The following is a 67,407-nucleotide window of genomic DNA, read 5'->3' on the forward strand; positions in this document are numbered from 1 at the left end:
CCGGTCCCGGCGCCGGTGTCCCCCAGCCACCCCGGGAGGGACCCGCGGGTGCGTGCGTGGGTGGGTGGTGCAGGGGGACACGTGTGGGTGAGTGTGTCACCGCTCGCACGGCTAAAAAATTGTGTGGTGTCGAGCTTAGAGTTCAGCGCACGTGTATATGGTATGTATATAATGCAGATACATAGAAATTGTATGGTCGTGTAAGGACGTAATTGCGTTTAAATGCATCTGTGTATATGTATTTACCGTGCATGCATCTACCCACCTAAACACATAGAAAGCATGTACCTATAAAAACTGATCATAGAATCGTAGAATGGTTTAGGTCAGAAGGGACTTTGAAGATCATCGAGTTCTAACCCCCCTGCCATGGGCAGGGACACCTTCCAGTAGACCAGGTCGCAAAGCCCCATCCAGCCTGGCCTTGAACACCTCCAGGGATGGGCCATCCACAACTTCCCTGGGCAACCTGTTCCAGTGCCTCACTACCCTCACAGTAAAGATATATAAGATAATGATATGTAAATATGGTTGAAAAATAGATACGAATACATGTATGTGAATATATTTACATATGTGTTTGTGTTTCTGTAATTTTTGTGTTGGGAATGATGTGACAATCTTTGTTTCTTCAGCAGAGCAGATACACATATCCCATCCCTGCTCCCCTCCAGACCGGCTAGGTCTATCCTCCTGCGACACTGTGTAGCACAGGAAGGAAAAACTGATTCCTAAAATCTCTGTCCCCACAGCCCTCTTTACCTTCAGAGACTGGAAAAGAAAAGAAATGCTTTGACTTGGGGAGTAGTGAAGGCAAGACCCAAAGTGTGATGACATCTGTTGTGCAGAGGACGTAAAGCAATGGAAGGCATGTGCATATAGCAGCATTATATGCCATAAAACCTTCCCCAGGCAAACACCCCCCCCCCTTCATCAGGAGTGGCCTAAAACACTGTCTGCTGTGGTTTTGCAGAGTGGCCTATGCTGGAAAAGGACCGCTGCGCTTCTGTAAGGAGCTCTAGAGAAAACTGGTTGGGTTCCTTGAACGCTACCTGCAGGACACATTATGTTTTCATCAAAAACTGAGTAACTGACTCACTTCCAAAAAACTGTTGGGGTTAGTTCACTTTTGAGCTTTTTTCCGCTTTCTTCTTCCTGTTACTTATTTTTACCAATGAGTCCACATTCAGCAGGTGACCTTTCACCAGTGACCATTATGTCAAACTAGATAGTGTGAAATGTAGTCTCTTTGCCAGGCTTTAAATATGGACCCAAATGACAGATCAGTCTGATTTACCACAGATTAAAAAGCTTGCTGGTTTTAAAATCAAGATCCTAAAAGTGGAACTATATTTGTTTTTCAAACATGACATTATTGAAGGCTCAGAATCGTCTCAGTAACATTGTTGAGAACCCTTCTTACTACAAGGTTGTTCATAATTTAATCTAGTGTATTCTGGGAGGTCAGAAGTCCTGCGGAACGTGAGGTGAGTGGGCTGAAGCCAGTGGGAATGTTCTGTCCATCTCATGTTCCTCACCTACCTTCCTTCTCTCTACAGCCCACCTGAGCGAACGAGGAACCTCCCGTTTATAGGATATTGGGAAGCATGCCCAAGCGTTCCCCTCATAACCTTCTGGAGTGCCAGACACACTGCCACCCCTGAGCTGTTGACGGACCATCCGTGGCACTGGGAAATTTCTGGAGTGCAAACAAACAGCATGCAGACATTTCCTGGTGCGTGATGCTTCCAGATAACAAGTAATCTGTGCTTTGATGGGCATATGGCTCAAGCAGGACTTGCGAGGGAAGAAGCTAAGGCACAGGAGGAAATTTCTGTTCCTCTTGTCAGCAGTTGGAGCCAGGCACAGAGAAATGTGGTGGGACAGGTCGGGGGACTGCTCCTGCTCTGGTGCAAAAGCTTGAAGTCACAGAAACTTCACCTGCAGTCTTGGCAGGCGGTCATGCAGGACATGGCATTCAGTGGTTGCTCCTGGTTGAATACCTAGTGCGAGACAGGATGGTGGGGCACATGTGCTGAACTGAAGCAGAATGCTAATTAGCAACTCGAGCCTTTGTGTTGGCCACATTAATGTTTTAAACTGAAAGGTCTCTGCATGGTGTTCCTGTGGCAGTTGGCATCAGGAGCCGCAGTCATAAATTTAACATGATCAGTGTTATTTACCTGTCTCATGTAACCACTGAGGTATCTATACAGCAGCAAAGCCGTAAAAAAGAGCAAGGTCTCTGCAAAGGGAGACCAAAGCCAAGCAGCCTGTCCGTGGCCTTGCACCGTTGTTTTGTAAAACAGTACGAGATTAATGATGGAAGTGATGAGACAGCCGTTTGGGCGATGTGGAAGGTATAATAGGTGTGCCTGGACCTAAACGGTGTTCTGCTGTGACAGGGGACTGTGCTGGTTGTGCTGCAACTCATGAACTGGTACAGTCTGCATCCGTACTGTCTGCGGGGTAAAGCAGCTGTAGTGATGTAGTGAACTCCTCTTTTTCATCCCCAGGCTTCCTCAGCAAGGAAGGTTAGTCCAGGATGGACTGTAGGTGGCTGCAAGTCTGGGGCCTTGAAGCAAGACGGGGAATACGACAGCTTGCAGGGGGGATGACTCCTGTATCACCTAGGCTGTCCTTATCCACATATTCTTTGACTGTCAAAAAACTCTGAACGAATTTGGTCCATCATCTCTCTTTAACAGATTCCTCGTCAATTCTTCCTCCGTAGTATATTCCAGACTAGAAACGTATCTATTGACTCTATTCATTATTATAGGTTCTCACGAGTTTGGCAGGTGCAGAAGTCAAACTGAACTAGTCTGCAATCTCCCAGAGACGTCCCTCCTGTCCTTGCCTTGGAGCAGGACTGGTTGATCCACTCACGGTAGTAAAGACATCCCAGAGTGATGCAACGATTTCAGGATCAGGGAGGTAAAAGGGCATCTGGGTATGAAAAACAGACTGACCTCTGGCAGATATTTCTCATACATATTTAGCTGGAGAGCTGCTTTCAGGCTCAGCTGTAGTACGGTGAGGAGTGAAAGAGGACAGCGTTCACAGCTCAGGTTCAGCCGAACAGTCAGATTCAGCAGAACACTCAGCTTCGCGCGGAGCAGACTGCAGCTGATGAAGGGCATCTCAGACCCTTCTTGCGGTAGAGAGGCATCTGTCACTCGCTGGAGATTCAGAGCTCTGAACTCCTATTGCAATACCAATTTGGTGTTGTTTGGGGCCACCAGGAAGGTATTGGGGTTTTTTGTTTGTTTGTTGATTGGTTTTTTTCTAGCAGGATAATGTTGGCTGGTGATTTTCTCATTTTTGCTGAGTTTGCAAAAAAGGAGTTACCTGGGGTCCAGCGAAAAGCTCAGATGCATATTGTTTGCTTCCATTTAAATGCAGCAGAATTTTAAGGCCTCTGTGTGTTAGAAAACGTTGCTTAAATTGAGCAAATGCAAAGAAGCATTTCTAGGGTGATTAGGGGAACAAATGCACGTGTTCTTATGAGAATTAGAAGATCTTGTCTTGTTTAGTATAGCCCAGCAAAGACTGAACGGGGGTGCAGTAACACTTTATAAATATATTTGAGAAGTAAATGTCAGAGAGGGATATTGACTTCATCACATGATCAAATGGCTGTACAGTGAGTAATCCTGAATACATTTGGCCTGGAAATCTAAAGGCTTCCAGCTATCTGATGAATGAAGGGCTCAAATACTCTTCTGAGCACTGGAAGCAGTAGCTTTCAGTCTGAGAAGCTTATGGATGGAATTGTACAACACAGTAGAATAGGAAAATGCCTGAAGATAGAAAATTAAGCTTATATTATGAGTCCCTGGGCATCTGATGTGTCAGTATCCCCAAATGTGTGAGAAAATAGATTAGATCACTGTCAATTTGCATTATACTTATAATAATTCCATGCCTCAGGGCTTCCACTGGAGTTAGGAAAGATTTTATTTTATTCCTCTTGATGCATGATTTGTCCTCTACCAGTCTTTTTTTGTCTTCCTCTGCAGGTTTGCAGATAGATAGCAGATAGATTGTTATAGGCAGCATTAAAATCTTCGGGTTTATGTGTCCAGCCTCTAGGACCTGGAACTCTAAAAGGGTTAATTACCCAGGTCAGCTTGGCAGGCTCCATTGATTGCCTTTGTAGCATGAGACACAGCCTCCTTCCTAGAATCACATGGAGTTTTATTTAGCGAATTCTTTGCAAACCTGCAGAGAGAGACTTTTTCAACAAGCAAGCTATTCATTCCTCTCTCCCTCCTTTGCCTGACTGAGTTGTCCCAATGCTTACCAGTATCTCTGGACATCTTTGATTATTCATTATTTGCCTGCCTCCTTTCGTCCTCTAAAGTGACAGCATCACTTATTTTTAAAAGGGTATCCAGAGGAAAGACATTTCCATCAACAAACATCGAGAAGGAAGAAAGACACAAAAATGTTCACTCCTGGAATGTAGAAGCCCGTGGAGGTGCATGTGCAGTCCCCACGTTACTGTTGACACATCCTCTGAAGTGACCTTCCTCTCAGTGTCGGAAGTCCATCTGGAATTTCTAACCTCTTTCATTGAGTTGGATAAACAAAATGCTTGAGTCAAGCCTCCACTCCATGGACAATGATAAGCCCAGGTGAATGCAAAGGATACCTGGGTAAATGGATAAACGAGGTAAATGAATAGCCATTATACCACAACAACAGCTTTTGAGAATGAGCAGGGTACGCAATATCCCTGGACAACATGGTTGTCTGCTTTTTAAGTCTACACACCATTGGAAATGTTCAGGAGAGGCTTTTTATGTTCATGGTGTTCACCTTCATGTATTGCTACTTAGTGACTAAAAGAGATTTGCATCCAGGAATTTTGAATCGTGGAACTTTGTGTCAGAGGTGACCATCTCATATACACACAGGTATTTTTAAATTCTTGCACTCATACACAAATGCAAGATAGGCTCAGTAATCCTGAGAAAAGTCTTACTGTAAGGCACAGAAATCACTGTTAGATTTTTTTTCCAAAATAACAGTACAATGCATCCTTTACTTTGTTTCACCCTCCTCCTTGACATCGTCTGGCCACATTTTCATCTTACAATATCACCTTTACAGCTGTTTTGTAGCTGCTCAGTTGAGGAAGCTGTAGCTCATGGAATGGCTGGAGGACTGACAACAATCTGATGGTCATTCCACTCTGGATGCAAAAATTCTTGTTTGTCATTGCAGACAGTGACTTTCTAGACTTTCTGGCTAGAATTTCTAAAGCTCTGAGGTCATAAACTTTTCTGGGCTCCTGCATATAACCAGAGAACCAGGGCTATCACTGAGGCTTTACAGCTCTCCTACTTTTAAATGGGGACAAGCAATACGCACCTGAGCCCTAGGTACCCTTTTTTTTTTTTCAGAGTCTCTAGCTAGGGATGGGTGGCTCTTTACTCCAAGAAGAGTCTGAGAGGTGTCCTGCATCAGCTGCAGTCTGCCCCACATGAAGTTGAGGGCTCCGTCCAGACCTGTTTCCTTAGTCAGCTCCCAGTGTCTGAGCCTGAAAGCAGCGCTCCAGCACTCCAGCACCAGAGCACAGCACCAAAGGGACACACGAATGTAGCTTATTACCAGCTCAGGGTGCCGCGTTAACCCCCAGCTAGACAAAGGCTCTAAGACTCTGGGTCACCTGAGTAACGGATGGATGCCAGTGTGAACCACACAAAGTTCACACAGGGAGATAGTCAAACCCTTTGAGTCCAACTTTAAAGGCAGAATGCTGGAATTTCAGTAATTTAGTCTCAAATTCTTTATGGTGCCATCAAATAATTTTTTTGGCTCCTGAAGTTAAAGTCCTGAGCTGAGGGGCCAACAATAAGGAATTTTCACATAAACCTGGAGCAGCCTACAAAGAAAGATGAGATAAAGAGAAGTGCGTTGGTAGATGGGATACAAAGGATGTGCTGCCAGAGTGATGTAGCTTAAAAAAAAAAAAAAAAAAAAAAAAAAAAGCTGATGTGACTGAAGATGGCACTCAGTGAGGTACTTTTGGTAAAGTATTTGGGAAGTATTACTGCCTTTGTATAAGATATTCCTAAGATCACATGTGAATCCCAGAACAACACACTATCATCTTTGATGCCTGCTAAACACTTTTGCTTTGACTTCGGTCAATGCTTTACTTTCACGTTCTCTTAAATCTCACCACATTCTCTCATTTTCTTCTTTACAGCCCACAGCCATAAGAAAGGTCAATTGTGACGCTTTTATGAGTAATGAACTCTTCCTCCTTTTCCCTAAGATCTTAACATCAGCATTTTCATCACAATAGTAAGAGACACGCTTTAGCTTTGTGTTTCTCAGTGCCAATTATAAATCCCAAGCTACCATGGAAAAAGTTCTAAGAGGGTCACAAAAGATTAGAAAAGCTAAATTCTTTAAAAAATAGTTAGATTAGTTGCACAGTTACTGGCAATGGCTCAGTTCCTTAAAAGTGAGGAGTGTGTATTAACGTACACTTGTACACTGTTGCCAAGAACTGCGATCAAGTCCTCACACCCTCATCTTGGAGAAGCTGCTGCTGCCACCAGCTGGTAGTTCACTGGTCCTTAGCTGGAGAGATGAATACATAGCTTACTCAAAGAACTCCCAGCAAGACTGGTAGGCCATGAAGGAGGTCACATCTACCAAAAGTTACAGAAACATTGCTCCAGCCCAAAGTACATTTCAGAATTTGACAAAAGGCAACACCCGTATTATGTTAACAGGACCAACTAATGACAGCGTTCACCATCAGCAGAGTTGTCCATGGGCATGGCTAGAACAGCAAGCACGCTAAATTCACAGCGTCAGACATGCAACACTGGTCCTTTTTACGTTTAGATGACATTCATGTGCTTCACCACTTAGGTTCCAGAAATACATTTTGGGGTGACAGGTCCTTTGTATTCTGGAAGTAGAAATGGCAGTTCCTTGTGTGCTTCACTGCTCCATCCGTAGAGCCAATGTATGGAGGAATCTATACGTACCATGCAAAGAACAAATGGTTTGGTGGCCTGATGAGTGGTTTGCCGTCACTCTGTGGCTGGAGTCATAGATGTTGTAAGAGAAGGTCTTTTGCTCCTCCTGTGGGATCAGTGCAGGTCACTGGTCCTTTCCTACCCTCTCTGTACACATGAAGATGCCCACAGAGATCCTGGATTATTGCAAGCTGTATAAGTAGGTGTAGATTGGCTGCTGGGTTTGTCGTTAGCAAGACAAAAGACGGAGGCTTCTCTCTATTAAGTTTAGCTGCAACACGCACTTTTTCCTGCCACATCCTCTACAAGAGGACAGTAGGAGCAAACTTGTGCTTGAGTCCTGGAAGCCCCAGGAGGTACCAGAGTCACTGAACTGCTCTGCACTTTAGATGTTCCCCAGGATTGGGACGGCTGTACTGTAGAGTAAATCTCACCTGGCTGTTTCATACCCCGTTGTTTCTTTGAAGGCTAATATGTTGTAATTAACTATATCAGAAGAAATCAGTAACTTTGTTTTCAAAAGAATACTGCTTTATCTGGATGTCTGAGACAGGATGGATGACCCCAGGCATCCTTTTTTCCAGACTAAGACATGGGAAATCGAAAATCTTCTTGGGTTTAAGACATGACTTCATAGCAGATTAAATTAGGTCTGTTGTAGACCTAAACCACAAATACAACAGTGGTGATGAATAGTGCTTGTTCTAAACACAATCACCGAGTCATAGCTGGCTATCACAGCAGAATCACATGCAACGCTACTGCCCTCACAGTTTGCCTGACTTATAATGCCTCAGTCTTTCTTTCCCAGTGAGGCCAAACTCTCTTTCTCACCCATTGACATCAGCCTTCATGACCTCTGAATGTACCTATGCTGTGCCAGATGTTGCTTATCTGCTCCAGCCATTTTCAGATACATCTGTAAACTGAACTCTGAACATCTGCAATCTCTGTGGCACATTCATTTGCCCAGCCATTCGTGAAGTGGTGACACCCAGCAACTCCCCAATGTGCTCTTTATATTCCATTGCACCTTACGCAAAACTGCTGCTTGGCCATTTCAGATGGGGTTTTTTTTGTTGTTGTTTCAAGGCGTGTTTCTTCTGCTTGTAGTACCAAGCCTGGTACTACCATTGCTAGTGTTGGCAGATCCAGAGAGGCCACATGAACACACCTGATGCCAAACCAATGCTCAGCAGCATAGCAGCAATAATCCAGCATAGGATTGGCCTCCTTTCCCTTTTTTCTGCTCTAGACTCTGTCTCCATATCTCTATGACACCAATCACATACAAGATGCACAATCCTCCACGAACCCTCATAAAAACAGTACATTTCCTACGTGAGACAGATAGTCTCTTGAAAACTGACACTAATTTCTGGCTTTTACCTGCTTTCCCTTGGCCCAAATGACTTTTTGCCTCAGCTTCTCATGCCAGCCTCTGAGAGGCATCCACCCACAACCCACACAGCAGGATGTGGGAGCTAATGCCTAGCGTGGGGCTTAGCTCACAAGGAGGTCCACGCTGGGAGGGACATGGCAGGCCCAGCACCCTTGTGACTGTGTGGATGAGCTACATGCTCAAATGTCATTCTCACGGTGGCCACAGAAGATCAGGGGAAGAAGGAGGCAGGGTTTTCACCCTGAAGATAACTTCTTTCCTTCTCCAAGGCTGGACCACTCTACCAGCTTCCCAGCTTGGTCTCCTCTCACCCACTGCCAAACATGGACAGACTTTTTCTAACGGGGAGGAAGACTGCCAAGTGCAGGGTGTTTACTTCACCTTCATGGCATGAGTCGTAGCCACAGAGCCAGATAGTGGTTTAAACTGAGTCTTCATCTACTTGTACTCATCCTTACAAATCTTGCCACAGGAATCATACATATTCCAACACCTCTGTCTCTAGGCCATGTTTTTTTTTCCCTAGGTGTTTTGCCTGAACTTACTGAAACCACATCCCAGAAGAACTGCTGAGGCAGGGGGGCCACCAGGCATTCCCCAGAGGGGTGGAGATGGCAGTGCTCTGAGTTTTTTTCTAAAGACCTGTGCTGGGGAGCAGAAGGGAAGCAGCAGACAGAGAGAAGAGCCAACCTATATGCTCTGTGAGGTGGTCATCATAAGAGAGGGCTTTTCCTGCCCTTCCTTTTCCGCCTTCATAGTGCAGAAAGCATCCTGAGAGCCTGTGCTACTGCGGGTGCCCTCTTTGAAAGTGAGTGACACAGATTTCCCCAGAAAATGATGTTTTTATAAGAAGAGTATAAGGTTGTACATGGTATGGCCTGAGGAAGGGCTTGTGGAGACATGCAGGGACATGAGACCTGTTGGGATAGTGTTGGACTAGTAGTCTGAGCAAGGCAAATCTGACACGATGTCTTCCATAAAATTTGGAGAAAGAGGACCCTGGAGCAATCCCTTATGCCAGACTTTGCCTGGAATTTGTCTCACATCAGGCTGGTCCAATCACTCTGAAATCGCTTTTGGGAACAATGTGGCAGACTGGGCGATCTGCTCCTGCGGCTGCTCCCAAGCAGGATTTTATTTGGTGATATTGCCAGCAGGGTTCCCCAGGGGACTGCTACTGGCATAATTTAATAGTTGTATTGATGATGTGGAGGTAAATATAAAATTGCAAATAAAAGAAAGAGCATACAGAAAGGCCAGTGGAGTGATAAATTCACAGAATTCACAGAATTGTTAGGGTTGGAAGGGACCTCTGGAGATCATCTAGTCCACCCCTCCTGCCAGAGCAGGGTCACCTACAGCACGTTACACAGGACAGCGTCCAGGCGGGTTTTGAATGTCTCCAGAGTGGGAGACTCCACCACCTCTCTGGGCAGCCTGTTCCAGTGCTCCACTACCCTCAAAGTAAAGAAGTTCCTTCTCATGTTAAGATGGAACTTCCTATGTTCAAGTTTATGCCCATTACCCCTCGTCCTATCACTGGGCGCCACTGAAAAAAGACTACTCCCAAAATAGTGTGGAGAGAATAAATTGAATAGTTGTGTTTGTAAAATAAATGCATTTTAATAAAAACAATTTGCAAAGTCATCTTACTAGGAGCAAATCAGGCAAGTTCATGTAACTGGAGACTATATTCCCTATAGCAGCAAACTTTAAAGGAAATTAGGGGTTGTAATATACTGGATCAGCACAAACTTCCCATGGAACCTTGTGGTGAAGAGGAGTTTTGCAGTCCTGCAGTGCATCAACAGGAAAGGATACATGAGCAGCACAAGGCATGAGGGAACAGGGACCAATACCTCTGCAGAAACCAATACCAGATTTTGATGTGCAGGTCATCTTCCCTTTTCTGATGATACTGAAAAAATAGAAACACTGGAAAAGCTAAAAGTCATTAAAGAAAATAATGTAAAAAGTGCAGTGTGTTTAATTTATCATGCAGAAGTCTGAGAGGTGATTCAATTATGTGATTAGAGCACAGAATAGATATCACAGAACAAAACTAACTGGACAATAAAGCATTTCTTCATCAGGTAGACAGAGCTGTGGAAAGAATCGATAGCTATAAATTAGTCTTCTGTAAGTAAAACAGTCTTCTGTAAGTAAAACCTATTTAAAGACTGGACTCTGGACATGAACAGTAAAGTATCTTTCCCAGTGATGCAGGCAGATTGTAAAGAGGGTGGGATATGGACACACAAGAGTGTGAAGAATGAGTTTAAAATTGAAGAGTTACTTCACCTACCTCCCAAAAAAAGAATAGTATAAAGAGAGTCTTTAGCTCAATGCCTGCCTGCCTCATAGTGCCTTTCAGGAAGGAATGCCTGCCTACACGATAAGGTATATCAGAGACCCCATTGGCTATAATTGTGTCCAAAGCGTTGTGGCAGTATGCTCTTCCCCCTCCCCCCCAGCTTTCTTGCCCGGCTCCTGCTACAGCCATCACTGTCAGTGGGGGTTGTGATGGATTGTACCTGGACTTTGGGGGACGAATGGCAACATAGCCAAAGACTGTCTAGATGCCTCGCTGCTATGCAAATATGACTATAGGTCAGTCATCTTACTCTGTAAATACTGGACAGCCCGGGGCCTGTTGAGCTCTCCCACAGGGCAGCGGGCTGTACACCAGGATCTCCTCTTGAGTAGGGAGGCCTCTCAAGGTTGTTACTCCTCGAGGCTGAGAGATTCCTTACCTCAACAGATCCTTGGTGAGTGGTAATAGCATGCTAAACTTTGAAATCTTAGCTAAGTGATGTAAAGGATTGACTGCACATATATAACCCTGTAGACACAAACCATCGACCAAGTCTGCGACTAGGACTGGATCCAGCTGCACCTAGGCTCCTCTCTGAGAAGGAGTTTCAAAAGAAAGGGGGTCCTTTCTGAATCATGTGACTTAACAGGAGGGTCTTCCTGACAGTTCTGTCAGACCATGTCCTCTATGCAGTAAATAACGAAGTGTGCCTTGCCATCAAATCTCCTTAAAACACTGTCGCGTTTACTATCACACTTTGTTAAAAGGTTGTTTTATAACAATAAATATGTCATTGCTGCTCTCTTACGAGTGAAGTGAATCACTCCCTCCGTGACAAGCGTCCACACGACAGGATGGACTAAAGGAGCTAACACGTTCAAGCCTTTTGCCCCACTGTGACGTGAAGTTCCCCACAGCCTACAGCTGCCTGAGCGCTCATATGCTGCGATGGCTCTGAATCTGAGCAGTTCAGAAGTAGTTTGGAAGACCTGGTAGTCCCAGTTTGAACTGGAGGCAGCCTGCAGGCTGTTCCGGTGAACGCGAGACCCTTCACGTTGATCAGGCTGAACCCTGTGGAGCTCACTAATTCCAGCCTCTCTTGCATGACACCCGCGCAAACCCCAGGACTACTCCCAGCCCCAAGGCAACTGTGCCAGTAGCTCCATACTGGCCCTAACCATGGCTCTGCGCAACTGAGTTGTTTAAACACTTTTCACCATGTAATTGTTCCGTAACCATGGCTCTGCGCAACTGAGTTTAAGTTTAAACACTTTTCACCATGTAATTGTGAATGCTAAATAATTTTTTCTGATTTTCTGAAGCACCACAACAACCATGAAAAATCAGTTTACCTTAGAAAAATTGGAAGTGCCAGGGAAGGGCACAAACACCGGGACACTGTGGAAGTGTTACAAAGGTACCCAGCCAGCGTTTTTGTCTCGACCACCGTCATTTTTTCAGGTACATCTCAGGAGTTGGAATAGAAATAAGGGCTGCTCTGTGCCAGTTGGACTCAGTGCTGGAGAATGGTCCCAGCTCCATTTCATTTGCTAGCACACATGTGGTCTGGGAGTCTCAGTAAATCTTACAGCGTGAGATACTCCTATGCCTTCTTTCCTGTATCTCTGGTAATGAAAAAAGTATTAGTTTGAAATACACTGCACTAGTTATTCTGAGTCACAGAAAAAAAAAATAAAAGCATCAATAGAGAAATCAACCTTACTTGTTGGTATTATAGTATTATGTAATATTTAATAATTATTATATAAAATTAAAATATATACATAAAATAATAATTAATAATAATATAAAAATTCAAAGAGTGCAATATATATATGTATTTCTCACACCTGTGGAAAAAAAATCACATGATAAATATTGAAATACCTGATAAATATTGAAAGCAACTCTGCATTTCAGAAGAATAGATCTTAATTTTGCTTTAAATGACATATGGCAGCAATATGGATGCAATATAAACTGAGTCTGATGAATAAGATTAATACTCCAGGGGAAAAAAGCAGCCAATTCTATTGATTTCTCAGCATATTTTTTAAAAACAAAATTAAGAATGAATTCTTTATGGCATATTAAGGGTACTATGAAATATAAGTTTTCAGTGTTGCAGATCTAGAAGAGTGTCATTACACCATGGAAACAATATTCCTGTCCTGAAACATTTATGTAAGTCCTTTGCTGTGTCTTGCTGACCTCCTTGGAGCCAGAGTTGTGAGAACAGGCTCTGTCATTCAATATCCTTTACCATCAACAGAAAGTCTCCTGGGGCTCAGTTATCTTTGGATCAGGTCCCAGAACATCTCAAGATCTACAAGACTTGGAAGAGCAAAAATTATTGTATGAACAAAATCCTGATCCTGCTGCTTCTTAGATAAATAAATTTAGATTATTTCAGTAAGACTGTGATCCAGCCATGATGTATAAATGCACCATCCTGCTAATTTGTGTAAGACTTGTATTACTTCAAGTCATTAATGAGCAAGTTGCTACATACCAAATCTGTATGGAAACTATAATTACACCTCTTATTCGGCTGAATAATGGGTTTTTGTAAAAACTGTTTATTTTATCACATTATTTTTATGCAGTAAAATGTGAAAATACAGCATGCTTCTGAGTCGAAGAACATCCTAAGCATAAATACTATCAGCCTGATATATCAAGAGCAGGTAAATAGTATTCTCTGTGCTGCTCACATCTATCTTCCCTGCTTCTCTTTTCCTTATCACCTGTTGTAATTAAAACAAACAAAGGTAACTGGATGGTAAAATTGAATTCTTAGGCAGGTGATGCTCCCAGTTAATGACCTGAAATTTCATCCTCTATTTCTGGGTCTGCAGAATGAGGAAGAAGTGATCAATGCATTAGACACAAACATGCAGAAGAAAATAGTAAAAAAGTCAAAGATAGAAAGTGAGAAAGACAAAAGGAGAAACCATACATCATTGGAACTCAATGTGTTTTGTTTTCTTTATTCGCTTCTTCCACTTTGTTTGCCAGCAGCAGAAAACAGGAGCTGGGAGGAGAATCACTGTTCCAGAGGTGGGCAAACAGATGAATTATTTGTCACTTTTTATGTTTCTGAGAAGAAAAAGTGACTATACCACCGGTAATTAATCTTAAACACTGCATTGTGCCATGTTATACTGAAAAAGTCATTTACCTGGAGTATATATACCACCGAGTAAAAAAGAGTGAGCTTTCAGACCTGAAGGCCATATAAACAGTCTCAAATCAACCTTGCTTTGTCTGGTAAGAAACCACTATGCAATCTGTCTACATCCTACACAGCACAGCCCATTCTTTGACAATTCAGGCAGGCAGGACCGCATAACAGTAACCACACAGATTCAGATAAAGGCTCCATCTGGGCCAGTATCCTGTGCTCAGCAGTAACCAGAAGCAAATGCTAAAAAGCGAGGACAAGAAAAACATCTATGAGACCACTCCTGACCACTCTCCTGGGCTTGGACTACCTTCAGTTCATGGGATTTCCTGAGCCAGGTGTGGTTTATCTACCTCTCTGTAACTCTTTCTACCAAGCATTTGTCCCAATTCCCCTTCAACCCCGCTAAGATTTTGCTATCCATAGCATCCATCGGCAAGCAATTCTACAAGGCTGCTAAACCTTGCATGACAAAAATCACCTCTTTTTTGCATGTTTTGAAGCTATCTCCTGTTGGCTTTAATTTGATGGCCCCTAGTTTTGGTGCTGAAAGACACTCTAGGCTCCAGACCACTCATGGCTTTGTAGATACACCAAGTTATCAGTCATAGCTCTTATCAGTGGGCTCTCTTTCAAGCTGAAGAGCCCCTGTCTATTCATGTTTTCCAAGTACAGAAGCCATTTCACATCTACAGTCATCTTGGCAGCCCTTCTCTGACTCTTTTCCAGGTCTCCAGGGAACCAGAACTGCACACAGTATTTAAGGTTGGGGTGAAGTGTGGATTTATGCAGTAGCACAATGACATTTTCTACTTTGTTTTCAAATCCCTTTCCTAACTATTCCTAACTCTCTGTATGACTTCTGACCACTGCTGAGCACTGAGCTGATGTTTTCATGAAACTTTCTGTTGCGATCCTCAAGTCTTGCTTCTATGTGGTAACAGTCAAAAGGCTATGAATCTTTATGAGAAACTAGGGTTTTTTTCCTTGCTATGTCCATTACTTTACATTATCTGTCTGAATTTTTTCTGACACTTTGTTGCCCAGCCACCAGGCCTTTTCAGGTCGTTCTACAGTTTCCTACAACCTGTATTCATTTTTGCCAAATAACTTTCTCATTAGCCAATTTTCTCATTGCACCATCTGATCTCTTTTCTGGGTCATCCATGAACATATTGAATGGCACAATTTTCAGCCCAGTTCCCTGTAGAACTCCTCTGGGAATGATTCTCTGCTGCAAGAATGAAATATTTGCCCCTATCCTGCATTTTCTCTCTGGCAATCAGTTCTTTATTCGGCCTAGGATTTCTCCCATTATTCCATTGCTTTAGTTCCTTAAAAGACTTTGGTTGAGGATTTCAGCAAAAGCTGATGGGAAACTCAAGTAGATTGTATCAATTAGGTCACTCTTATCTACACGCTTGCTGACCGCTTGAAAAATTCATTAGAGGTTTACAAAACAGGATTTTCTTTTACGTAATCTGTGCTACTCTTCCAAAATGGGTCATATTGATCCACACGGCCTCTCATTCTATCCTATATTACAAACCCTACTTAACTGCCTGGTGCAGATGTCCAGCTTACAAGCCAGTAGTTGCCTGCTCTCTGCATGGAAATAAGGGTAGGAATGCAATATGGTTACTTACATCATGAACCACGAAATTTTCTTTCTAAGTCTTTCTGTCTCTATGTACCTATTGATTGATTGAGTTATTTGTCAGACTTTCTTTCTCCTTCCTCTTTCCTTCCTTCCTCCCTTCTTTCCTCCCTTCCTTCCTCCCTTCTTTCCTCCCTTCCTTCCTCCCTTCCTCCCTTCTTTCCTCCCTTCCTCCCTTCCTCTTTCATTGGAACACAATTTTCTTTGGTTTACTTTTTTTTTTTTACCTGAACAGGAAAACACTGACCAAGTTGGTGATTATGAGAAAAATTTAACTGGTAATATATTTCTAGCAATTTTTAATCTTAAAAGCACTGTACACATTTATCTAACAAAATTCATTAATCTAACCTAACCAGCTTAGTAAATATAGATTTAAGATGAGCTGGATATCTCCACATTTGATGTTCAACTTCCAATTTTTATTTTTTTTCTGCCAGATACTTTACCCGAGATAGATGTGGCAATGGACATCTATCAGATTTCAGTCATTGCAAGCAAGCTAGAAGTCATGTTTGCTTGGTTCTGATAACCAAAGGCTTTCCCACAAAGAGGAAGGAGTGGAAGTTTTAACAGTACCTCAAACCCCATTTTTGTTACTGAATTTAAAGCAAGTTATTCTGCTCCGTACTTCTGCTGAGTGTGTTTGCCCATAAGCCAAGATGGATATACAGCAACTCTTTTATTTAAAACCAAAACTCTTGAGCCTGCAGAGCCACGTCTGACGCAATCGCATGTATTTAGACTGTTTCTTTCAAAATTCGGCCCCCCTGTTCCTCAGGTTCAGATCTAATCTGGTAAGTACACCATACTCTACATTCTTCCTTCCCAAATATTAGAAAAAGCTCTTCTGTTCCTCAGACCAAGATCTCTCATGTGATCAGTGCAAAGTACTTGTATGAAAAATCTCGACATCCAGGGACTTCTGGTCTCCAGAGAACATTCTGCCAACTGTGGAAACGGGATGGTCAGCAACTGCAAATCAATAGACAATGGATTTTTTTTATCATGGCATGACAATACTTGTCAAGACCTAGAACTGATTAATTGCTTTTTGCAGCCTAGGATTGTTTTTAAATTTTCACATTTGCACAGTATTGTATTTTCCTTAATATTTAGTGCTCTTTACAGTAACTTGCTATGTAATTTTGGATTAGCTTACTTCATCTTATGAACTCCTGAATAGCCCTTTGTATTTAGCAAAGACACAACTTTCTGCTACTGAACTAGAATGGTAACCCAGAACAGAAACTGACCATTAGAGGGGTTTTTACATTTTTATTGTTGTCATTGATATCATAAATGGAAAAAGTATAACTAATAAAAAGATACATCCAAGAAATTAACAACTGCTGATTTTGATGGTTCTCATTGTGGAACAGAAATGGTCACAAGTTATAGCTAAAAATGCATAAAATACATTAAATCTGTTGATTGAATATCATATCTATTTTAGTTTGTTCTTATTTCAAGCATTCATTCAAATCCTTCATTGTGAATCAAAGCATCAGATTCTTATCTGCTGATATTACTGGACTGATCTTCTCAGATTCAGCTGAAAACAGACATACTGGAAATAAGCTATTTATAAAACATACAGTTATTGTGATGTGCCATGGGAATTTAAGCATGCCAGATAATCTTCCCACAGGGAAAATGATAGCTGGATTATTTAATTTAGACTGATATTTTGTCATTCCCCAGATAATTCATTGTGGTTTCTATTATCAAGTGAACCTCTGTCTGTTACAGTGTCTATTTCTTACACAGTTTAGAAAACCACTCATAATTAGCAGATATAAGACAGGTGGGGAAGACAATGAGCCTTTATCAGGTAATCAGGCACTGGTTCTTCCACTTCTTTCTGTGTGGTATGCCAAACCCTGTCTTCCTATTGCTCAAGCAATACTTAATTTTCACACAAAGTAGAATAGCCACTGGGACTGAACAGACCCCACTGCCAAATATATCCTAGCCTCTGAGGTCTTTTTGTAGGCTCTGATCCTTGTGGATAAAAAGGAGAGATTGAAATCCAGATAACCTGAACTCCAGATGTGCATTGTTGTTACCAGATAAAAGGGAAGTCTGAGGGCTCCCTTTGTGAGTGCTCCCTTTGTGAGTGGGGTCAGGCATGAGCTGAGCATATCAGGCTGGGACAGTTGGGGTTGTTCAGCCTGGAGAAGAGAAGGCTCTGGGAAACCTTATAGCAGCCTTCCAGTACCGTAAGAGGGCCTACAGGGTAGCTGGGGAAGGACTTTTTACAAGGGCATGTAGTGATAGGATGAGGAGAAATGGCTTCAAACTGGAAGACAGTAGATTTAGATTAGATATCAGGAAGAAATTTTTCACTCTGAGGGTGGTGAGGCACTGGAACAGGTTGCCCAGAGAAGTTGTGGATGCCCCATCCCTGGAGGTGTTCAAGGCCAGGCTGGATGGGGCTTTGCTCAACCTGGTCTAGCAGAACTTGTCCCTGCCTATGGCAAGGGGGTTGGAACTATATGATCTTGAAGGTCCCTTCCAACCTAAACGATTCTATGAGTCTACGATCAGTCTGCTGATCAGACATGGGGAGTGAGACAGGCAGAAAAATGTCTGCTCTTTAGATCTATGCAGTTGCTCCTTTCCCAGTTGCATGTGTGACCTTTACCCACGAGTTAGGTCCTTTTGTGTTAAGGACTTCTCAGAGATGATCCCTAACCCAGAGCCTGTACAAGACAGGCAGCAGCTTGCAGCAGTGGATAGCGAGGCAAGTAATTAAATGAGGAATTTGACCAGATGTGGTGAAGTGATAAGATAGTCACCACCAGCCCCACCTAACAGTAAAGGGCAGCACGGGGAAAAAGTATGAAGCCACCTTTTTGAAAAGCTTTCAAGAAGGGAGTGGGCTCTGCACTACAAATGGATCAGGACTAGAGTTCAACCTCTGGTACAGGGTGGAGGTGGTGAGCAAATTGGAGCCACACACAAGTTTTGAATGGGTCTGAAAATGAGGAACGATTTGATTTCTATGCAACATAGGAAGGGGAACTGCTCAAAAGCAGTGAGATTCCAAATGATGGTCTAAAAATATAAGCAACGTGGTAATATTTGTCAAGGACAGGCAAAAGGATAAGTGACAAAAAACCAATGAGGGTCAATTATAGAGGTTTTATAGGAGTGGACTGACAGGAAAGACTATGTCTTTAAGAAGTCAAGCAGAGGGACACTTCACGATCTAGGTGCAGCAGTCCATGTCTGGCAGGCCACAGCAATTAGTAGTGAGTTTTCAAATGTCACCATTCCAAAAGTGGTGCCGGCAATTTTTTCAAAGATTTTATTAGTCACACTGTGTGCTTCCTGCTCCACTGGGATCTAGTGAAAAACTCCTAGAGATGTTGTATGGTAACAAAAGATAGGAAAGCAGTGCTGAAGGCTACTGAATGATCCGTATTGTCAAACTCCAATTATCTGGCATGTATAAAAGACGCTAATTATAATTTAGTATTGATTACCTTCAGGGCAAGAAAGACTTCTCATTATTTTCCATTGCATGCCCAAAACAAATACAGGCTTGCACAACCTAGGGTTTATAAGTCTTATTTTTGCCCGGAATTCATTGTCCCTCTTGCCGCGTGGCCGAGCATCCCTCCCATAAAGCAAAGGCGCCGAACTCAAACCAGCCGGCAGAAACGACAAATCGTGGGCTGGAGCTCCGGGAGGGCCGGCCGGAGTTCTCGTATGACCCCGTGATTTTCCCAGATGCCCGGTTTGTCCCGCCGCGACGGGAGCGGGATCGGTGCGGCGCGGGAGGGGAGGGATGCGGGGGGCGTGGCTTGGCGAGGGGGCGTGGCTTGATACGAAGGGGGCGTGGCTTGAGGCGTGACCAGTCCATCAGCTCCGCCTCCCTCCTTCCCCGCATGCGCATCTCGCCGGAAGTGGGGGGGTGAAGGGGAAGGCGGCGGCGGAGGCGGCAGCTATGGCGATGGCGGAGAAGTTCGACTCTCTGGAGGAGCACCTGGAGAAGTTCGTGGAGAACATCCGGCAGCTCGGCATTATCGTCAGCGACTTCCAGCCCAGCAGCCAGGCTGGTCTCAACCAGAAATTGTGAGGGGTTTCGCCGCTCCTTCACCCCGCTTGCTTGCCGGGCCAGGCCGCGGGGGCCTTTTGCCGCCGCCCCTCTTCCCGAGCCTGGTGCCTCAGGGTAGCGGAGGCCCCGGCCGGCCGATCTGTCGCCCTTACACGTAGAAGGAGTGGTGGGGAGATAAGAAGTTTCCCTCGCTGGGTTTCGCGTCGCCGGCCTGGCAACCACGGTTAGGGTTAGCGTAGAACGCCCCGTTTTGGCTAAAAACGACCCGTTTTCTTCTTGCAGGAATTTCATGGTGACGGGCTTGCAGGATATCGACAAGTGCCGGCAGCAGCTTCACGATATCAGCGTGCCCTTGGAAGTTTTTGAGTGAGTGACTTTGTAGATGGGGGGGAAGGTGCTGTAGTCGGTGTGATTTGATGTAGCGTGTCTTTGCAGCGTGGATATTTCCACGGAGGACTGCTTTGTTTTTTAAACAACATCCTCTGAATGCTTCAGGCAGAAGAAGGCAAGAAGTACCTTTAGCCTGTGAGAACGTGGAAGGGTGAGAAATGTGATAAATTCTACAGCTGCTTTTAGATCTCTTTTTTTTAAAGTATTTTTAATTGATACTGACTTCACATATGTAGGCAATACTACAGATTCTGCTGAATCTGGTGATTTGGTAAGTAAGCGTTCATTTTAGAAATACACTTTTACACTAGGTTGGAATCAGGATGTAAAGCTGCAGGTAAAACTAAATTAGGCCAGTACTTGGGTGTTTAGTTTCAGTAGTGGCAATCTTCTTGTTGGCAGAGAATTAGAACATTAAAAGCAAAATCATGAATGTAGAGGGAGAGTTATACAAGACAGTTTTTACAATATAGCTGACAAATTAATTTACTAGTGTTTCTTGTCAGTCCAGATGTCACTGGTTTGCTATATTCTAGTATATTACTGGCTGTACAGGACTTTTTTTCAGTTGGGCTTCCACTCTGTCTGTAAATCTATGACAACAGTCTTAAATGTTCTGTTTTCATTGTTCAATGATGGCATTTTCCTTTGTCAGACACTTACATTGTAAAGCAAAAATGCACTTATATGTTTGCCAATACAGGTGAGTTAATTTTCACTCTTGACTACAGTACGTACACTTTCTCCTCATCCTTGAATTGCTGGGTGCCTTAATCCTATGTGCTTATGGCTCACTGTGTACAAACTAAGCTACTTTATGGTTAGTGCCCTTCCAGTTGCTTGGAAAAGGACTATCGTTCTTCATTCATGTGTACTTATTGCCTGTGAGGAGCTGGATAGTTGTATTTTTGTTTGATTTTAATACCTCTTTCAAAGCTCCAGGCTTTCTGAAAACAAAGGTTTAAAACAGCATACCAAAACAGCTGTTTGCCGGCCGTGGTCTAGTCCTCCTTGAGCTGTCTTTTGAAAACGGCTGAGTTGAATTGTGTTTTTTAAAATGCGTCTCAGATAATAGTAGTAACAATAAGACAGCAGAGTGAATAATTCTGTACCTTGGAGAACATTCTAGTTGGAATATGATCATGTAGGTAGCATCTTTTCTATTTTCAGATACATAGATCAAGGCCGCAATCCTCAGCTTTACACTAAAGAGTGTCTGGAGCGAGCTTTGGCTAAAAATGAGCAAGTAAAAGGAAAAATTGACACAATGAAGGTAAACCACAAATAATGAAAGTACTGATGTAATAATGTATTTGATAAATTTTTACTTTTCTGTAACTATGTGGGGTTTTTTCACTTGTGCAGTTATTAAAATCCCTGATTTGCATTAGGGATTGCTCTGCATCCCTGTATCTTAACTGGTGCTCACACATCCTGTTCTGGAAAGGAAACTGGTAATTCACCCCACAACTGGAGATGCAGATGTTGCTGTGATTTTATTTTGGCTAAAGGTGTACGTAGTGTTACGTTTGTTTTAATTTTGAGTATTAATAAGTACCTCACTGCTTTAGATCTGTAACTGTGATGTGTGTAAGTTTAGAAATAAGTAAAACAAAAGAGGTATTTTTTCCACTCTTGGGTGGATCTTAGAGTATTAAAATGTCAAATGTGCTGTATTAGCATGAATTAATCTTTATAAAGGGACTTAAAATGTATGCCAGTGTTCAGGGTTTTCTGAACTTGTACTTTCATGTAGTATGAACCTAAGCATTCTGCTGGGCTGTTTAACTGCTGGAATTACTGCTGAAAAATAAAATCAGAAAAGGAAGTTTAGCAAGATTCGAGAAAGGGCTCTTTGTTTCAGAAGATTCTTTGTCTGATCTTAATGTGGAGCATGGCAATTTGTGCTGCAAAATGTAGCCATATCTCCATACATTCTAAGCTTCTCTTTCTTTAGATATGATCTGTGCTTCTAAAAGTTGTAGGAAGTATGTATTTCTAAGCCAGGTGTGAGTTGCTTTTTGGAAATGGAGGGGATTCCATATCAAGTCAAGAGGACATGTCCTTTATCAGCTTTGCTTAAGAACGTTAGACAGTTATCGATGCACCAGAGTTTACCAGATAAGTCAAACTACTTTGTATTTCTTAGGTGAAAATGCCAGTTAATTTAAGGGAAATTAAAAGCATTTTAGTTAGCCTGGTGCTTTCCTAGCAGATTTCACTTAAGCATATTCTATGTATTATAACTTTCTGTGGGTTTTGTGTGTGCTTTTGGAGGGTTTTTTTGGGCACTATTCTAGTAGGTCACTGAAATGTAGAACTGTGGTGTATACAAACATTTCTGTTCATCAGATAAGATTGATGTCATCTAAATAAATGGTGCAGATGACGCATACACATTTTTTTTCTCTTTCCAGAAATTTAAAAGTTTGTTAATTCAAGAACTGACAAAGGTGTTCCCAGAAGACATGGCAAAATACAAAGCTATTAGAGGAGAAGATCCTCCTCCTTAAGTTGGCCTTCAAAAGCTCTAAAAACGTCAATTCCATAAGCTGACACCACTCTTTAAAAACATTGACTGGAGAGCGGGGGAATCCAAGCCTTCATAACAACTGTACTAAAAATGGCAGTGATGGACTGTAAAGGAGCTTGATGACTGCTGAAGGTTCTGGTCAGAAGCTACTGAATCTTTCTGAGGACTTTTACTCAAAGATTGCAATTGAAACTTCCTATGGTAATCTGTTCTTCTTTCCTGGAAGGTTTTGGAGATAAAATTGCCTACAGGTCATCAATACATAGCATTTCCCACAAAGTGCATTTCCAGAGCAGAAAATCATGTTTTTTCTCTTCTGAACAGCGTGCTCCAGGATTGTGGGCTCATCTGTTTTTAAGAAAAATGTATTTATTATACTTGATTATTTTTCATTTGTAAACTGCTTTTTTTTTTTTAATTACAGTACAAACAGTTGACTGCCAAATTCTACTGAACAGGAGCCTGTCAAGGGCTGCAGTTTTCATGTGTCATAATGAATTGCAGCCAAGAAAACCTTCAGATGTTCTTGTTTTGTTCTGTGAGCTGCAATGCAGATGGCTGAGGATATAGAAATTGAACATATTTGGGGAATAGCTCCTCAGCAATGTTAATATTTTTGTATAGTATTTAATGTAAGCTTTTGTTTAATTCTATCCATTTTCTGTAAGCAGGTTGTTGAATAAAAATTTGAAAAAATATAAATTCTAATTATTTTTCTGTTGTGTGCTACTCTTTGGAGAATGAACTGAAAGCTGTGAAAAATAGCATATTCCTTAGGCTCATAGTGATAGAAATAAAATGTGTATCAAAACCTCACTGTTCAAAGTTTATATCTGAAGATAGTGTCAACTTTGTATTTTGGTTTTGTGAAGGAAACTTCCCTTTTAGTACCTGAAGCAGGAGGTTTTGGGGATCAGAGGTTGTCACCTGAAGCATTGCTGGTCAGCTGGGAACTCACCTGTGAAATTTGTAGCTGCTCATAGGTAAGGTGGTCCCAACATCAAGCAGTGTGTTGGGTTCGCTGCCCAGGGCCATAGTGTGTGTGCAGCAGACTAGTCTTACAGTGGGAGTAAGAGGACCTCTTTTAATCTTGGGGATGTGTGAAACTTGAACCACGTGTGGTTACATTTGTCCTTCCTGATGTAACTTGACTTTTTTTTTGCACCGGCAGAAGAATTTTGTTAATTTTCTTTTAGTTGCTAAACTTAGTGGCTTTGGGCAGGAGCTCCAAAATAGCTGTGTACACATGTACTTTATAGCAGACCTACCTAGTCCATTAAAGACCTTAATGAGGATTTGGGTATGTTCAAGTTGTTGGTGCCGTAGGTTCCACACCAGAAATAGTGTCTGAACTGTCTGCTGAAGCAAAGCCCATTCATAATGCCAAGCAACATTATGTCTGACCAAGCTTTGGCATAACAAAAGGAAAAAAAACCCGAAAACTAGGTGTTCCTTTGCTTGAGTCATTTAAGACTTTTTAACTGGCTGTCTAAATTAATGTGATTGCTGCCTGATGTTATCCTGCCCTGCTCTGGTCTTCACACTTGCTTTTCCTTGTATTTTCTCCACTGCTAATGCAGTTTTCCTTTTGCAATGTAACTGCACTAACTTGACAGAAAATGGTGATAAAGGGAAAGGAGGCTGTGTTAGAGTTCTGCTGTGCCTGGATTGCTGGGTCCCCGTAAGCTGTTGAAGCAAGGCTTGTGAGTGGAGTGCATACAGGACACCAGCGAAGAAGGTAAGAGTATTTTTGAGGTACATATAATGTGGTGGGCAGCGGAGCTTGAGAGCAAAAATGTTGGCAGCAGGCAGGGGAAACCATTAAATGGTAGTTGAGGTAGAGCACTTGTGGGACAAGAGGCCAGTAGATACTGCTCTGGATACTGGAGTATTCTGGCTCCGAGTGCTGACACCAGCTTGTGTGTCAGACTTGGTGGAGTAGCACACTTAAAAACTGGTGCTTCCAGGAAGTCTTATTTTTGTATTTATTTTTCATTCCAAACTCTGGTTCTGCAAATTTTCTTAAAAATTCGTATAAAAAAAAGTAGATTGTCCTTTCCATTTGGGTTTTTGTATCTGTAAACTTTACAGAGTGAGTGTCCTAATGCTTTAGATCATCGTTGCTTTAATTCTTGTAATGCTAGCTTAGAGGGGAAAAAAAAACCACCACAGTCCTAAAATCAAATTAAAACAAACCAGATAGGATTCCCCTGTAGAGCAAGCTAGTGTTCTGTCTGAATGTAGACAGACTCACAGGGGAAGCACTGGGATCGGTTAACCAGACAGGTGGCAGAATCTCCATCTTTGGAGGTTTTCAAGACTCACCTGGACGAGGCCCTGCGCAACCTGGTCTAACTTAGCAGTTGGTTCTGCTTGGAGCAGATGACCTCTGGAGGCTTTTTTCCAATCAATATGATTCTGCAACTCTGTGATTCAAATAAAAGTGTTTGTAGGTACAAAAAGGATAAAGGCTAGGGGCTGAAACTGCTGAAGGAGAAATTTGGAGAACCTACCCTGGCCTAACTTGAGGCCACATGTTCCATAGAAACTAATCATGGAATAGTAGAGCGTATAATGTATGGATTTACTCCTATTGCTGATAGGAAAAGAAGGCGTGAGGAGGAGAGGGATACTCTTACAGATTCGCTGGAAAGAGAATTTGTTCCTTGAATATACAAACACTGAACAGAATTCAAATTTTAACTTTGTGAATATTAAATATTTTTGTGTGCCCTGAAAATTTCCTTTCCTCAACAGAAAAAAAAACCCCAAGTTCTGTGTGTTGTCTCAATGCGTCGCAGCTGCCCTCTGCCTGCTGTGCAGCTGAATCATTTCCCCACAACCCTGCTGCTTTCTACGTCTTGAGAGCACCGGCAGGGCAGGGCAAGATGAGATTGTTTTGGCAGAGGATGGTGAAAGAGAACCTCTCTTCATAGAACCTCTGAATTTTCTACGGTTTGGTGGGCTTAGTGTGGGAAGCCCTTGACGTTAGATGAATTGTCCTGTAAGCATCCTTCAGTCTCAGCTACAGCCTTCACCTCACCCCACAGGAATAACAATGTGCTTTTGAGTGAGGCGGTTTCCTGTACCTTGTGGAAAAGGCTGTTCATTTTTGCTACTGTTAAAACCCAACCAGCCTCCTGTGAATGCTGTGCCAAGGACTCGGACTAAATCTAGGCGTTTGATTTGTTTGGGAAGCATCATTCAATTTTGCCCATGTTTTGCTGATATTGGCACCGCGTTATGGATTTGATTGTGCCAGCTGCATAACGCCCCAGCAAAGCCTCGTGCGGTCTCTCTTCTCACTGTTTTTAATGCTGTTACTGCAGCATTCTTAAAGTGGTTGAGTAAGCTGGTTTTTGCAGAATAAAGCGGAGTGGCAGAGGATTCTAACCAATAACAACTCCCACAATTCCAAAACCAAAATCACAGAAGCCTCTAGGGTCTATTTCATAAAAATGCAATAGGAATTTTTATTTTTAAATTTTACTCTATTGTTATCCCAATTAACAAAGATTCTTCTGTTCTGAATTCCACTGTTTAACTATTATTTTATGGTATTTAAAGGTTAATGTTTTCCGCAGGTTGTGCATTTCCCTCTGCATCTTGCTTTTCTTCTCCATCCCATAAGAACTAATTGTTGCCCAATCATATTTAGAATATTTTGCCAAAACAATATAAAGTATTATTTTCTTTCCTCATTTGGTGATGAATGAGTGGACCTTTTTAAAATATTGCTTTGTCCCTTTTGGCCTGTGCATAGAATCATAGAATGGTTTAGGTTGGAACGGACCTTGAAGATCACCTAGTTCCACCCCCTCTGCCATGGACAGGGACACCTCCCACCAGACCAGGTTGCTCAAAGCCCCATCCAACCTGGCCTTGAACACCCCCAGCGATGGGACATCCACAGCTTCCCTGGGCAACCTGTTACAGTGTCTCACCACCCTCACAGTTAAGATATGTAGGATAAAGCGTCCTGTACTGCTTTTAGCTGTAGAAATATGTCTGCTTCTGGCTTCTCCACGGGTTATGAGACCTACCTCCACAAGCTCCTCTTCTGCAAGGGAGGGTGAACAAGAGAGGTGGAGTGAAATGTAACCGGGCTCCTGCAAGCACGTGGGTACGTTCCCAGTGGCATGTTGTCGGGGTCTCTCCAGAATGACACCCAGGTCTGACAGATTGGCCCTGGGGCAGGTCAGCCCTACCCAGCTCCTCTTTGACAGCCTTGGTCAGCCCTAAGCTTTGGTGGACAATGAGGGCTTGTTTTTCCAGCGCAGCTTCTGCAGCCAGCTCAGCAACCGCTGGGGCTCCAGCAGCAGCCTCAGCCACAGCTGAGCAATTATGACAACCCCCATCCAAAAAAACCCAACAAAAAACCAGCTCTAAATTGATGAATAAGTCACCAGGGTGCTGGAGCAAGGTTCTGGTGGTGGTGGTCCATATAGGGAGTGAGTCAGAGGCTGTTGGTGAGTGGCAGGGTATTGTAACTGTTGAACAACTAATGCTTGTTGGGTGAGTCCCTGAGTAGAGACTGAGTAGGCAGCGACAATTAGATACCTCTGGTTGATAAATCACTTTGTGCTCATCTGATCTCCACTGAAGGGTTTGGGGAGCCGGAATTACTCTGGGTGTGGGAGATGTTAAGAAGGCTGAAGGTCTGCAGTCTGCCTCTGCATGCTGGCCACAGCTTCCCGCAGGATGCAGATGTCAGTCTGGAGCTGTGGAGGGTGAGCACTTCCACAGCCACAGGGCCCTAGAAATGTGTGAGATGCGTGTGATAGAAGTATTTATGTTGTTATCGTTGTTAGTTAATAAAATAAGTACTCAGCACTGGCCACAATGACGATGGTTACCCCCATAACACTGATGTCCACCCTTGTTGATGTGAAGAAGGTCCCAGGCTTTCCTGGCTCAAAGAGAGGTGATTTACAGACAAGGCATGGACTGCATACTTGTCCTAGATATCTACGTGGTCATGGTGAACGTGGTGACTGGGTTAGTTAGTGGAGATGAAGGATTAGGGAATAATATTCCTTATAGATGGCATCACCATGGCATCCCGGCAGCGTGTTTTATGGGGAGTCAGTGTGTGAGAAAACTTTTTTTTTCCTTGGGGGAATACTATGAAGCAATTAAATAATAATAATTAATAATAAACATAATAATTATGCAGAATATATAATGAATATAAAAATATTAAAACAATAATAATTAAATAATTTTTAAAGCCCCAATCAAACAGAAAAAAAATGCTAAATCAAGTTTCACATTCTGCTCATCTCCAGTTCTAAATTTGTGACACTTGCTTGTTCTATTATTTTATGCTTGCTTCACTTATTGTTTCTAAGCTAGCCATGCAAAATATTGCTGTTGTTGCAACTGCCCCAAACAGTTCATATTTAGCATAATATGGTAGAGAGGTAGTTGTTGTAATTTGAGTGTTTTAGGGAAGAAATGTAGCCGGAATAAGTGCATTTGAGTTTATAGTGTAGAAGGAGAATTGCCAGGAACAATGGTGTTTTCCATTTCCAGTTGCATATGGAACAGAAAAATGGAACCTAATTTTTCTCTAGTTTGTTAATTAGTTCTCTGAAAAGAAGCAAATGTATGAATTACACCGAGGTATGCTCTGGTTAGAGGACAACCTTCAAGACATTTGTTAAAGGAGAATGTTACATCTTTGCTCTTTCCCATTCTGTTACCTGGATTTGCCTGGTTGGAGGTGATGTGGAATTTATTTAAAAATAACATCAGCGAGGCAACAAAGCATCTAAAATAATTAAAAGGCAATACAAATTTATCCAAAAAACCGGTATGAAAGCCTATGAGCATTCAGAATTTCAAGTGTATCCTTGAATTTTAGTAAGATTTTGGAAATAATAGCAAATATGTAATTATAGGTAATTGCTTATTTTTTAAACTGTTACCCTTATTATATACACTATGAAATCAAGAGATGATACTAGACAATGCTGCTGGCAACACACTTTTTTAAGATAGTGTGCCTCTATACTCCATTAAGGATAAACAAAGACTGTACAGAATTCTTTTGTTTGGGCTTGAAAAGAAACAGATTGAGAAGGTGCAAAGGATTTTACTGCAACCTGTTAAGGTTCAGCATCCTCTCTGTCCCTTTTTCTAGTGGAATTAGAAGTGGTTGAGTGCCCAGCCTTCCCCCATCCTTGAAACCTCTTTTTGCCTAAGCCTGCAGCTGTAGAATGCCTAACTTAAAGCTGTGAAGTCTAAGAGGTAAAGACATACCAGTTGCAGGCGTTGGATGCTGCAGCTGATCAGCTGTTTGTATATCTAACCCACACCTCTTGCTGTTTTTTTTGTTTTTTTTTTTTTTTTCAGGCAGATGAAGGCACTTTGGTTGTTAGCCAGTTCTCGGAATAAGATGAAGCACCAGTGCGCCTGAAGCAGTCTGTTACCCTCATACCATTCAGAAAAGAGTCTTGATGGAAAAAAAAAAATAAAATATCATTCTAGGCAGTACAGTGTGGTTTTCATTGATTCCCCTTTTTAATTCAGTGGGTTGATAAAGTACTGCTAAATGGTGGTAATGGCTTGATGATTTCCCAAATATTTTATATTGTGAAGTTTTTATAAATTACTTTATTTGATGAATGCAGTTCGCATGTTACTGAAACTGCTCATTGTGTGATTCTGACAAAGTTATCCCAGGTACCCTGTAATCTCATCTTTGACTCTCCTACGAACATAGAAATAGCGAAGGTAAACCATCCAATCTGTTTCTTTTTGCCCTGAGTGATCTTTGAGATTTTAACTGGATCAGTTGGAAACAACTACAGTTCAGTGAACCTGCAGTTTTACTGAAACCTCTCTAAATCAATGCATTTAAAAGGTAAATTATATAAACAAAGACTTAAAAAAATGTGTGAGAAATGTTCCAAATACTGAGCTTAAGGTCAAGTTAATAAAAGAGAAATATCGCTGCCAAGAATATTTCTGGATTGTCATGTTTCAACACAAAGTCATTTCTTACTTTGCTATGATTAATAGCTGTAGCATTTCTGGGTAGTTGCCAGATGTCCTTCCAGCTCTGCAGAGCAATGAGTCAAGGTGACAGGAGTGTCTGCCCTGCTCTGAGAACCCTGTGTTTACTGCATCTGCTTCAATTACTTCCATGTGCTTAAGATAGGGAAGAAGATATTCCTTCTGTCTATTTTCTTAATTAAAACGATGGAGGAGCACACATTGCAAGATACTTCTGTAATAGCTCTTTTAATGCTCTCAATTCAAATCAGGAATCTGTATTTTCTGTATTGTGATATATTTCACAAAGAAAACTAGATTGTATTCAGTCTCAACAAGACCTAATGCAGATAGTAAAAAAGAAACATCTTTCTGCACAGTAAGAAAATTTTCAAAACAATTCCTTCTCTTGTCCTAAAAGAAAAGCCCCTTTATGTGCTAAGAAATAGCACATAATATTCCCATTCCTAAAGATCTGACTAGAATTTAATTTACTTAGTATTTGTGATGTGGTCATTATAGTAAACAAACTTCTCCAAATATTCCACAGAGGAATATTAAATTGCTTTTATATATAATCTGGGAAAAGATGATATGAAATTATTGTCATATTGCATTATTTAACATGCTACTTTGTGGGAATCTGGGCCATATTTATATTGCTTCTGTTGCAAAAATAGCATTTGCTCTTCGTGTTAATTGCAGACATTCATAAACTTTTATTTGGTACATTGCTAAGGATTCAAAATTCCTGTGATGATATAGATGTAATGATATATAACAAGCCACTTCTGTACTGTCATGGGAACTTTAAGTCCTCCTCAGTAAACAAAAAGCAGCTTATAATTGTCTGTCACTGAAATCACTGGTAGGTGCCATTTTTGTAGGGAAAAAAATAGGGAAAATATTTTACTCGTAGATAGCTTAGAAACACACTGCTGAAGTAAGATTATAATTTAAACATACAGGAAATTCCACCTTCAAGCTTATTATTTGTTTCAAAGTATTATTACCTTTTAAATAATAGACTATTATCTATTATTTTATTACATTTGACCAATATAGCTTTGAGAGATTCTCTTATATGGTCCAAGCCCAAGACACAAGTTTCAGCAGAGAAAAATGGCTTTGAATAGATCTCTTATCAAACACAACATGTTACTTGGTCTAAAACTATTTAACATAATTTCTGGTCATCACATCTTAGGTTATGATACTTACATGAATAATTGAATAGGGATCTGGTAGTCAGTGAAAGAAAAGATGGATTCAGTGATAGAATAAATCTTATTTAAGAGAAGTATGTTAAAAAGATCAACAACAACTTTCAGAGCTCTTCTTTCAAATTAAGAAACTTGAAAAACTTTCAAATCAAGAAATTTTTTCAGACTACAATAATCACAAATTATATCACAGCTTTTTTTGTTGCTTTTTACACATCCTGGGAAGAGCCTTCTCTTACACAACACATTATGGAAGACGCATAGCTTCATTGATGCACTTTTTCCTTGGACAGACATTCTGCTTTTATGTAAATGAACTTGCTGAGGTTGCTCAGCATACATATAAGCTCTGTCATCTCTAGAGGTTGATACTCGTGGTTGTAGAGCATTAAGATTGCAAGAAAAATCTAATTTGTGGATCAGCAACGATGCTCTATCTTGATCAAGTGGAGGGGAAAGAACTGTTATATGTTGGGACTCACTGAGATTATGGTGAGAGCAAAAGAAAGGAAGCAGTAAGTAAAAACACTTGTTTCTCTTGTTTATTGGGCTACAAATTTTACAAACTAATCAATTGCTTATAATGGGAATATTGCTGTTGCTGTTAATTTTAATATTATTTGAGGAATGCAAAGAACCCGAGGAAACACGATAGGTGTGTGCAATGAGAGGATGCCCAGGCAGAGAAAACTATGACTCAGAACAATGTGGCAATTACACAAGTGACTCTCTGTGTGCTCCCCTTGCCTCCACTGATTTAGCATGCAGAAACATCCTATCCTGATGTATTTTATGTTTGAGCTTTATAGGTCTCAATGGATTTCTTTTCCTTCACAAATTTTTTGGGCTTCACTTTGAACCCCTTTAAACTTCAACATCTACAAAATCTCATGGCGAGGAGTTCCACAGCTCATATGCAAGTTATGTGAAGAAGTAGATACTTCCATTTGTTTTGGATCAGCCATCTACTATTTTAATTCTTAGTTCTTGTACTAGAAGACATATCTCTCTTCTTCACGTCACCTGTGGTTATATAGAGTACTATAATATACCCCTCCCAGTCATCTTTTTTTTTTTTTCCAGGCTGAAGACTACTTTGTTTAGCTGTTCCTCATACAAAAGCTGTTTTGTACTTCAGATAATACTTGCCACTCTTCTCTGAACTGTTCCCAATTTTCATTTCTGTCTTTAAAACCTGAGATTCTTTAAGAAGCAATCTTGTTGAAAACCATCAGGGAACTCAAACAGAGTTCATCTGTGCATCATTGATGTCCAAAAACTTACATGCGCCTTTAGGGAACTCAAAACAGCCTTCTCTGTATCTATGTAAGGCCTTCCCTGTACCAAAAACTATGTTAGCTTTTCTATAATGCATATTTCCCTGATACATAATCTTGCTTTTGCTATTCCTGGATGATTGAAAAGTTTTTCTTTATCATTTCAGGATTAAAGAGGTAGTTGGTCAAGTTAGATTCCTGTCCTACAAAGATTTCTGCACGTACTTTATTTATCCAGAACCATGCCATTTAAGGAAAAGACAGCATACACAGCTTTTAAACAAATATTTGCATAAAGTATATGCCAGTTCAGAGTTCATATACAAAATCAATTAATATATTTCCAGAGGATGAAATTATTTTTTGTCAACATCAATAGAATGTTTTAAAATCCTCTTTTGTACATGGTGGCAAAAGACAACAAGAAGCGTTTTCTTCTTTTTTTGCTGCATCGGGTATGTGTGCTTTTTAAGAATAAATATTAAACTGAGTGATATAAAGACATCCACCTTTGCCCGGGGGTCCTCCAACATAAAATCACATTGCTTGGTCTAAGTCCTCTTACCACTGGTATAAAATTAAGCTTACTTTAAAAACAGTTCCATAGACTAAGTTTTAATATTCTATGATGTTAACTCACCCCTGTAAACCACCTGGGAACTAGATCAAATGCATGTTGAAAAGGACAGAAAAAGGAATGTCTACCTCACAGCTTTGGCATTTCCTTTTCTTATCTATGCTGCACTCTGGGGCTGCTCAAGTACACACAGACGCGTTTAAATTAATATGCAAAAGTTCAGACTGGCACGGCCTGCGGTTGTACAAGCAATCATTTGAATAACCTCAGGTGCATGTTAGGAATTATATGAAAATACATATAAAAATGTCACTTAAATATACAGGTATGCAATCATTCAACTGCACACAACCAGAAACTGTCTTCTTTCAGATTCTGATGAATTAACCACCATACTGTACTGCACATAGTATACTGTGCTGAAATTTTCTCATGTAAGAACCTGGGAGCCTTTTGTTGAACTACAATTCTATATTTTATAACAATTTATATTTTTATAAGTGACTATATGTACTTTGTGCAGCAGTATTGCACATTCATCAGAAAGCTCTGGTCATATTGTAACTCCATTAGCTGTACCAGCTGCTTTCTTTACTCAGTGCTTTAGTAATTTCATGCAGATTAAAGCCACAGCACAAGAGAGCTATTAAAAACTGAAGTGAATTATAACAATTTTCTAGTCTGTTTTCTGCAAGTGATGTGGTACACTAAAGATGACTTTCCAGGGTGCAGAACACTTTCCATACAATTTTGTCCAGTTATCAGTAGAAGAGAGGGTCAAAGACAGTCCTAATAATCAAATGCATAGTTAATTGGTTATGTATTCCCTTCAAAGAGGCATCCTCAAGTCTCATCAATAATTATAAATTGTTTCAAAATAGCACAGCTGATTTATCTTCTGGGCATAGCTACAGAAAAAAGTATTGCACAGGCAGCAGTATTCTGGGAGAGGTGATATCAATTCGAAGGACAGGCAAAAAGGCAGCTCTAACCCGTTTTTACAGTAGTCGTCTTTGCAACAGTTCTGGGGCGGCACCGGAAAGGGCGGGATGCAGTATTTGGATTTGCCTGAAGAACTGACAATGTTCTCCCATTCTTCCATTGGTCTGAACTGACTCTGTACAGTAGAGTAAAAATCTTGTTTAATTTTGCAGCTTTTGCAATAACTGTAGAGCCCAGGGACCTGAGTGCTGGCATTGATTTACTGCCTGTTTCTTGTGTAGGTGCACTGACCAGCAAAAAAAATGTGCCTTAAAGGAAGATGCTGCTCCATCGCTGTGGAGAGAATATGCAAATTGATTGGATTTTTTTTATACAGTTGTATATCTTATGCAACACCATCATTTAGTTTTATTGTAACTAAGACAAAAACACAGAGGGACCACAAACATTAAACCAAAAGAATTAGAAAGAAGATAAAGAGGCTTTCAAGGAAATGCTTATGTTTAAGACCAGAAGAGACTAGATCATCCTATCAGCCTTGCTACCTTCCTGTGAAATTCTTAATATTGGAAACCATAAAGTTTCACTCAGGCATTCTTAGACTAAGTTATAAAACTTGAGCTGGGTTAAAACATTTCACTAAAAATCAGGCAAAGTCCAAAAGTAGGTGTTAGACATGGTGGTTCTGATGTAACTTGAAAACTAAACCCTATGACTCCCAAATTTATGAACAAGCTGCATCAGTTATGTACCTGATCTGAGCTACCAAAGCAATGACTCACCGTAGCTGATGTTTTCTGTCTGCAAGCGACTGATCCACATTGCTAAAGGAAGACAGGAACAAAGCCAAAACCGTAAGACAATAAGTCTTGTTAATGGCACGCTGGGAACAGCTTGCGAGGGGCAGAAGTCCATCCTGATGGCCTTGTCAACATCCCAGGTAAATCCTACCAGCTGCAAAATATTCTACTTGCAGATGTGCACCCATAAAGGCAAGGTGCTGCGTGCAGGTATGTCAGGCTGCATGGTCACTGAGGGGACCCGTAGTGCTCTTCAGGTCCTGTCTGCAGGTACGTGTTCCCACAACATCCCCACCCTGTAACAGGAAGAGGCCCCGGTGTGGTCTCAGTCTGCCACATATACACCCTGTACGGTTTTTAAGAGTAGAAGTCTCCTTGGTGCTCACTTACGTGAAGCAGCGTTTTAAAACTGAATCCTGCTGCATAAATAAAGTACCAGCCCACTGTCATCAAGAAAATAACAGGAGCTGGGGTGGAGCATCTCCAAAGAGGAGTGCAAATACTGATTTTCACAATATTCCTGTGGCAAGCGTGGTTCAAGTTGCAGATTTATAAAGTGACTCAGAGACATACACATAGGCCACAGGTGCAGGAAATGTAGGAACTCGAGCTGCCTCCGTACCTGTCCCTCAGGTAGACTACAAATGCTTTACATGTACAGCACAGATAATCAAAAAATGCGCCAGCCTTAAACTGAAAGAGTGCTGAACTGATCAAGATGACAAAATATTTTGAAGCAGCGTTGGCTTGCACTGCTGCTCACATCCATTTCATTTGGGCTGTGCTAAAATTAATTGTAATATATTTTAGCAAGTGTGTCAAAAGAATTCGGAGGGTAGAAGTCCACTGATGCAAATCACTCACCAGACCCAGAGTGAACGGTTTTACAGTCTGGCTCATAAAAACAACTTTCATCTATTTAGCAAGATGACCCAGCAACCAATTTTCTAGAGCCATTGCAATCGCTTACCGTGAAAATTACAGGTTGTGTTGAAGAAAGGGTAAATGCCAGAAGAACCTTTGTGCATTTGCTCCGCTTTCTGCTGGGCGGCTTTGGCCGCAGCTTTCTGAGCATCGTATCTCATTTACAAGGTGACCCAGAACACAAAACCTTTTAATTAGCCTGAAAATCCAACCTGCTTTATATACAGGCCTGTCAGCCCCCTTGCCTTCTGCTGCCCTGGGTTGCTATGGCAGCGCTCTCCCAACAAAGGAGGATATCTTGCAGAAGGAGAAAAGCGTAGCCAAGATGCTCAGAGCTTTTTGCATGCGGCCGGATAAATATTCATGATGCAACTGCATGCTGAAGAGCTGCCCGCTCTTTGGGGAAGTTCTAGGGCTATTGTTCATCCTCAAATAACACCCAGAAGAAACTTTTCCTTATTAAAAAAGAAACAAATCCCCAGGTAGACTGCAAATGTTAAATCACCTTCCATCCCCAAGTAGCAGTTGGGAAGTGCCAAGTGAGGAGATTGCTGTACAAAGAAAAACTGATCAGGTGTTTGACCAGTGTAAATTGGCCTGTTGAGATCTGTAAAACCTCTCCAGTTTTTATTAGCTGGCAGTTATCATTTGGCCCATTGTGCTGATGGTACAATCAAAAGCAGAATAATTTTAACTGATGCGAAGTTATATAATTGTCTATGTATTACTATTAAGTATGTGGTACACATACTTATATGATACAAATTGCAAAAGGACATAAGTAGATACATCTCAAAGTGTATTAAGCTTTTGATCTTCTTTTAAATAATTTCCCCCCTTACCCTGTGTGGCTTTCTTTATGGCATCCTTCTTCATGTCACTAAATTCTTTTGTTTATCTTGAGGTGGTAGAACAACCTGCAAAATGTTTGAACACACTTTATCATCTATTCCAGCACTACAAACGGGAATTGTAAATTATTTTAATATGTTACCATTTAAAATAGTATTCTGGGATGGTTCCAACAGCATTTTTTTTAAATAGTTAACATCTATGCTGACCAGGACTTATTTTAGCTTGTAAATCTCATAAGCATCAAGATGCTGTGCCTTCAGCAGAACACTGATTACTATAATATGTCTTTCTGTCATATACTGACAGAGATGCAGATACAAAAGAAGGAGGACTGGAGCGATAGAGATCAGCTTCAGGTTTGGTGACATTGCAACATCTCAAGGAAAGGGGAGAAACTGAGGAAAGAAGGCTGCTTCTATCTGGGTATTCAAATTCCGATTAAGGGTTTTATATTTCTTAACCAGTGTATGAGAATCTTAGTGGCAGGCTACTTTAAAGCAAAAAAGAAGTGAGAAGTAGTATATGACTACAAAGTAAATTTTGGTTTCCTCGAAATAATACAGAGTAGACTGTAATTGATTCTTTAAATGACAAAATTTACTTTATCTTGAAATGAATAACTATTATATAGTTGCTTAGCAACTCAGACAATATTAACATCCTTGGCCAGGTGGTACCGAGTTCCTTTTCTGAATTTCTGACAGTATCTTTCCATTCGTTTAAAGCTCTGTAATAGCTTCCCTGTCGCTTATGCTTTAAATCCAATACAGTCCCCTTTTGTTTCTCTGCACAAGAAATAGCCTTGATTTAGAGGAAGTGATTCCATAGAAGTGAAAGCTATCATTTATTTGATATACCTCTATGTCCCTATAGTCTCTTAGAACTGTTTATGGGGCAATGCAGCTGAATTCTGTTTTGATTATTTTGGTTAATTTTCATTGACTTTTTTACCTGGTCTCTGTTCTAAACCAGACACATTGCTGATGTGAAAGAGATAGGGAAAGGGGACTTCATATGGTACAGGAGCAAACTTCCCTTTCATGCTGTGTTCCAGAAAGATGTGAAGCCACTTGGAGCGAGCCTGGTGGAGGGACACCTAGATGGTCATGTGGCTGGGGCTGGCCAGAGGGATGGATCTGGCTTGTACTGGAGAAGAAAAGGCTAAGAAGGAATCTAACCACTGTCTCAGAGTAACTAAAACTGGGTTATACAGAACATTGCACCAGACTCTGGTTGGATCTGTGCAGTGAAATGACAAGAAGGAATTTTTCCAGCAACAAGATGCAATAAGAGAAATGCCAGTGACATGTAAGGAAGCAATTCTTCCTTACATGGTGAGAGTAGTTAAGCACTGAAAGAGGTTGCCCAAAAGATAGTGAATTTCTCTCCTTGGCAATGCTCAAGACTCATCTGGATGACCTCCAGAAGTCCTTTCCAACCAGGTTTTCTGTGATTCCATGCAAGGGGCACATTCTTTGTGTTTCTCTGTGACACATTATGGGTTACGTTCCCCACTGAAATGGGAGAAGACTAAGCGCCATCCTGAGGCTTGGATAACAGAAGAGACCATGAGAAAACACTGGACATAACAAGAGAAATTGCTGAACATAAACAGCAGAGTAAGCAGCTGACAAACATTATGGTGTAACACCTTGAAAAATGGCTGGATTTCATGGTTCATTATGGGGAACTATGTAAGAGAAGGACAAGCTCTGCAGGTAACTGGAGGGGAATATTGGGGACCTTTTGGAGAGTGCAACCTTGGAAGGAAAACAGTGTCCAGGTTACCATATCAATAACACCACGCAAGGCCTAGATGTTGTAGGTAACAGTATCAGAAACATCAAATGTGGTTATGGGTGTAACAAAACTAGTAGCAATGGGGAGAAAGTAACTAGAGTGGGTTGTTTATTTGGGAGGAGACAAGGGTGAAAAAAGAGAGGGATCAAGGTGGGTGGATGGAGCTGTTGGCATGGGAAAATGGAGATAAGTGGGGATAAAGAATCACAGAATCATAGAATTGTCTAGGTTGGAAGAGACCCTTGGGATCAACGAGTCCAACCATCTACCCTACTCTACAAAGTTCTCCCCTACACCATGTCCCTCAACACCACATCTAAACGGCTCTTAAACACATCCAGGGATGGTGACTCAACCACCTCCCTGGGCAGCCTATTCCAATGCCCGACCACTCTTTCTGTGAAAAATTCTTTCCTAATGTTCAGTCTAAATCTACCCTGCTGGAGCTTGAAGCCATTCCCTCTCATTCTGTCATTAATTACCTGTGAGAAGAGACCAGCACCAACCTCTCTACAGTGTCCTTTCAAATAGTTGTAGAGGGTGATAAGGTCTTCCTTCAGCCTCCTCCTCCTCAAACTCAACAGTCCCAGCTCCTTCAACCACTCTTCATATGATTTGTTTACTAAGGAGGACAGTCATGTACAAGCAAGGTTGTCTGGTCGAGCCCTGCACCAACTGCATTCTCTCTTATCTTTTTACTAAATTCTGTTCTTAACTATTTCTTCCTGTGCAATCTCACTCTCCGGCCTGTGGAGAGGTCTAAGTGTCAGCAACCGGAGAAGGGGCCGTGGGTCATAAGGGCCCATAGTGCCAACAACTGGAGAGCATGGTATGCAGACACTGCCGAGCTAATTTCATCCCTGCGTGTATATTTGTGTGTGTGTAATGTATGTGTAATTGACTTCAAGCTGGGCTGGCTGGACAGGAGATGACCCACGTCTGGTAAGGCTGAAGGTCTGAGCTGAAGACTGGGTAAGAGGTCCACAGCCCAAGCCTGGGTTAGGCTTAGAGCCCGTGCTCACGTCTGTGGGATTTGTGAGTGCACTGTGCTCCTGAGCCTAGAGAGTGACGGTGTTGCCCTTAAACGAGGGTTCTTCACCCAGTGTGAGAGAGCCAATCCACACACTGAGTCGAGATATTCGTCTTTATTTCAATTCTGCAGAATCGGGTGCTGGGCATTTAACAACAGCCGGCACTCCTCATGTTTCAAACTGCCCAATATTTGTAATGATAAAATACAGCTGATTGGTTCATAATGATTCATTCTCCACTCCTGACTATACATATGCATCCAAGCTCATGTTTAAAACAGTTAGGGAGGTTACCTGATTAGCATGCTCATTACTCAAAAAGGGGTGCATATTTTAGCATTATAATTACCCAAGGTTAGTTTGGGATATACTCTTGGCTCGACTTTGGTCCAGAAGTTCTATTTTTTGCTATCTTTTGTCTAAGTCAGCAACTGCAAAAGAGCTGTTTTGTTTCACATCCTTTTCAAGGTTAGGTACATACCTTGATGCCTCAGCTGTGTCTGAACCAAAACATCTTGATATATTTTTCACTTTGGTCTTTGAACATCAAATGTGCATGTATGCTTGCACTGGTGAGCTTTAGGCCTGAGAAACTGGAGAGGAGGAACAGGACCTGCAATTACGTTTACACGAGCACTGTTGTGTTCACGCAGGTGGCAGTAAAGGTGCCACCTGGTCTGCGCCAGCCGATGGGGATGGCCCTGTTAGCGCTGTGCGTGCTGCACGTCTGTACCTACCTGTGCATCTGGAGCACGCGGTCAGCATCGCTACCAGCCAGGCCTGCAAATGGAAGAGCATCAGCCACAGCCATTATACTGGGACAGGAGAAACGTCCTGGCCTATGGCGGGGAGGGGAATCTCCTTTGTTGCAGAGGGTACTGGATTCCTCAACTCTGTCCAGCTTTGAGGGATACAGGATTAATTTCTCTTTCAGTAATTTTACTTTTCGGTAAGGTCACTTCTAACGCTTGGGAAAATTGCACCTTTAGAAGACTCCAGTGTCTAAATTTGTGAAAATATTTATTTCATAGTCAGCTATGGCATGTGGGTTTCAAGGTCTCAGTATTTTTGAGATTGCCAGGTGCAGGGATGAGGAGGAGCGAGACCCATGCAACTTGACCCAAGCTGGCCAACAGCGTTATTTCATACCATGAATGTCACATTCAATATATAAATTAGAAAGTTTGCTGAGGAGTTTCTCTCTCCCTTGATGGCTACAATCCTGAGAACTTCTTGCCCTGCTGCCGGACCCCTGAAGCCTTCCCTCCCTCCTGAAGTGGTCGTACTCGCCATGTCTGACATTTGCTGTCCCCTGCCAGGACTGCACAGCTTCCTACTGATAGAATTGACTGAGTATATTCCTTGTGTATTTTATATTGGTATTTGGATTAATACTGGTTCTTTAGTGTTACTAATGTTAATCATCTAGTCTTATCCTATTAAATCTGTTTATATTTCAACCCTCGGGTTTCCTTGTTTTTCCGATTCCCCTTCCTGGGCGGGGAGGGGTCATCAGGTGATAGAATAATTGTCTAAATGACAAGAAATTGTTATGTCAAACCATAACAAGCTCCCTTAAATGTTCCTATTTTTGGTCATGTAATACCCACAAATGAAGGTAAAAGCGAGGCTCGTGTTCAGGGTTGTGGCCCTAGAGGCACACACCTTCTACCTCTGATGGAGCCCATCACCCTGATATAGCTGTTTTTTGTCTCAATTAGCTCATCCAGCATGAGGGAGTCCCAGGTTTTGGAGGGAAGTCCATCCCTAACAGGAGTCACTAGCTCGGTGATAAGGGAAATGAGACAGGGGCTGGGGCTGCAAGTGTGAAGAGGAAGAGTTGGCAGACCTGCTTCTGGGACAAGCTGTTCGCCTGCTACTCAGCAGTTACAATACTCTCTCCTTGGTCCTTCCTCATTCCAGATCTGACAGGATCAGGTTAAATAACTAGCTGCAGCAGGAGCGCAACTTTCAAGGGCTGGAGATAAAGTGTTTTGCACTGTTAGATAACATGACTCTCTTAGCCTTGACATTTTCTGATCCAGACATCATAGTACATATTACTAGCAAACATCAGAAAACCAGGAAAAGGGTTGAGGGAAAGAATTATGCGGCAGTAAGTTGTTTGCTTATTCTCCTCTAAATTGCTTAGCTGCCATGGAGATAAGCATAGCACAGATACCAAGAGGAACTACTGTTATTCCCACACATGCCATTCTATAGCACTGTGAACATTTATTAAGCTTTAAAAATAAAGTATCTTAGGAGAGATTGAATTTAGGAATTCTGAACCTCAGATCTGCAAACTGCCTTTTAAGAGAAAAAGAAAACTTCAAAAAACACAAGACTTGAGATCAAGGGCTGTCTGTCCATATTTGAGGTTTTGAAATGAAGCTTGGAGAACAGGAATCTTGTCTGCGTGTTGCTATAATATTTTATTTTACTCTATTTCAGTCAGGTTTAAGCAGCCGAGCAAAAAAGGGAAGGTGGTGGCAAATTAATAACATTTTATTTGCTATTTGATTCTTCTTTCAGTAGGGAACTCTTCCAGGAGGAAGATATCTACACTTGACACCTCTGGTCTGGTTCTACCTCTGGGAGGAGTGTATCTGCATGCGTAGACTGCTGTTCTTGTTTGAATTAGCACCTCCAAAAGGCTTAATAGGAATATGCTTCTTTTGGAGACTAGACCTAGCATGGCTTCATAAAACTCTGTTCCCTACAGATAAGAGTGCAGAAAGCCCAGCGCCTTGAGAGTCTCTCAAGGTCGTAACAAATGTTGAGGAGAGATATGTGCTTTAAGCCCTTCTCCCATAAAGTCTGTCATAACTTCACCAGGTTGGAGAAAATATCTAACCTGCAGTCAAGATTCATAACTTTGACTTGCCTCTGGCCACTTTTGCTTAGGAAATACAAAACTGCCTCTGGGGTACATAGGACCACCTCTAGCATCCCTTGTCTTCTTGAGAAAATCTGAACACCCTGCCAAACCAATGCTATACTATCAGGATACGAGCTACTCTGAGAGCAGGGGAAAGTTAGTTTACAGCCCCTTCTGACAGCAGTGTTCCACTTCACACTGAAGTGGAAGCTGACGAACGTCTGAACTGAACATTCATCAGTTGAGAAAGACATTGAGTTTGGCCAGTGTTGAAATTAAAGCACTCTCCTGTGATAAAGAACATGCAAGGGCTTGTAGCAGAAGTGTACAGATTGAGATGATGGCATGCACTGAGACAGATTTATGTGAAAGCAGCACAAGAAACACTAGAGCGCAGGTTGGAGAATGGCATGCATCAATAGCCAATGAGATAAGTGACAGCAATAAAATTGATAGCAGCTAAGGGAAGTGCTGCTTGCACCAAGACAAGAGTACAATTGACTCATCAGCAGAAGACCTGCACTCTGACAGCAGGAGGGTGGCAGCACATTTATAGCATGTGGATTGTGCCTTTCCTCATCCTGATACTCCAATAGGAAGACATACTGCGGCCACAGGACACCCAAAATGAGGAAAAAAAAGCAAATGGGCAGCCACCTTGCCTAACATTTTTTTGGAGGCTATTGTAAGCAAACTCCTAAGGCAAAAGATTATGCTTCAAATAACTGGTGACTCATGAAGGGTACAAAATAACTAGTCTGAAGCAGTTAATAGTCACAGCAAAGAGATTCAGAAGACATAGTAAGGACTCAATAGCTGGCACCTCTCGTCCTCCATGTTATGCCCAAGTGACCCATCCCAAACTACTAATACGCAGATGTCCTGATGTTTATATGAGTAAAACTGAGGACAGAATGATTGGAAGGGTGGAGAGTAAGTTTTGTTTAAAATAAATATTACCTTCCCTTCTCATAAGGTCTTGTATTGATTTTCATTTCCTTAATTTGAAATGGTTCCAGTCCTTGTTTTGTGAATGTATCACTGTCATACTAGGTATTCAGCAGCTTCTAGGCAAGTGCTCTAAAAATTAAGCTATAGTTGCTGTAAATCTCTGACTCAAGAACCAATAAGTATTCAAGACAAAGTAGGGCAGGTTGAGATGCTGAGGGCTTTTCACCCCAAAATACCTTGTATCAAGACTGTTCCACCATTTTTTTAGGGGGTCATGGTGGCGTGTGAGATCTAACAAACTAAAGGAAGGTGAATACGCATGTGCAAATTGTTGGAGGGAGCAAGGAAGGAGCATTGGTACTCCAGTTTTATTTCTCTACTCTTGCTGCAAAAGTCTGAAATGTTCTCTGGTCCTTCCCTCATTCACATGCATTTATCATGTCCTGTGAAGTGCTCCCAGGGGAGGCTGAAAAGGTCAATTCAGAACTATTAGTGTCCTCAGGGCCCCTGACAAGAGAAACAGCCAGAGGAATAAGGAGTATGTTTTCTTCTGCCCTCTGACAGTCTGTCATGGTTAAACTCTATATCAAATGGGTACAGAGCAAAGACTGGGAAGTAGTGGTAGATCTTGCACGGCTCTGGAAGCTAGAGGTGGGACTCCTCACTGAGACAGAAAGTGTTGAAAGTACTCCAAACAAGAGGAAAAGAGCCTACCCCAACCAAGGTGAAAAACTTACCAGTGTATGGGATGGGTTTTTGAAAGGATGAAAAGAAGGACATGGACGGTTAGTCCAAGTGTTTGGGAGAATTTTTTGTTGATGGCAGAGTGCTTAAAAGAAAAGAGAGAAGCTATACAGCTTTGCAGAGGTCTGCCTAGTGCAAGTAGACTCATAAGTGCTGAGTAGTGGGACCAGGGGTGGGAAAGCAGCTAGGAAAGCTGACAAGTTTGAATCTAGCTGAGACTCTCGAAGTTCAGAACTCAAAAATTGAGGATGAATAGTTGCTTTCCTCTTCCCCAGGAGCCAACTTTGTTCTGTATTTGCTTTGGTGGTGGTTTTCCTTCTTGCGAGTGTCCTCTCCTTTTCAGGTCTTCTACTCCTTTGAAACCATTCATATTCCTGGTTTCATAACCCTCTTGTTTGTAGACAATGACTGTCTGGTGTGCTTAGACTTTGGGAAGAAAGTCTTCTTCTTTTTCTTAGGCTTCAGGAAGGTGTTACTAAAGGAAGGAATGCTGAAGAGGCAGATGTGGAGAGACAGTGCTTTACTGTGAGCCTCCAAAGGACACCTTGCCCTTCTTCAACATGGCTGGAAGTAGTGATGGAGAACATCATGGCAGAGAGTTGGTGGGGAAGTAGGTCAGCACTGGCACACAGAGGTGGTAGAGTGAAAAGGGAAGGTATGGGTGGGCTGCCAGCATGGAGAGAGGGCTGTTCTGTGGTTATGTTTTCTGCTGTTGTCTTCAGGAGTCAGACAGCTGTGGAGCTTTTGTGCCACATGAGGGAATTATTTCCATATGCTGATGAGAGCATAGGTCTTGCCTTGCAGAAAGCAAGCACCTGTGCTCTATGCCCACATTCAGTGTCTCACTGCCATCAAAAAACACCCTGAAGTCAGTGGCTGTTTCTGGAAGAAACTACTCCACTGAAACAGGAATGGTCTGTTCAGGCCCATGTGAGTGTGTATGTGGGCAGAGTGGGGTGCCCCTCAGCCATGAACGTGCTGCCTAACCTATAGAGATCTGTGGTAGAGAGCTTCAGATGACTTCGCCTGGAAAGTGAAGACCCTACAAGCAACGGTGAAGAAGGTCAAGAAGAAGAAGAGTTAAGTGTTGATGGCACCTGACAGAGCAGGTTCTCAAGATGCCAGCACATCTCCATGCAATGCCTTGAGGCTCCCACATGGGGCAAGTCCTGGAAAGACAAAAGGAAGAGGAACCTCCACGCAGCCAAAGAGCAAGGACAGACTAGAGTGTCCAGTCAAATGCTTCAAACCTGCAGATGTGTTGTTGTTGGTGATTCTAAAGATGTGTCTGGTTATTGCCAGGGCGAACAGAGGCTCAGAAAGTTTCTTTTGCAACTACTGCTCTTATATCTTCAGTTTCTTGTCCTGTTCTTGATGCTTTAATTGTGTTTTGCCTCTCCTCATTTGTGGTGCTGCCCCAGGTGCTGGGCCAGCCTGTATCCACTCAGCATCTGCTTTTGTACTGCAGAAAACTTTCCCTTGCTAGATTGCAGATCTCCACCAAGAGATCTGGGTGTGTACCATTGCTTCTCTGCAGGAGAATAATCTACCAATGCATTGAAAATCCATATTAATTTTCATGGAAACAAATGTAAGAATATCTTCCCTGTATCTGCAGCATGGCAAAGCTATAAGTTGACACACAAAACTATTTGTGGAAGTTATTCTTTCATTTCAAGTCACTGTGGTCAGAAGCTGCTGAGAACCCAGGTGCTAACTGGTAGAAATACTACAGACATTCATCAGATGTAATTTTTATTCTTTAAGTTAAAAGGAGGAAGAGTGCTTTGAAAGGGGCTGAGAAGCGTTAAAGGCAACGTCAAAGTTATCCACTGCTCTCCACTTGTCCACAAATCCATTCATTTTATCATAGTGAACGATCCGATTGTTCAGGCGCGACTAACCCTTGGTAAACCCATGCTGACTCTTCCCAATCAACTCTTTCTCTTTCATGGGCCCAGAAAAGTGCTCCAAGGGGGCTTGGTCCATGATTTTTACAGGGGAAACAGGGAGGCTGGCCAGTCTGTAGTTCCTGATCCTTAGTCGCAGATCCTTGTAATCACTCTTGACTCCCCCGGTCTCCCCTGGCAGTATCATTGGTGCCCATGTGGATAAGCAGTAGGGAGTAACAGCCAGAGAACCTTGGTGGTTTCTCTGCAACATCTTGGATCTGAGCCCCTGGCAAGCAAAAAATTGTTCTGGATAGCAAGCCAAGTAGGCAGATGGGGGCTTCTGTCCTCCACAAATGGGGACCTACCACTACTATCCCTTGCCATTTCTTCCTGTCGCTAATATGTGGTTTATGCTTGGACAACTCTGATGCTTCCCCATGTATGATGTTCTGCTTCTCGCCTCCTATAAGGGCACTGAACCTGTTCGGCAATTGTACATCTGCAGGTGTAGAAGGAGCCATCTTCCATGTGCCAGAAGTCAGGTTAAGTGAGTCAGTTATATTTAATTCAGTAAAGATTCTTTCTTAATTTTCTTTCCCTTTGATGTTTTATATTACAGAGAATAAATTCACGCATTTATGCTATGCAGCTACTTGTGGCCAGTCTTGATTCTTCAGTCAAATAATGACAGGAAAGTTAGTCTACGGTTTCCAAAAATACATGCAAATCCTTGAATAGCTGAATGTTTTGCTGTCTCCAGCATTAGAATTGTGGAGGAGGAAGATTATTCTAGACAACACAGGGTCTAAACTTGATGGTTTGTGTTGTCCTGCAGTAAGAAGGCTCTGAATGCTTGTCAGAATGCAAGGAATCATCTTAAAGGATAGTAAACAAAAAATACTAAGGACACTGCATAGCATGCTTCGAATCTGGTTGCTCTTGCAACTGTACTTTTCCATTAACATCAGCTTGTGAAGTTTGGGGATTATTTTTATTATATACTCGCTTCTAACTTAGTTGCCATAAACTAACTGCACAGTAAATTCTCCACAATGAAACATTTGTGGACTATTGTATTCATTTTATGTGCTATACTTACTTTTAGGGTTTTTCACACATTTGTGTTCTTCTCTAAATGAGTAAGACAGCAAGAGTTTAATTTGAATCTCAAGACATGGGACTGGCTATGAATAAGTCTTTCAAGAAAATCTTATGAATCTGGACAAACATGAGAGAAACTTACAGCAAGTAGATTTGTTCTTGAAATTTACTGGCTTGTTACATAAGCCTTATCTTCCCATTTTGTAGTACCACATGAACAAAAAAAATGCTACAGAGCTTATAGAGAGTGTTTTATTATTTTTAAAACCACGAGACCGCATTTATGGACCTTAAACATAATTAATGCCTGATAGTGAAAACAAAGTGTACAAAACCCTGGGCAGTTCTCTCCCCACTAGAGCAGACACAAAGTTTTTTATTGAGGAAAAGGGGCTGGTACAGTCATGCCCCGTGGACAGCAGCCACAGCCAGTTCTGTAACCGGCTGTACACTGGCAACCTACAGACGCAGTGGCTAGCATTATAATTATGATTTTGCAAGAGACCTCAGATAACAAACAGTGTGTTAGGTTCTGTGATAAAGCCATGCCTGGTGCCTGACCAGCGCAGTCTGTCCTGTCTTCTCAATAAACTCCATTTTTAAATTTTTTCCCGATTCAGGGATCCTTATTCTGTGTTATGGTTTGAAGAACCCATAACAATTTATTGTTGTTTAGACAATTATTCTATCACCTGATGACCCCTCCCCACCCAGGAAGGGGAATTGGAAAAAACAAGGAAACCCGAGGGTTGAAATATAAACAGATTTAATAGGATAAGACTAGATGATTAACATTAATAACACTAAAGAACCAATACTGATCCAGATACCAATGTAAATACACAAGGAATATACTCAGCCAATTCTATCAGTAGGAAGCTGTGCACTCCCGGCCGGGGACAGCAAGTGTCGGACATGGTGAGTATGACCGCTTCAGGAGGAAGGGAAGGCCTCAGGGGTCTGGCACCGGGGCAAGAAGTTCTCAGGATGGCAGCCATTATACAAGAGAGAGAACTCCTCAGCAAACTTTCTAATTTATATTGTGCACGTGACATCCATGGTATGAAATAATGCTGTTGGCCAGCTTGGGTCAAGTGCCTGTGTCTTGCTCTTCCTCATCCCTGTACCTGGCGAGCTCTAAAACACTGAGACCTTGAAACCCACATACGACAGCTGGCTATGAAGTAAATATTTTCACAAATTCAGACACTGGAGTCTTCTAAAAGTGCAGTTTTCCCAAGCGTTAGAAGAGACCATACTAAAAAGCAAAATTACTGAAAGAGTCCTCTGTCCCTCAAAGCTGGACATGTGTGCAAAGATGTGTGTGTGGGGGTCTGCATGCCACAGCTGGGCCATGGCCATGGGTCACAGGAGCATTTGTGTCTGTGGTGCAGCAACCAGAGCATGTGAGAGAGTATGTCGGTGTGCTCTCTTCCAGCTGCCTTCCAAGCCATCTGCAATTCCACTTCAAACAGCACACATTTCCAAAAGGAAAAGATGGGAGGTAGCACTTCTAATCCAAATCATTCCTCCTTGTCCCTAACTCCTACCTGCTGTGTCCCAAACAGCCTATGACCTAATGTTTAGGAAACTTTCTGAGGAGACAAGAAGCTACAGTCCTGATTCTTGCACCTTCAGGCAGAAGAAGGAATGAGCTGAATTATGAGGGAAATTTTCTACCCACTGTTCCAGAAGAATGATGGAATACTTTTCAGTGGCTTTTTTTTTTTTTCTTAAGAGTGAAGTCTGCATTTTTTTAAGGAAGGATTTAGGATCATCTTCAACAGAGGATCCAGCTTGAGGATCTTATGTAAATGGACATCTCCCCTGGAAGCCTCCAGATAAGTACCTGCGAAGACTCAGACTTAAAAGCCGTATGCGTACTGAATATTCTCTGTCAGTTTACTCTAGGAAGACTTTAGCTATTCCAGGTAGGATTAATTTGAGTAAAAGAAATTGCTTTCAATTTACATGTTTACATCTGAGCTAACCACTTCAGGCTCCATTTCTAACCAGCAGAGAGACTGATTCATGTTCATTTGAAGCAAATATTCACAACAGGTTATCTGTCTGAGCTAGCTGCTTAGAGTCGCATTTGGATGCAACTTAACTCTCCTCATGTTCTCTGCCCAGACAGCTCAAAACATGCTCCGGGGCTCCACATTGGAAATGAGATATTTTTGTTAGACTTGCACAACTACTTTGGGGAATTTACCTGTGGCTTTTTTTTCTGAAAGCAGACTGACACTACTTGTGCACTCTTTGGGAAGACTGAATGCGTGAAAATACTCAAGGCTGTGCAGAACTCAAATGTTACAGTTATGTTTTGAATAGCAGACTAGAGAATCAGGGAATCACTCTTTGGCCTATAAAATTCAGGTAATTCTTGCCTAACAGGTAGAAAAAGGTCATATCATGCTACTGTAGTGACTTATCTTTCTTCTCCTCTTTCCCTATTCTCTCCTTTTCCTGCCCCACCTCCAAAATAATTCAGCTTCTAACTGCATTTGCTCTCTAATCTCGAAGGAGGTGAATGGAACAAATCTACATATGTCTGTGTTGAAATCAGTTTAGTGTTGGTTTGTGGTATATATGTAGCTGCCGAAGAAGATGTTTTGCTGCTTCTTCAGAAGAGTCCTTGTCTTTGCAATATATGTGTTTCTACATCACAAGGCAAGAAAACAACTTTTTTTTTTTTTTTAAGGTTTTTAACTGAGGTTTCAAAAAATTATGCCATAAGATTGTCTGCAACAGAGCAGGGTATTGGGCTATGACACCCTGTATCTTTAACCTTGTATTTCAAGAGACTGTCATGATTCAGAAGTATGGAGAAAACGTAAATGCAAAGAATATTAACAACTTCAAATTTGTAATAACAGAAGTGGAACAGAGGCAGCAGCTGAGAAGGTTATACCTAAAATAATAATGATAAAATAATAAAGTATAAAATTGGCTTTTTCCCATATAGTTCAGTTTCCTATTTTCTTGCATCTCTTTCTGTACTGTGGTTGCAAGTTCCTATAACTTTCACACTTTGAAAATTCTGGAAGCTCTTCCAAGAAGAAGTCACCCCCAAATGGTTGACCAATAAAACTGCTTATTCTGTTCAACAATGCTGTTCTGCTGAAGAAGATTTGCATTTCTGGAAAGAGCTAATTCTACAGTGGATTAACTATTTTTGAATTGCTGCTGAGAGGAAATGAACCCGCAGAGCAACAATTGACTTGCAAATTTCTTGTCTAAAGTTACTTAAGGTCTCAACATTCATTCCATGCAACTCGCCTATATTGAACAGATCCATATTTACTTAACTGAGCATACACTAAACTAAGTTACTATGATTTTACTAAAATGGCAATGCATTAATAAGCACAATAACCAAATTCAGGTAAATATTTAAATATAATCTATAAATTTTTTTCATGGAGAAACTTCTTTACAGTTAGGGTGACAAAGCACTGGCACAGGCTTCCCAAGGAGGTTGTGGAGTCTCCTTCTCTGTAGATTTTCAAAACCTGCCTGGATGCAGTCCTGAGTAATGTGCTCTAGGCAATCCTGCTTTAGCAGGGGAGTTGGGCTAGATCATCTCTAGAGGTCCCTTCCAACTCTGAAAATTCTGTGATTCTGTGATTCTGTGAAATCAGCAGTTTCAATTAATCAAGCACCATAAAAACGCAGCAAACATTTCACTCAACCGGTGAACCACAGGGACTGCATTGAATAACTGCAGAGAGATTTCTTTCAGTACCTAGACACAGTGCCTTGGTTGATTTGTATCAGTAAATAGCCATGCTACTGTCAAAAGTGTTTGGCTTACTTTCCTCTACTTCTGAAATCATGTTAGGTATAGGATTTAAGCACTAACCTTCAAGAAATTATTAGTTTCTGCACACATAATGTTAGCATGATGGTCTACACAGTTTCTGCACACATAATGTAGGCATAACCTACTGAAACAGCTTTCAAACAAAACTGCTTTTGAATCAATGGCTACATTGACTTTTTAGACACCAAATTTACCTTTAGAAAATTGATAAATTATATACCATTCCTCTACTTCTAATTCATTACCTTCAACAAGTGGAAAGCACTTCACCATAGCTTGTAAGAGAAACAATGTGGTCTGCCTTGTTGATCTTCTGGTTGTCGAAATGAGTTTCTCCAACGACTCAAGTATTTCGTCTCATCTTTCTTTGCCAGACTTTCACAAGCAGGGAAAAGCGTGGGCCTTTATAGGTCTTTGAGGAAGAGAGAGAAAGCTACTTTTCTTCCGCAGGATCTTCGTTTCTTCTAAGTGCCATTGTTTATTTTCATACTGTAGTGATACCTCTGTGCAAATGATATTAGAAATGTAACATTTTACTTGAGTACTGCTATACACTAGCTCACCTTCTTAACTTTCACAAAGGGGCTGAGAGTGCTCTTACCTCTTAACACTTCTTTTCAGCTTGTGCTCTGTTGGTGTCAGATCGCCTTGTCTCAGAGTTTTAAATTATCTTCTACGGTCTTTTCCAATGCCCTCGCAAGCAGTCTCTACAAATCCTTGACTTCAGTTCTAAGACAGTCTTTAATTTGCGTGCCTCTGATACAGCTTCAGTCTTCCTATGTGCTTTCAGAATGCTTACAACTAGATTGCATGGGACAGCTTGGATAGCAAAATCATCCTAACACTGTAAAAATGTTGTTTGGAAGGGACCCCTTGGGGTCTCTACTCCAATCTCTTGCTTGAAACAGGACTGTGGCTGTGTCAGATTAGGTCAGCCATGGCTTTATGTAATGAAGTCTTGAAAACCTCCAAAATCAGAGATTCCAGCCACTCTATAAATAAACTGTTTCAGTGCTGCACTACCCTTCTGGTGAACATATCTTTTTGTAATGTCCACCTTGAGCCTCCCAAGCTACAATTCAAGTCCATCACCGTTTGTTTTATCAGCAGCTTCTGCAAAGAAGAGCGTGACCCATCAGCTTTTAACTGCCATTTATATAGCTGTAGCCTGATATTAGGTCACCTCTTCACAAGACCAACAAAGTCCAGCTCCTCACATATGCTTTGGATCCCAGACCACCTTAGCTGTTCTCTGCTGGACTCTCTCCAATTTCTTCATGGCCCTTTTAAACTTAGGGACCTGTATCTGCACACAGATGGGGATTCATCAATAATACAAAGTAGAGGAAGATAATAACTTCCCTGAGTCTACTCGCCATGATGTTAATGTGGCACAGCACATAATCTGCCTTATTTAAAATGAGACCACACTGTTGGCTTTTATTCGACCTGCCATCCCCTGTTACCTCCAGGTCCTTTTCAGCAGGCCTGCTGTTCGCGCAGGCAGTTTCAATGCTGACTCAGTATTTTGCACTTCTTCTTATTGAACTTCATGTTTCTGTTCTCCCTAATAATTAGTTCAGTGTTGAAGTGCTAGACATTCTTCACAGTCAGCAAAAATCTCATTTTATAAAAATATCTAACAACTTGGTGAACACATTCACTTTATTATGCCCTCTTTTATGACATGCATACAAGCATTGTTCAGCTTTCTGGGTTTCTAGCAATAAAGCTTTTGGGATGCTAATAGAAAGTCCTGACTTGTCCTATTGGCTCGCACCTAAAAAACGCTAGACAACCTTACTTCTATATTCTGTCAGAATAAATCCTATGTACAATTTCATCACACCTATTTGCCTTGAGCTAGTTCAAATCTGTGTTCCTCACTGAGGTGTCTCTTCCCTAGTCAATTTTATTCACACAAAATGTGAATATATCAGCCTTCCAGTACTTGTAGGGGGCCTACAGGAAAGATGGGGAGGGACTTTTTATCAGAGAGTGTAGTAATAGGATGAGGGGTACTTAAAGAGGGTAGATTTAGATTAGATATTAGGAAGAAATTCTTTGCTGTGAGGGTGGTGAGACACTGGAACAGGTTGCCCAGAGAGGCTGTGGATGCCCCATCCCTGGAAATGTTCAAGGCCAGGCTGGATGGGGCTTTGAGCAACCTGGCCTAGTAGAAGATGTACCTGGCCATGGCGGGCGGGGTGGAACTCAATGATCTTTAAGGTCCCTTCCAACTCTAACCATTCCATGGTTCTATGATTCTATGAACACAACATTCTACTCATCTCAAAAACCAAGGGACTAAGCAGAAAAAAGCAGTGATGTACTGCACCTGTACAGATACACTTCCAAAGAACCAACTAAACAGCTTCCTATTGACCCCTGTAGGCAGCAGCAATTTTCTGATGGTTCCAAAAGACTTTCTGTCCTCAGTTTAAAGTGTCTATTCATGGCTCAACTACATTTCAAACACATTAAACTTATTTTGAGCCCCATCCGGTACTTGGCTATATGTGTCCATAGGAGCCGCAGAAGTGGCTCCCTATGACAGCCTAGAAGTATTTTCTCTGTTCTGTTTATCAGATGGTTCTGTGGGTGTCAAAAGCTTTACGAAAGTGAAGACGTCACATAAACTAATCAGTTCATCATAGTGAAGCGTTATGAAAGTTTTCATTTAGTAGAGATGTACTAATGTTGCTCTTCAAAAGTCCAGCAATGATGCAAGAATGCTGGTTTGTAAAAATAGTTGTGCGTGTAAATACATTATCAAACTCTGATTGTAATTATTTAATTCATTGAAAATATTTAGTGCAGGCATAAAGGGAAGACATGTGTTCTCTGCTTCTTGGACATAATTTCCCACTTTCCTGATTTCTGTTTTATTTGCTTTACGGCTATTATAATGGCTGCCACCAACCACTCCCACTTCAGTGTGCTAACCATGACTCACATAAGTGCCTAATAAATTATATCAATGGGAAAGCAGATGAGCACATGAAGAGGAGGTGCAAAACTCATTAGTCATGCAGTCTCCTTTTCTGGAGACTGAATTGCCTGACAGCAAAGCATTGTGAGTGGCTTGTGCATCTGTCAAGTCCACCAGATGCCAATCTTACTCTTGCAGTTTTTGTGAAACCTATTAATCAATATGCATTATTCAGTATTGTAAAACAGCACCTTAATTAAGCAGCCAGCTAAAGCAGAAGGAAAAAGGTAACCACCCAATACACAATTACTTTCTTCAGACAAAGAGAATAACATAGATTTTGCCACTTGAAGCAAAATTTAGATCACAATCCATTTATTTCTTTTTCATACATTATCTTGCATAAGGATGCTGTTAAGCACAGGTATTCTGGAATGACAAAGTGAAATGAAGAACCTCTGTGTGCTAGACATTGATTTTGATCAAAATGCATGAAATAAAGTGCATCACTGTACTAGATAAAAATTAGAAAAGGACGCAATATTGCACTGCTGTCCATATTGCTGGGGATGAGCCAGCATCTTCATTATAAGCTGTGTGATTTCAGGGATTTATAGCATACCTGTAATAATCCACCTAAGGCTGAAACGATATACAATCTCCATATAACCTTCCCGGAGGTTTTTTTTTTTTTTTGGTTTATTTTCACAGAAGTGACCCCAGTACATTTAGGGAGGAGAACAGCACATTAAAACAAAACCAAAACAAAAGTCCATTTTTTTTTTTATTATCAGCAGCTGCAAAGACATTTTCTGTGTGACAGGGTCACACTAAACTTGAGAGCAGAAAGGACTGCTATCTGCTACAGCCATTCTCATAAAGTGATCTGTTGGTCAGATCAGACTACTATTTTCTGATAAAGTCAAAATAAAGCCTGAAGACTGTACCAACACCAGCAAGTGCCAAAGCAAATCTACACTATCCCTTAGCCTGGAAAAAGAACTTAGGAGTCCATTTATGACAACCTGAAGAAATAAAATAATGAGCATGAAGGTTTTAAAGGAACAGTAGATGGAGTACAGGAAAAAAAAAAACCAACAACAACAACAAAAAAGAGCTGAACCCCATGAGGACATGCGACACACAGGGGTTTGTCTATCCTGAAGCCAGCTCTCCAAATAGAGTGCAACACAGGTTTTTGATCCCAGGACAAGAGTGAAAAATAAGACTTTTTCTATTTTAGGATGCATTGAGTCAGAACCATGTCTAATCTGTCCAAATGCTTGTTACTTTTATAACCCAGTATAAACATGCCTCCCCTTTTCCCAGCACTTGTTTGTGCTCAGACCAAACGCAAATGTGAACCAGCTGAATTGGGTGTCAGCAGCAGGTCCCTACAGCAGTTTCAAGAGTTCTCTTGTACCAATTTACCCAGATATCTGACTTGACTTTGTATCTTGTTTACAGCTAACATGGATGTGTCAGTATTTCTTGACAATAGTGCAGACACACCCAAAAGGACAAAGCCGTTTGAATCTACTTTTAAGTTTCCGTTGCTCAGATCAGTGCACGAAGCTTCTAACTAGCTTAAATGGGCTGCAACACCTAGGCAGAATAAAAATTAAAAAAAAAAAAAGAAAAAGAGGAAATAATCAGTTAGTATTTTTTGTTTCCTGGTATCTTTCATCTCCACAGTTTTCACTTTAGTTCATTTTTGTCTCTTGTGCACTAATACACTATTAAATTTGTTTCTGTAACTCAGGAATGGAATGAGCACAGAAAGTTTTGCAGGTTAAGATGCCCCCGTGTAAACTAGTCTTTTCCTGCACTCATTCCACAATTTTTTTCAATGAAGATAGCAATTTATCTCCAAATGTTTGCATGATTCTACTCCTCATTGTAAGAAATGCCATATAAAAAAATTCAGTGGCTGAACTGTGCACATCTGATCGTATCATTAGGAATACTCAAGAGAAATGCCACAGTAAAACAGAGTACTGCACAAGTTTATCTTACCATGGCAATAATAATGACAATAAGAAAACACCTGTTCATGAGCAGAGGACTTCCTTAGTAACAATCACAAAAGTATATGCATATTATGCATATTTTATGAGAATGTTTTTGCCAAGTTGATATGTTGACTGCTTTGTATGCCATAGCAATTAATAATATACAGATTTACAACTGCCATCATTAAGAGCTGAAAAAGTAAAGTAAATTTAACTGCCAGCTAAAATGTCTTCTTGGGAGGTGCTGCTGTGAAAATGTTCACATTCTGTTTATAGCCCTTACATGAAAAATGCTCTTCCTCGTGGTAACTGGAACTTGTAAGGAATTTTCAAAGACTAAAGCAGGCTGCAGAAGGAGCATTGCTGCGAATGGATAAACCTCTGCCTTCAAAACACTGAACAACATGAAAGCTTGATGAATACATACAGTTTAGGAGAACTCAAATTTATCCTAATGTGGAGGAGCTGGGGCTTGCTTAGGCCAACAGAATCCTGGGCTGCATTATGAGTAGTGTCACCAGCAGGTTGAGGGAGGTGATCCTTCCCCTCTACTCAGCACTGGTGAGACATGTCTGGACTGCTGTGTCCAGCACTGGTCTCTCCAGTACAAAAAAGATATGGACTTATTGGAGCGAGTCCAGCACAAGGCCACAAAGATTATGAAGGGACTGGAGCATCTTCAGCATGAGGAAAGACTAAGATGAGGAAGGACTGGGGCTGTCCAGCCTAGAGAAGAGAAGGCTTAGGGGGATCTTATCAATGTGTACAAACACCCAATGGAAGAGAGTGAAGAAGACTGTGCTTTTCTCAGTGGCATCCAGTAACAGGACGAGAGACAATGGGCACAAATTAAAATACAGGAAATTCCACTTAAATGTGAGAAAAAAGCAAAAAAACCTTTTTTTTTTTTTTTTTTTTTTTTTGTGAAGATGGTCAAACACACTTAAACTGGTTGCCCAGAGAGGTTGTAGAGTATCCATCCCTGGAGATGTTAAAATTCTGGCTGGATCCAAAATCATAGAATAGTTTGGGTTAGAAGAGACCTTGAAGATCATCTAGTTCCCACCCCCTGCCATGGCCAGGGATCCCTCCCACTAGACCAGGTGACTCAAAGACCCATCCAGCCTGGCCTTGAATACTTCCAGGGATGGGGCATCCACAACTTCTCTGGGCAACCTGCTCCGGTGCCTCACCACCCTCATAGTAAAGAATTTCTTCCTAAGATCTAATCTAAATCTACCGTCTTTAATTTTAAAACTATTACCCCTCATTCTACCACTACAGCCCCTGATAAAGACTCCCTCCCCATCTTTCCCACAGGCCCCTTTAAGAACTGTAAGGCTGCTATAAGGTCTCTCTCCCTGGAGCCTTCTCTTCTCCAGGCTGAACAATCCCAACTTTCTCAGCCTGTCCTCATAGGAGAGGTGCTCCAGCCTTATGATCATCTTCATGGCCCTCCTCTGGACCTGCTCCAACAGGTCCATGTCCTTCTTATTTTGGGGGCCCCAGAGCTGGACGTGGTACCCCAGGTGTGGTCTCACAAGTGCAGAGTAGACAGGCAGAATCACCTCCCTCAACCTGCTGGCCATGCTTCTTTTGATGCAGCCCAGGATGTGGTTGGCTTTCTGGGCTGCAAGCGCGCATTGCCGGCTTGTGTTGAGCTTCTCATCAACCAACACCCCCAAGTCCTTTTCCTCAGGGCTGCTCTCCATCCATTCTCCACCCAGCCTGTGTCTGTGCTTGGGATTGCCCTCACTCATGTGCAGGACCTTGCACAACTTCGTGAAGTTTGCACAGACCATGTCTCCAGTAAATGTTTCCTGTGTAATCCTGAGCCCTGAGGCGAGCTTGGTGCTCTGCTTTCTGGACAAGACTCAGACATGCTCTTTGCCCAGGAACAGGCATGTACTTTCAGAGCTTGCCTTTGAAACCAGTGTAGGTGCAGCCTGAGAGTACAGACACATCTTGCATTTTGCAAGCCATGTTCAAAGAGAACAAAAGATGAAGCAAAAGTGAAAATATTTAAAGAAGGAAGAAACACTTTACCATCAGTAATTAGAATGTTCTTCTCAGACTAGTTGGGCTTACTCTAAGACAGTGCTTGGAAACAAATGAGTCTATACGTGTGTATGCATTTTGAACGATCAGGAAATTGGCATAGAGCAAACCCTTAAGTTATTTGACTGGGCAGGCATTTCCAGAAAGTATTTCTGATTATCTAGTGAGTCATGATTCAACACACACTGGATCAGAGATTTGGGTCCAGGAACAAAAAAAAAAAGTCTGAAATACCACAAATGTGGTTGTTAATTTTGGTGATAGAGCTAAGTTACGGTCTGCTCCCTTCTCTATTTCGCATAGTATATTTTGAAGAAAGAGTAGCACATTTACCCCAGTGAAGTTGTAATTTCCAACAAATGGTCTTACAATTATATGATATATAATGATATATATGATATATGTGATATATATGATATATGTGATATGTATCATATATATGAACAGCAGAGTAAATGCTTAAATGCATATGAGAAATCAGGCCCTTTTTACATCAAACGTGAAAATAATCCTCAGACTATGCTGTGTATGAAAGTGAAGAACAGAATTCCTCAAATCTATAAAGAAAAGCACAAACTGACTTTTAAGCGTTTCGGACTTCTCTTTAGCTATAGACATCTGCCTCCATGCTGCGACTTATTTCTACTGCACGCCACACCTTGAGCAAAGTCAGTTCATTCCCAGTGAAGGAACAATCTTCTATCTCCACCAGGAGGTCCTGTCACTTATTTTTACAAGATCATAGCCCCAGCCCAGGGGCAAACAAAAAAATCTAGATATTTCTATCACACCTTCCCAAAAGTGATAATCTAGACGTGCACACAACTCATTTCATGAGTTGAAAAACTTCTCTGAGAATTGGTCAAAATGGTCTCTCTTTCTCAAGACTTCTGACACTTTTGCTTTGAGTCAGAAAAGTAATTTTGTAGATGGCTGGACCCTTGTGGCTTTTTTGGTTTTTGTTTTCTTGAAAAAAGGAGCAGTGAGTATTGCATTAGCCTTTGCACACATTTCCAGCACCCCAGTTCAGTCTCTGTACTGGCCAGATCTAAGATCCAGAGAGGTCAGCTGTTTCAAATTCCTCTCCGTGTACATTGTGTCCTGGCTTCATGGTGAAACCCTGGAAGACACCACAAAAAAGGCAGCCCAGGTTTACATCCCATGGTCACTCCAGCCAGGTGGCGGTGAGCCTGGGGGGCACTGCAGGCTGCATCAGCAGACAAGTGTGACTGCAGCCCTTCTCCGATGCTCTGTGAGCACCCCTGGCCCACAGCAGGCAGCCCAGATTTCCCAGTGATTTGCTTACTGATAACCCATCTGTGGTGTACACCATGAAAGACAACTTCTGAGGGAAATTCTTTGAGTTCTATCTGTGATGATAGACAAGTACAATGTCCTTCCATCCTTTGTCCCACAAAGGCTTGTTGCTCGCCACAAGGCATAGAGCCATGGTGAGCTTTGCAAGGCCCGTGGTGAGCTTTTGCTCGGGCCTGTGCCCCACTGCTGTTTAATTTCCTGGCACAGGCAGAGCCACAAATTAAGGACACTGTTACATATTTTTATATCGTTATTATCTGTTGCTACTTCAGTATCTGCCAATGAACCAGAGCCCATGCACACACTCAAGCACTGGCCCATAGTGGTTCGCAACTCTAAACCATCAGCACAGTCCCTGGCACGGCACAGGGGCAGCAGCCAAATTTCACTGTCCTCCTGAGGCTGGAGCTTGGGGCCAGCTGGATAGTCCTCTCCCCTAAGGCAGCTGTTTAGGTGTAAAATCATCTCCTCTGAACAATATGCATGAGGCCCTTCATCAAGCATGTAAAAAAATATGAATATTGCCCGTGGGAGAGTTTAATGCCAGGGGAAAGCAGACCATGGCCATCAATATCAGTTCCTTCTGGCTCCCTGTTTGCTCTGTGGGTACTTCTCTGGTGGTGAAAAGGCTGAAGCAGACTAGCAGGCAGGCAGACTGACAGGGCAGCTACCTGCTTTGTCCTGGCAGCTGTTCCTCCATTGCAGGTGGAGTCCTGTTGGGAAAGGGCTGCCACCACCTCCCCTCAGTGTTGAGATGGAGAAATGTTCCGGGGCTTAAGTCAGGGTGGGCAGAGCCAGGGGGTGACGGAAGCAGTCTGGCAGATCAGGTCTTCTTCGGAATCCAGAGGTGCAGTGTGGTGTTTACTACAGCTATAGTTCCTGGCATAACTTTGCCTGGACATTCGGCAGGGGGAAAGTTGTTTGTGAAAGTTGATTACATTTGTTCTGTATTATCTCACCTAAAAGAGCTGCATTTTCACTGCCAGCAAAATTATTTTATTCCAGTTTGTGTTCTCATGAGACCTAACTTAAGAGATAGAAAGGCCTTTGGATATTTTTGGTAGTTTTATTTTAGGAAAGGTGAAAGCGGATCTACCCCAAGGTTCTGGCCAATGTGATACCCTGTCACCAAGGTAAATATGTTGTAACAGGAACTGGAAGGCCAGGGCATGTAAAGAAAACCAGACTAGACCTGCAGCCAAGGAGAAGGCTAATGAGTTCTGAGAAAGAGAATATCAGCACTTTGGAGAGAATTACACACAGAGAGGGCCAGCCAAAATAAGGCAGGCCAAAAAAAGAAAAAAAAAATCGGATAAAACTTTGTGAGAGACAAGCAGTGACTGCTGCAACAGACCTAAGCAACAGAAAGCTGGTGTAAAATTGCTTGGTTTTCCATGTTAAAAAGGAGAAAGTGGAAAGACTTAGCAAGATAAAAATGTAAGAAAAAACGTTCAGGTAGACACCATAGATGAAGAAAACCATTATGGTAGACAACTGTTTTCCATCAATATGTTTATAAAACATTTCTCGATACTTGTAGTGGTCCCAGCTTCTTATTTTGCTGTCTGAGCATTAACTCTTTATCAGCAAAGCAACATAAGGGAGAAGAAAAGGTTAGTTTGGAAGGCCAAGTAGATGATTATGGTACTAAATTTGAAGAACGATATGATTTTAGTGATGACTTTTTTTTTTTAACAGTTGTTACAATCTCAGAATTACAAACCACTATAGCATTTAGTCTCACACCAGCTAGGTGGATATGTTTTATCAGTTTAGTTCTCATTTACTGCTGAAAAGCAAAACATTCACTGTACCTGTAACACCGAATTAAGGAAATAATTATTCCAAGCTGATAAAATGTTGGAGATAAATAGATAAAAAAAATAAAGCACGATACTTGCTAACCTGCCATGGCACACCCAAGTTGGTAGTCCCTGACTAACTTTCACTCTTTGCAGAAAGTCTGAGATCTTCGTAGTGTTCCTGCAAAACAAAAGGTAGAGACTCAGTTTGCTGAAATGAGAATGAATGCCCTTACAGGCTACTGAAATCCAGGCACTGTCTACATGGAGGCTTAGGGTTAAACAAAGTGTGAACTGGTGGTTTTCATCTGTGTCTTAGCTTGAGATCTAACCGCTGCTATTCCCATTTTGTTGCTCGATTCTTAGTATCATTTTACCCCAGCTGTAAGTCAGGATGTAAAACACTTGTCTTTCCTTTCCAGCTTGTGGCTTCCTATCAACAATCAAGAAAGAGCACGTGAGATACGGAATTCTACCAGAAGTTAGGAAAACCTGATAGCAGGATTCCTGTCCACGGACTTCGCGTGCTTAATTGCAGCACACAGGCCAAGTAGTCTACAAACACGTCAGAAACAGTGAAGGGAAGGTCCTCACACTCTAAAGTATTAGAACAGAGTGATAGCTTCCAGGGGTCAACAGAGAGTCACTGAAGGCAGTCAATAAATGCAGGTTTCATTTGCAGGGCAGATACAGACTAAATTTTAGGTTCTAACACTTGAACAATTATATTTTATTAATATCAAAAGTGAGAAAAAAGTGCTGGGTAATTTCTAGAAAAGTTTTATTATGGAGGTAAGATGAAGCTCTGAGATATTAATAGTTTGTGACACATTCAAGTTATTGTGGCAATAAGATGAAGTAAATCAACAGCACTCTGTTCTGATAAGCTCAAACTGAATTGCTTGAATGTGTTTGACAATGGACCCATCTCATACTCCTCTTGTATATTAAATCTTCTCTTTGGGATAATGTCAGCATTAACCAGTTCCCATTTGTTGATGTCATTTGCTGTCCTCACAGACAACATGTTGAGTCAGCAGTGCGCCCCTGTGGTGAAGGCAGCCAAAGAACATTGAAACTGCATAAGCAAGAGTGAAGCCGGCAGGTAGAGAGAAGTGTTTTCTCCGCCCTCTACTCAGCACTGCTGAAATTGTATCAAGAGTACTGTGTCCAGTTCTGTGACCCCGCTACGAGAAAGACATCAGCACACTGGAGCAATTCCAGCAGAGGATGACCAAGAGCTGAGCACATCACGTGCAAGGAACAGCTGAGCAAACTGTTTGTGCTGTCTTCAGAAGGGAAGGGTAAGAGAAGGATCTTGTTGCTTTCTTCAACTACTTAAAGGGAAGGTTTAGAACAAATGGAGACAGATGCTTTTTAGGGGTAAAAATGATAGGATGAGGAGCAATGGACGTAAATTGCAACACAAGAAATTCTAATTAATTGTTAGGGAAAAAAAATGCAATTAATGAGACTGCTGAGAGACTTCACTGAAGTGCAAGCTTCAGAAATATTTAAAACTGAACTGGTCAAGGCCCTGAATAATGTGATCTAAGTTGTTCTTGCTTTCAAGTGGAGTTTGGGTCCCTCGCAACCTACAAAATTCGATAGTTCTGCAGTCCTGCTAACTGATGCCTACAGAAAAAATAAATCGTTCTTGACCTCAATGAGGACAGACTATTTAGAGATCCATTTTTTTAAATCAGTAGGTTAAATTCTCCCATGATATGGCTGCATAAAAGAATGGAATTGCATTGAATGTTCCTGAATTCTATGTAGATCAATTAACAATTTCATAAGTGGATAAATATTATGCTAGAAAATATCTGTCCAGGACAGTGTGGTGGGGCACAGTTCCTTGTTTAAAGATAGTACTTAAACACTAGATGTATTTACTGGGGATTTTTTTGGCAAACCAAGGTTTAAATATATTGGCAAAGTTGTGTTTAACCTTCTTTTGAATGTAATTTCTTACGTGTGTTATTGCAGTAAGTCCGGATTGTGATATTTCAGGAAATTCTTTCAGAATTCAGAATGCACAAAAACCTAATCTTCAATTTAGCCTCAAGCTCAGAAACAATAATGTGCACATTTTTATTGCAATTGTTCTCCCATAATTTATCGTGAATGTAATTGGACTGAGACTCTCATAATAATGTGAACAGATGTCTTGACTTGTAATATGTTGTTCCGTATTAGATGCTATTTTTATTACCATTGAAATGGACCTTTATTGCATATCTCCTTTCCTTGAACCAGGAAACAATTTAAAAGTCCAGGAGCGCTATCCAATAGATAAAACAAATACAGATGAGAAGCAGAAAAATTTTCTATCTCCCATCAGAGGGAAAAGCCCTAACTTTATGAATAAAGTGTTTTAGATTGGAGAATGAAGCTCTCTCCTCAACATTTCTCAGACTTTCCTATTACAAAATCATCAGCACATTACAAGATAAACCAGCCAAAACAAGGGTTATCGCTGTCCACTGGGTATTTCCCATGAATGCTTTTTGTCTTGAAAAATCCATTGTCTGTCATAGAAGCTTTAGTGAAAAGGACCAGACAAAGAGTCATTTAAAAATTTTAATAAGACTTGAACACATACCTAAAGAAATTCAATATTGCTAGTATCAAGGAGGGGAATACCTTAGTCTATTTTAGACGGTGTTGGCAGAAGAAATGGTGAAACACGTAACTTCAGGCTCTGCTTTCTACGGTGATGATTTACTTAAATCAGACAGGATTTGGTGCCTGGTCCCAAATACAGAACTTCATAATTGCAGTTTGTCTCAGTGTAATTAAATTCTTCCGCTTGACAGGTCCACAGAGTTATTCTATATTAGGTAAAATGAGATCTCTGGATGCAAATGTAGATTCTCCCAAAAGTAACACTGTGTCAGTGCTCAGCTGAACACGCTCCTTAGTTGTCCACAGCACTGCCAAGAACCAAAGTAGTCTTCATGTCTATGGGACACCACTGTGCACTGTTCCAGCGCATTTGGTGAAGTCTTCTGTCTTGGAATACATTGTGAGAGAAGGGAATTACGGACACGCAGAGCTGTTGCCAGAAGGAAAGTTGTAAAACCATTATTAGGTTTTTCATAGGGAAGCCCTTTGAGTATTGTTTTCAGAGAGATAAGAAGTTCAATTTAATTACTGAAATCACTTGTCTGAAACATGGTCCTATCTGTAGGGCAGCAGAACTAGGTAAATGCTTATCTCCTGCTGTGGCAGCGCAGGGAATCAGAATGGTTAATCTCCCTACTCTCCATTGCTATACCTGCTATCCATCCCCAAAGTTGTCACAACAAATCAACATTAAAGAGAATAGGGCAATTTGGAAAGAGATTGAGAGGGCTAGAAGAACAGCTGGGCTTCGTGGGCAAGACTCCGGAACCACTGAAAGAAAGATAACGAATGGGGGCTGACCCTGAGAAAGCACAATGAGCATGCATGCAGAATTTTATTCTGGACAAGTAAAACACCTACCAGGAACGATGGACTTTCTGTCTTTTCTCACTTTACCTGTGACCTAGAAAAATATTATCTTTTCTCATTTCAAAAGCTGGTATGATTAACAAGTATGTGATTCATATGGATGTTTTGAAAATGTATTAACTGGAGTTTGTGCAGTGCTTTGAATCTGTGAAGTCAACAATTTATCTTTGATCCATTAATATTACGATGTAGTGGGAACAAGGAAGAAACATCTTCAGTAGCGTTGCCCTAGAACTGGCAGAAGCACTCACTGGTATCTGTGAACAGATGGCAAGCTCAAAAAATAATATTAAAGCCAACTCAAGAGAATGCATGATTTTTAGGACAAAGGTGTTCCACTCCTCTGCCTTTTCTTCAGCTTTACTTTTTTGACTCTCTCTTCCTTACTTTGGCTTTCATTTCCTGTCCCTCATGCTAATTTTTTTGTTGTTTTTTTCTCCTTGGGCTCCTATTCCTTTGCATATTTTCCCTTTTGGGAGACCGGAAGAGGGTGGTACTTGGTGTTACAAATAAGGGAAAGAACCAATGAAGACAGTGCCAGATAGGAGATGCTTAGAGTATACTTTTATAGTCTGTCCCCAAATGAGAGTCGCCTATTTAAGAAAACTTCTAAAGAATGCTACCTGATGAACTGAGTGGTGAATAAAAATTATAATGAGGCACTGTGGCTGTTCACAAACAACTGCTATTCACATTTTGACACCCCAGGACTCCTTTCCACATTGCCCCTGCAGATAGATACTTTCTCCTGAGCTTCACCAGAAGTGGTGCTAAGGAGGTAAGGACCTGTCTGATGAAATACACAAAGGAGGGAAGCATATTAAAGAAAACCAAATAATTTTAGGTATTTTGCCTCTCCTCTGCTACAGTGGCAGTTGCAGTGCACCCTCATGAACCACTGTACCCTACAAATCGCTCTTATCAATTTTGTCACTGCATGCAATTCTTGGTCTGGTGTGCTATATATACTTAAAGATACAGTTTTATTGGCACAAAATGCTCGGAGCAACAGCATCTGGTCACCTAAGCTTTCATCTCTAAACTGGTGTGTGGCAACATAAACTTTTGTTATAGACCATCAAGAGTGCAACCCACATCCTGTAGTGTGGAGGATCTTTAGCAGGATCTTTGCTTAGTCATACTGGCAAGCTATAAACAAAGTCTGTTTCAAGGGGCTCAGAAAACAGAGTGATGCAAAGTATAAAAGTAAAAGCAAGAATACTGCCAGATCCTGTAGTCCTCTTGGGGTCACATGATTTTTGGCTGGAGCTGATACCAGTTTTGTGTGGAAAAATTCAGTCTTTCACAAAGGTCAGTTCTGATTTGCAGTTTCCTCCTAGCAGAGCTTTCCTGCTCCCATGAGTGGAGAACACTGATGCTTTTTCTCATAGAAAAGGAAGGTAATCAATCAATCAGAGCTATTACAGTCTGATTTCAGGATAGTCCTGGGTTTTAGAACAAGTTTTTTTCTAGAAGAAGTTTTCTCTAAAAAAGCATTTCACTGGGCATTACTTTATTCACGGAATAAAGACCAACTCAGCTATCTTATTTTAAGGCATATATCCAAATATTCATGAAAGAGAGGAGGGCTTGGGAGAGTGGAAAAGTGGTGAGAACTAGAGAAAAGGGACAGGAAGTTTTCACAGCAGTACAGCAACTATACTACAGTAAGTAAAGCTGCTAAAGTGGTAGTCTCTTGATACCTATATATACATGCTGATTCTAATGGTGAATATATTATAAAGAGATACAAATGACAGAAATACAAATGACTTCTAACAGTCTGAAAGGTAAAAACTGTTGTATCATTTACATGATTGCAAAGTTATTCTAAACCGAAGACTTGAAGGTGGGAGCCTTTGTGTAGTCTTCCCCTACGTAAGGGGGTGGCATGGAGTATGGAGCTAGGCTCTTCTCAGAGTGGCCACAGAAAGGCCTTCAATCACAAATTGCAACAGGGAGCATTTTAGTTGGACATAAGGAAGAAAATCTTCAGAGGAAGTCCAGCTTAACCTGGGATGAGATTGTCCAGAGAGGTAATACTATCTTCATCTTTGGGTATGGTCCAAACTCACCAGCACAAGCTGAACACCCCAATTTACCTTTGAAGTTAGCCCTGCTTGGAGGTCCCTTCCCATCCAAACTTTTGTGCAATCCTATGCAGCATTATTCAATACAACAAGAAAAGAGGGTTAAATTGACTTTGCACAGGTATCCTCTCCTTTCAGTGATATGAAGTCTGAAAGAAACTGGGGAATGGTAATAAATCGAAAAGCGCACAGTGTGATGTGCCAAGTTTTGTTTGGCACATGAAGAGGAATTACATCGCACACCAGGAAGAGAATAGGCACTCTTGAAGTGATTCTTAAGCAACACAATACTCTATGTGCTGTTTGGTTTGGCTGTTCTTGTTACCAAGTATTGACACCCTGGAAAGATTTGAAAGTGGAGAAGTTAAAATGAAAAGATATATGACAAAATAAAGCAAGAACAGCCCATACATCTTATTTAAAAGCCATGACTTCATTATGCAAGTAGTTGAAACACATTAACACCAAAAAAAGAGAAGCATTAATAAGGATAAAGAAGATGTAATTAAAATAAAAGAAGAGAAATGTAGATTACAGGGCAGGAAACCTTTCTAGCAATTAGATACAGTATTGGCTGACATTTTTTGTTTTAACTCTGGCAGAATTTGAATAGGTATATAAGTAAAGCTGCTTTTTTTCTTGGAAGAGGCCTAGAGTAATTTAACTACTTTCTAGCACTAGATTCAATTAACCAAATTAATTTTTAGTGCCCTCCATTCAAGCAATGAACTGTATAATACTCAATATCTCAGCTCCTTTTATAAAGGTCTGTGTGCACTTTTCTGCTTCTTCAAAAATAACAGAATTACTTTTTAGGAAGAAAAATGCCTGAGCTTAGTAACACCAATAGTTTTTTCTCAAAAAGCAAAATAAAGACATTTATAATATAATAATGTGTATTATATATAATATAATGTGTATTATATAATAATGTGGGTTTGCGTGGCAAGGTTCTGGTAGCAGGGGGACTACAGGGGTGACTTCTGTGAGAAGCTGCTAGAAGTTTCCCCTATGTCCGATAGAGCCAATGCCAGCCGGCTCCAAGACTGACCTGCTGCTGGCAAAGGCTGAGCCCATCAGCAGCAGTGGTAGCACCTCTGGGATAATGTGTTTAAGAAGGGGGAAAAACCCCATGGAACAGCAACTGCAGCCAGGGAGAGGAGTGAAAATATGTGAGAGCAACAACTGTGTAGACACCAGGGTCAGTGAAGAAGGAGGAGGAAGGTGTGCTCCAGGTGTCGGAACAGAGATTCCCCTGCAGCCTGTGGTGAAGACAATGCTGAGGCAGGCTGGCCCCCTGCAGCCCATGGAGGGCCATGGGG

The 67,407-nt window shown here is 41.5% G+C and overlaps 1 protein-coding gene across 1 annotated transcript; it reads left to right on the forward strand.

The window, feature by feature from the left end:
* The first annotated feature begins 19,498 nt into the window (after positions 1–19,498).
* On the forward strand, positions 19,499–23,383 carry MED10 (mediator complex subunit 10). Its single transcript, XM_009883762.1, has 4 exons — positions 19,499–19,647; positions 19,913–19,996; positions 21,191–21,293; positions 22,438–23,383. The coding sequence occupies exons 1-4, from the start codon at positions 19,520–19,522 to the stop codon at positions 22,531–22,533; spliced, it is 411 nt and encodes a 136-aa protein (XP_009882064.1). The 5' UTR covers positions 19,499–19,519; the 3' UTR covers positions 22,534–23,383.
* Positions 23,384–67,407: the final 44,024 nt, after the last annotated feature.

This window comes from Charadrius vociferus, unplaced genomic scaffold (assembly GCF_000708025.1).
Source record: "Charadrius vociferus isolate BGI_N301 unplaced genomic scaffold, ASM70802v2 scaffold103, whole genome shotgun sequence".
Taxonomy (NCBI): domain Eukaryota; kingdom Metazoa; phylum Chordata; class Aves; order Charadriiformes; family Charadriidae; genus Charadrius; species Charadrius vociferus.

Coding starts and splice junctions, on each gene's coding strand:
- MED10 (XM_009883762.1), top strand. CDS start 19,520: ATGGCGATGGCGGAGAAGTTCGACTCTCTGGAGGAGCACCTGGAGAAG. Junction 19,648..19,912: donor GCTGGTCTCAACCAGAAATT/GTGAGGGGTTTC, acceptor TTCTTCTTGCAG/GAATTTCATGGTGACGGGCT. Junction 19,997..21,190: donor GTGCCCTTGGAAGTTTTTGA/GTGAGTGACTTT, acceptor TTCTATTTTCAG/ATACATAGATCAAGGCCGCA.